This window comes from Procambarus clarkii, chromosome 19 (genome assembly GCF_040958095.1).
Source record: "Procambarus clarkii isolate CNS0578487 chromosome 19, FALCON_Pclarkii_2.0, whole genome shotgun sequence".
In the NCBI taxonomy this organism is placed as follows: Eukaryota; Metazoa; Arthropoda; class Malacostraca; order Decapoda; family Cambaridae; genus Procambarus; species Procambarus clarkii.
In genome coordinates, this window is record NC_091168.1 from 5,373,906 (window position 1) to 5,445,994 (window position 72,089).

The window sequence follows — 72,089 nt, forward strand, 5'->3', positions numbered from 1 at the left end:
TTTCTTGTAGACTTACTCTAAGGAAAGCCTTACTTACATTGGCGTAGGTTCCTAGACAAAACCATAACAATACATCATTGAGTCTTTGGAGCAGACTCAGACCAGTTAGTAGGCAATCGTTGAGTGAGACACTATTGGCCTTCTCCGTGGCACTGTTACGGACCCGAGTTCAGCGTCGTAGCACGGAGCAGTGACGACAACGCCATCTGTGAGTCCGCTCCCGAAACCCCCTCCAAATGGATGACGCCATCTAGCGAGGACGAGAGGACGAGATATACCGGCCACAGGGGCTGGTTTCCCATCTTAATTAGCTCGTAACAGAGCCGCTGCTGACCTCTGGTGAGGTGACGCTTAGACAGCAACGCCATCTATGAAGTGGATAGGTGGGCGTTTGTGTCTAAGCCTGTAAGTGAAGTGCCCTAGGGTGTCCCTAGTACTGATGACGTGTCTGATTACAGAGTCGACCTGGGACTGCTGTATTGGACGATGGGGCAGTCTACCCAAGGCAGCCAAAGTCTCTCCACATGTTTGCTTCAGAAGTTGTGAGTCACCCCCCCCCCCCTCCCGGACGAATACTGTTGAGTGTGTTAGCCTGCCTTTGATGTGGCAGTACCAGGATTCGTCGTATCTGGGGGCTGGCTGGTGGAAGAGACTAACCACTGTGGTGAGGAGAGTGATCTGTGGAATCACACGAGGCTCCTGCCTAGGGCTCGCCACCCTAGTATCGGTCGTGGAGTGGCCTACACAGCGGTGCTGATCGGAACCTGCCAGCTACAGGCTGGATTTGTGGTTGAAGGCCTTCACGACGGTGCACCCAGTGCGACTGTGATTTGGCTGGCCTGTGGCCAGGGTAGATTCGCCGAGAGAATTGGAGGATTCTTCGTGGGCCAGAAGAAGAGAACCAGGGCTACTCATCGTGAGCACCGTGGAGCATCCTATGTCTTCAGAGGAAGACAATTCTGTACATTAGAGTGTATTTATAACCCCGTGTGACTGATTGTTATTTATTTATGGTGGTGGTTAAATAATATATTTAAATTAGTGCATTAGTATCCCTTTCCCCTTTAATTTACTTGCGTTACGGAACACATCCCTTGAAAGCCACTACTAACTTGGGGCCGGATACCCAAACTCTAATAATATCAGAGAAGAACCCCGTTGCGACCCAATAGGGCCGTAACAGGCACTACAGATGAATACAATTCTGATGGGCGTAATCTTTCAATCAAATCTTTCAAGATTGCGTGGTGAGGTAAGTAATGTCCCTCTTTAGAGTTATCATGGTCAACAACTTCAATAAACTTATTGTCAAGTTGTTGTTGTATTAACCGACTTAATGCTATGAAGTGATTTACTGGTAATTAAGGATTATTTAATTTTCATGGCAATTTAACCCAATATTGATTATCTCTATAAATAACCGAGTTAAGGTACTGTTGACAAGTCAAAGTGTTGTCTGGAGTTAGTTACTCAGGGGACAAGGCCTAAAGTATCTAGATCCCATAATATATGTATGCAGGGATGTGAGGTATCTTCAGCCATATCTCTGAACTGGAGTGGTGACTGTTCCAAGCCTAGTCACGCAGCCATAATCGAGTTAATTTGTTGATTATTCACTGATGTGGAAATTTTCTGAGATAGCACTGGTCCAGTAAGCAATTTGCCTCCAGCTGATAGCAACAAATTCATTCTCTGTTGCTTGGTGCATCCAGTCATAAATTTATAATAATAATCTGCCCCTACAAGTATACCAACATCGGTGAGGCAGTCAGATTTTATTCTGTAATCAGCTAACTTAGCCCCTTTACTTTTAAGAACTTTAGCTATATTCCCTAGACCATAAACATATAGCTCAGATGGGATTTTGTCTACAACAATAGCTTGTACTAGACTGGCATAGCCTCCTAGGCATACCAAAACTCTCACAACCTTAAAATCGCGAGGTCTGGTGTTTGTTAAAAATCTGTAAATGTTTAATTTCACTTGACACAAGGATTTAAGATTCAACTGAACAGAGAGTTGTTGTGTAACGAATGTTTTCTGGGACCCTTGGTCAAAAAGATCACGTGTGGTGATCCTTGATTTCTTATTTGTTAATCATAGCTGAGCTGTAGGCAACATTGTAATATTATCTGAATTAGGATCAAGTACATTAACTTCTTGATGTACTGTGCAATATTGTACAGTGGTGGAGGTATTCCGTTTCACTTGGGGTTTGGGTGACCTTGTTCGTGTTTCTCCACACAGTGTAGAGTAATGTTAGCCCTTATGGCACTTAATGCACACATGCAAGAAACCCGTACAATTGTTATGATCAAGTGATCCCCATGCATCTTGAACATCGACATAACTCTTTGAGATGTTTAATTCTTGCATTGTGATCTGGGTAGGTACTATATTTAAATGCGTTATGTTCTCCCTGGCAGAACAAACATTTTCTGTCTCCTGTAGTAGTTTTAGGAGACACATTAACTAAAAGTTCAGAGGGATTTACTGTATAGGTGCCTACATTGGTACTTTTCCCTCTTGAAATTGAGGTAGCTGATTTATCTTTATGTTTATTGGACATAACTGGGTTAATTTTTGTGTTTACTGATTTATCAGTTAAAGGCTGTTTTGGTTCAGATTTTATTTTATCATGAGCCTTTAGCCTGTTGACAGTGATTCTCAGTACCTCAAAAATCTGATCAAGGGAAAGGATCTCTGTCTTGTAATGAGAGCAGATTTCTGCTAAAATATTTCGAGGATGATTCCTCTGAAGGAGTAGTTTTAATGACCATTCAGAAGCTGATACATTTACCTTAGTACCTAAAGCTTTCACAAGGGACTCTACTTCCAACCTAAAGTCTTGAAGAGAGTCTGGCTGATTAATAGGTGAACTTACATCCACTAATTGGTAAAAAAGATTAGGTACACTTAATTCCTTGTTGCAGTAATTAACTTCCATCAATTGTAAAGCTATATCATAATTATTGTCTTCAAGAAACAAATTAGCTATAACCTTCTTAGCTTCCCCATTGAGGAGACTTTGAAGGTAAGAAAATTTAGTTACCTTATTGATGGAGGTTTTAGAAGGAAAATGAGCATTAAAGGAAGTCCAAAATTTATCCCAATTTTCTTCATCCAGTCCAGCGAAGGTGGGGCAAGTCCAAAGAAGGTAAAAGTGCCTCTGCTTGAGCTCTACTGTGTTGAGATGATGTTACATTAGGTGATACTTTATATGTATTTAATATAGTAAGTAGAAGATTGAACTTATCTTGAGTATTATCTTCATACTGAGATGTTTCTGCTATGATCAGGTCTATTTCATCAGGATCAGTGTCACTATTGTTTGTCACACTGACATAAGACTGAATCACAGTCTTAACTTATTCAAATTTGAGGTCAGCTACTCGTAGAGATATTTCTAGCTGATTACGGTCAACTCATGTTGCTTAGGATAAGTTCTCTGACTTATTGAGCAATCTCTTTAAATGACCTTTAAGGCCAATCGGGGATCGCTTCAATTTTTCTGGAGTAGCCATGTTGACTTTATTTTCCAGCTTTGTAGGGCTTTTGCAGTTGTTACTTATATAACTAGGATACTTGTTCATTTATTTGATGCAAGTATCGTTATAATAGCCTAATATGTACTTTCTTGGTTAGGCTATGTGATCCTACCTCGTTCAGAGGTTAGCCTACCTACCTAAACATGAAATATATAAGAATTGAGTGGTACTTTGATGTCACTACGGTAGTACCTAGGGCTAGTCCATCTTGTTCACCTTCAGTTGGTATAGTGACACCTAGTAACACTCAGAGATGAACACATTAAAATAATAAAATATAAATACACAATTTGTGTAAAAATAATAATTCCCACCCTGCTTAGCGTCTGCACAACATTAAACGATAATTACCAGTGCTGTCTAATACAGTACCAGTTTGATTTGATATTAATCCTACCTAACAAAGTAGCTAATAATAGGTTAAACTAGAGTTGTTCATGATTCAGTACAATTCCAGTCTAAGAAATCCTACCCTCTGTTATCTTGAGACCTTGAGGTTATCTTGATGATTTCAGGGCTTTAGTGTCCCCGCGGCCCGGTCCTCGCCCAGGCCTCCATCCCCAGGAAGCAGCTCGTGACAACTGACTAGCTCCCAGGTACCTATTTACTGCTAGGTAACAGACGCATCAGGGTGAAAGAAACTCAGTCCATCATTTCTCGCCAACGCCCGGGATTGAACCCGGGACCACAGGATCAAGCGTCCAGTGTTCTGTCCGCTCAACCACCTACTCCCTCCCTTAGCAGCTATGTGGGTTGGCATATAACACAATACTAATAATGATGTGCAAATTTTTATATAGCATTGCTATGTTTTTAGATTTTGTAGTTTTAGTTTATATGGAATATATAGTTATTGAAATATACTATTATAGAAAATAGACAAGTAATATTTAATTATGTACAAATTAATGTTGGCTTTCTTGCCACAATCTCCAGTGATGAATAATTGTATTGATTAATTTGTTGGCCACATGTGTCCTAGACTCTCCTGACAAGTGTACTCTGTCTGGAGCAAGGTTTTCACGAAATGGTATGGCAGAAAAATGAATATAGGTAACTTCCAACCTCGCCCTTCTCCTCAGCCGAAAATTTATATAGTTCGCTGCACGTTTGTAAAATTCTGAACTCGCATCCCAACGGGAAGTAAGTCCAGAATTACTTCTTGTGAGTACTTTTTGGTTGGTGAGGTTTCACTAAAGTAAATACAACCGTGCAATTATTTTTCTTGAAGGAATTGATAATTTTTCTGAGATTATTTATGGTTTCAGCTGGGTGTCGAGTTGGATGAATGTCGTTGCCACCCAGATAAATAATTGGTAAATGGTGCGGCCAGTCTAATGCAGATGTTAACACAGGGTTATTATAAAAATTGTGAGCGGTTGCTTCAGGAGATTTAAATATTCTCTCTTCAGTGTGAGGTATGTGACTCAGTGTTGTGGGCAACTTACTATGGCCCACTAAAGCCACTCTATACATTAGGCTTCAGTCTAGCAGGAATGGAAGTTTTAATTAAATTGTGATAATGAATTGAGTTATCCTGGGTGCTGTCAACTGACGGCCGTAAATATTAATATAGTTGTAGATAGCCTAACTCCTGATAATACTCTTAATCAAGAGGTATAATATTACCAGTGGGAGGGGGGAGAGGTTACAGTCTAGAATGTTAATCTACGAAAACATAGACATGATAGTTTTTCATAAATAAATAAAACATAAATTGTAGCATGGGTTAGTATACAAACTACTAACTTTAAACATTTAAAAGCTTAGCTGCTAAAGAAGAATGGTGGTACATCCGACAGTTCTATGACCCATATAATCCTGTCAATGCCTGTTATCTCGGGTGAGATGTGATTCTACGGGATGAGGTACGTTTCCCTTGTTTCCCTTCCCTCCACGCTGAAATATTAATATCTTATAATTTCTACCTAAGAATGCATATTTACACACACATGAAATTAGAACAGGTGAGGCATAGTAATTACACTCACCGGTGTTATTTTGGTGTTCCTGCTCTTTAACGACAAGGCGCCCTACATAATATATACGTCATGGCAACAATAATATATGTCAGGGTACAAATCCTTGCCGAACGTGGTGTCCATAATAATAAGCTGTTAATAATGCTCGCATGCTCCAATAATAAAGACTAGCTTCATGACACTCTTCCAATATGGTTTCTATCTCTGCAGAGTTTTTCTTGCGACTGCCCCGCACGCTACCTAGCGCCAGAGGCTGGTAACTTGGTTAATAATTTGCAATATTTCACTTTAATTTCCTAATTGATGGAAACATTATCAATGTTATTATATGTCGCAGTAACGTACTTTAGCTAACAGCAAATTATTTCTCACTGTGTAAATCATTTAACCTAAATGACATGAAATAAAATACTTACATTTGTAGGTTAATTTAGTTCATTACTTTGTTTACTGGATCAGCTGATCGTAGCTGTAGAAACTCTTTCCAATAAACAGCCATATAATTTTACTAAATTAAACTAAATCAATTGGCAATCTATATTTCTTAATAAATTTTACAAGGTTATACTGAGTTTAATTCGATTGATAGATATATATAATTTATTCCCAAGAGCTGAGCGGCTGATGCAATCACTTGGAAATTTCAAACACCCAAGTACTAATCCCTAGTGCGATAAGAGGAAATTTCTTGTACTAGGAAACTCTTTGTTTCCGCGGTTGTTCAACGTCTTCCCAGCAAGCATAAGAAATATTTCCGGAACAACCGTGGACATTTTCAAGAGGAAACTAGATTTATTCCTCCAAGGAGTGCCGGACCAACCGGGCTGTGGTGGGTATGTGGGCCTGCGGGCCGCTCCAAGCAACAGCCTGGTGGACCAAACTCTCACAAGTCGAGCCTGGCCTCGGGCCGGGCTTGGGGAGTAGAAGAACTCCCAGAACCCCATCAACCAGGTATCAACCAGGAATGATATTTTACTAATACTACTAATCCGTAGTGTAACAATATTAAATTCAGGCATAGTAATGCCAGATTCTCCCTAGAATTCATGGCCACAATTGCATCAGCAACCCAGCCAGGGAGAATAACTTCCACATATTTATGAATCGATTTAAATTTAGTCTAACCTTGTATTATTTATTAAGGAATATCGATTGGTAATAGATTCATTTTTAGTTAACACATTATATAGCTGTTTATTGGAAATAGATTTATACAGCTGTGATCAGCTGATCCAGTAAACAATGTAATGAACGAAATCTCCATTATAAATATTTATTTTCTATCTAACGTCATTTAGTTAAATGATTTACACAGCGAGAAATAATCTGCTGTTATCTAAAACGCGTTATTGTGACGTAAAATAGCATCAGTAATGTTTCCATCCATTTGGAAACCTGAATAAAATATTGCGAATTATACCCGAAGTTTCCAACTTTCGACGAAGGTGGCGTGGGTGTCACTGGCGAGAGACGTGGCATAGAGAGAGACAATTACGATTGAGTGTCCTGGAGCTGATCCTTATTATCGACCAAATTGAGGAGCATCCGTGCATAACGAGCTTTGGATCGATTCGACAGCTTCCATAGATTCCGAACACCACGTCCGGCAAGGCTGAGTGCCACATTCATTTTAATTTGGCCATTTCCTAATGTTTATGATGGTGCCTTGCCGTCAGGCAGCATGTAAACCTAATACCTCCCGTGAGTGCAAATTTTATGCCCCATCCACTCTAATTTCTTGAGTAATTGTAATAATATATTCTTTTGAGTGGAATTTACATGTGATTAATATTTAAGCATGGAGATAGCTGCAAGGGAAACATAAGCCAACTGGCATAATCACGTGTCAGCAGAGGTAAACGACTCGAACTAGATTAGAATGGTTGTAACGCTGCTGGACGCACTCTTTGTTCATATTTGGCACGTAAGCCCCTTATGTTTTCTATTTAATATTTGACTCATCAATACATGCATTGATTAGGAATGAATCATTTTGATAATCTATGAAATTATAAGTTTTACAGTTCACTGCTCTGATTTTATTCTTCAATTGATTATTAAGTTTATTATTTAAGATCCATAGATCACAGGTTCTCCGAGCCCATAACTTCTTTTATTGTCCCCATAAATTGACCAATAATATTATATGTTGCAGTAAATTCCGACACAATCGCAGCCATGAATAGTAGGAAACATTTTGCGGTACTATACCTTATATTAATAAGATTTAATATTGCTACACTACTGGTTAGTAGTATTAATAAATTAGATTCCTTGGTACAATACATTTATATAATTGCACTAAGGTTTAGTTTAAGGGTTTTGGAAATTTCCAACACACACCTTCCCTGTCGCCACCACACACACACCCTCCCTGTCGCCACCACACACACACCTTCCTTGTCGCCACCACACACACACCTTCCCTGTCGCCACCACACACACACCTTCCCTGTCGCCACCACACACACACCTTCCCTGTCGCCACCACACACACACCTTCCCTGTCGCCACCACACACACACCTTCCCTGTCGCCACCACACACACACCTTCCCTGTCGCCACCACACACACACCTTCCTTGTCGCCACCACACACACACCTTCCCTGTCGCCACCACACACACACCTTCCCTGTCGCCACCACACACACACCTTCCCTGTCGCCACCACACACACACCCTCCCTGTCGCCACCACACACACACCTTCCCTGTCGCCACCACACACACACCCTCCCTGTCGCCACCACACACACACCTTCCCTGTCGCCACCACACACACACCTTCCCTGTCGCCACCACACACACACCCTCCCTGTCGCCACCACACACACACCTTCCTTGTCGCCACCACACACACTCCTTCCCTGTCGCCACCACACACACACCCTCCCTGTCGCCACCACACACACACCTTCCCTGTCGCCACCACACACACACCTTCCCTGTCGCCACCACACACACACCTTCCCTGTCGCCACCACACACACACCTTCCCTGTCGCCACCACACACACACCTTCCCTGTCGCCACCACACACACACCTTCCCTGTCGCCACCACACACACACCTTCCCTGTCGCCACCACACACACACCCTCCCTGTCGCCACCACACACACACCCTCCCTGTCGCCACCACACACACACCCTCCCTGTCGCCACCACACACACCCTCCCATCATACACCACACACACCCTCCCATCATACACCACACACACACCCTCCCATCTTACACCACACACACCCTCCCATCTTACACCACACACACCCTCCCATCATACACCACACACACACCCTCCCATCTTACACCACACACACCCTCCCATCTTACACCACACACACACCCTTCCATCTTACACCACACACACCCTCCCATCTTACACCACACACACACCCTCCCATCATACACCACACACACCCTCCCATCATACACCACACACACACCCTCCCATCTTACACCACACACACCCTCCCATCATACACCACACACACACCCTCCCATCTTACACCACACACACCCTCCCATCATACACCACACACACACCCTCCCATCTTACACCACACACACACACCCTCCCATCTTACACCACACACACCCTCCCATCTTACACCACACACACACCCTCCCATCTTACACCACACACACACCCTCCCATCTTACACCACACACACACCCTCCCATCTTACACCACACACACACCCTCCCATCTTACACCACACTCACACCCTCCCATCTTACACCACACACACCCTCCCTGTCTCCACCACACACACACACACACACCCTCCCTGTCTCCACCACACACACACACACACACCCTCCCTGTCTCCACCACACACACACACACACACCCTCCCTGTCTCCACCACACACACACACACACACACCCTCCCTGTCTCCACCACACACACACACACACACACCCTCCCTGTCTCCACCACACACACCCTCCCTGTCTCCACCACACACACACCCTCCCTGTCTCCACCACACACACCCTCCCTGTCTCCTCCAGACACACCCTCCCTGTCTCCTCCAGACACACCCTCCCTGTCTCCACCACACACACCCTCCCTGTCTCCACCACACACACCCTCCCTGTCTCCACCACACACACCCTCCCTGTCTCCACCACACACACCCTCCCGGTCCCCAACACACACACACCCTCCCTGTCTCCAACACACACACACACACACACACCCTCCCTGTCTCCACCACACACACACACACATACACCCTCCCTGTCTCCACCACACACACACACCCGCGCTGTCTCCACCACACACACCCTCCCTGTCTCCACCACACACACACCCTCCCTGTCTCCACCACACACACCCTCCCTGTCTCCTCCAGACACACCCTCCCTGTCTCCTCCAGACACACCCTCCCTGTCTCCACCACACACACCCTCCCTGTCTCCACCACACACACCCTCCCTGTCTCCACCACACACACCCTCCCGGTCCCCAACACACACACACCCTCCCTGTCTCCAACACACACACACCCACCCTGTCTCCACCACACACACACCAGACACCAGAACACAAAGAACACGAACAGAAAGAGTAACAATCAATCAAATAAAATCGAGTCCAAGCGATGCTAAAAGCTCTGTACCTCAAGGTACAGTCCTTGCACCGCTACTTTTCCTTATTCTCATATCTGATATAGACAAAAATACACATCACCGCTTCGTTTCGTCCTTTGCAGATGACACAAAAATTAGCATGAAATTACCTCTGCAGAAGACATTGAAAAACTACAAGCAGATGTCAACAAAGTTTTCGATTGGGCAGCAGAAAATAACATGATGTTTAACAGTGATAAATTTCAAGTACTCAGGTACGGCAAAAATGAGGATCTGAAACATAATACAGGGTACAAAACACAATCGAATCTTCCCATAGTAGAAAAACAGCATGTCAAGGATTTGGGAATAATGATGTCCGACGATCTAACGTTTAGGGAGCATAACCAAGCAAATATTGCGTCAGCCAGAAAAATGAGAGGATGGATTACGAGAACTTTCAAATTCAGGGATCCCATCACAATGGTTGTACTCTTCAAGTCACTTGTCTTGTCCCGTCTCGAGTACTACTCAGTACTCACTTTTGCCTTCAGAGCAGGAGAGATTGCTGAAATAGTGGGAATACAGAGAACATATACGGCACGCATAGACGAGATAAAACACCTAAATTATTGGGATCGTCTCAAAATTCTCCTAATGTACTCTCTAGAAAGGAGACGAGAGAGATACCAAATAATATACACATGGAAAATACTGGAGGGACAGGTCCCAAATCTACACAGTAAAATAACAACGTACTGGAGTGAACGATATGGACAAAATTGCAAGATTGAACCAGTGAAGAGCTGAGGTGCCATATGTGGGAAAAACCTGCTGGGATTGATATAAGAGGAGACTACCAGGGACTTGTACTGAACTAAATTAAAAAATTACTGTCTGCAAATTAATTCAACTAAAATCTCTAGCTAGGGTTGTAAATCCTAGCTCCTCTTTTCCTAATGACAGATTGTGGGCTGTAAGGGACAGGTGGGGTGAATGACTTAGTTGATAGAAGTTCCAATCCACCTGTAGACAGGGATCTCACATCAGCTTGTATTTTATACAAGGATAAGATTTAATAAATTCAGTTATCTGACTGAACACTGGCTCTGTTTAAATCAGAGATTTAAACATACATAGTCTAACCTAGTACCATAACTTAACAGCCAATAGATTCTTATACTATAAACAACAAATTAATTGTAAAAGTATAAATAAATGACCTTAAATGGAGTCTTAATACTATTAACTTAGTACTAGAAATTATATTCAATTAAATGAACTTATATGATAACTTATAAATAACTAAGCAAGCAATTGATAACTTAATTTATATATTCAAATATATATGCAGACATATTCACTTTATACAGTTAGCTTGACTGAATCTCTTCCAAGACTGTGGACACTTGTGAGGTTTTTACTTATTGAGGCTGAATTCTTTTCTGACAGAATGGACACTCATGAGGTTCAGTGCTTGGATAAGATTCACAGCTACACTACAATTTTAATAAACGTACCGATATGTGAGGCTTAGCCTCGCTTTTTAACCAACAGACAGATTTATAGGATATTAAAGTTACACAAGCATACAATTGGCCAATCATACACCAAATAACCCTCAATATACTTCTCTGCCAGTCGGAGTGCCTGTCTGACAAGTTTGCCAGACTGATTAACTCTCTCTTGTTGAGTTTAGGCACGATATTTTGCTACAGCGTTGCTGTATGATGATCTGGTAGCGTTGCTACGTGATTATCCTGCAGTTGCAGAAGAATGATTCGAGATAAAAGTTTATGAATGAAGGTGGAGGAAACCGTGTCACTGATCTCCACTATACACTCTATTTTATAAATGTTCTAGGATTTTCCTTGTAGATATTGTCCAGGTACTCCCCCAGTTCTAGAGAGTGTTCACTGGCGATAAAATATATTAGATAAGGTGTCCTTGAGCTGGTAATGTTCGCTAAGGATCAGTCACTTGTTCACTCATTTGTAAACAAACGCAGAGTGCCGCTGGGCTTGTTGGTGGGCGCTTCACTCCCCCCATCGCCCTACCATGCTCTCTGAGCACGGTAGCCTTCAATGAATATTGATTGATTATTTTTACAGTCTAGACTTATGATTGAAATAAGATGTGATTATAATATAATTAGATATAAGATTTAAAGATTATAAGTAGTATTTGTAAGTACCACTGAATCTTATTAAGGATTTGATTTTTAATCCTACCGGATGTTGAATCAATGTTCCAATAGTTTTTTAATTAAGAAGTCCTTCTAGAAGCTTCTGGATCCTTGAGAAATCATGTACAAAGTCACGTAGGCATCAAAAGGGCCCCTGTTGAGTACGTGTTCATGGTGCCATTGTCATCTAGGATCAAGCTATAATGAATCTTTAAAGATTCATTATATGATTTTGATACAATTTAGATATGATTTTGATATGATTTAGATATGATATAGAAATTATACATTTCTTAGATGATTATTAGATATGGTGGGTAAAAATTTCCCACATCTTCCAGAGGGAGAGAACTGGCACAGAGTCCAATACTTAGGACAATAGTAACCATATGTATTTATTTACTCTCCATTGGATTGATAATACAAGTGCAAATTTTGCTTGCACTTTTGTGCTGCCGTCCGTTGTGGACGATTGTGTCTGTTAGGAGTCTGTGGGTCTTGTGGAGTTAGAGTGTCTTGAGGTCTCTCAGGATCTAACTGCAGCTGGCTCACTGATTCCATGTGGATGAGTTTGTCCAATGTCTTCAGGGAAGTTGTTCCTTTAGACAGGATTTTGACTATTCTCAAAATCCCCTGACTATCCGGATGGACTGAGACAACTTTACCTAATGGCCAGTCAGCCCTAGGGCCATCACTGTCTACCAAGACAATATCGCCAGGTTGGAGATTAGCTATATTATGTGGGACATTGGCCCCATAGTGATGTTCTCGTAGAGATGTAAGATATTCTTTTGTCCAAACATCATTCCATTTTTGGATTATGCTGGACAGATGCTTATACCCTTGAACCAACTCGCTCTCACCCACATATGAGGGATCTCTGATCTCATCATCCACTAGAGATGGTACTGGAGTCAGAAGTCTTCCATACATTAGGTGGGCAGGACTTAATGGCTCATGTTGAGTAGGATCCTCAGACAAGTAAGTCAACGGCCGGTTATTCACCCTTGATTCTACTTCCGTGATTACTGTCTGGAGCTATTGAAGATTGATTTTCTGACGGTGTAGAGATTTTCTCAAGGATCTTTTTACAGTTCCTATTAACCGTTCATAAAATCCTCCGTGCCATGGGGCTCTCGGAGGGATAAATTTCCATCTGCAATGACGCTGTTCCAGTGTGGAAGTAACTGCAGGATGGGAACAGATTTCCCGTAGACACGCTTCTCCAGCTACCAAGTTTGCTCCGTTATCTGAAATCATCAGCTTAGGGCATGATCGGCGTGCTGCGAATCTGCGGAAAGCTTGAATAAATGATTGAGCAGTCATATCGGGTGTTACCTCTAGATGTACTGCCCTGGTGGTAGCACAGGTGAACAGACAGATGTATGCCTTGATAGGTTGCTTATCTGCAGTCCCTGTTAGATATATTGCTCCTGTATAATCTACTCCTGTCGTTTCGAAAGGTTGTAGATGGACCACTCGTTCCTTTGGCAGGGGTGGTGGCCCTGGATAAGAGCAAGTTCTTGCATCGTACCTTCGGCATATCATGCAATTCTTCAAGATTGATTTGACTGACTGTCTTCCCTGAGGAATCCAGTACTGCTGTCTGATTTGTGTGAGTGTGTCTAACACTCCTCCATGTTTGATGATTTGTTGATGTGTATGCAACACAATCAACCTTGTGATCCAATGATTTTTTGGTAAAAGCCATGGATGCACCGTATCTAGATTGATATCTGCGTGTTTAAGTCTCCCTCCACAACGCAGAATGTTGTGATTTTCTTGGTCTATCCACAGACCGAGATTGTGTTTTAACTTATGCGGAAGATTTTCATAGTTATTCCCATAAGTTTCTCTCTGGGCTTGTCTTACCCAATAGATAAGTGCATCAGGAAAAGTGTATTTTATACCTTTTTTCCTGAGATAATGAAACACGTTCTGTGTTACATTGATTAATTTGATGAGCGAGGAGTAACGAGTACAATCCAAGACTGATATTTGAGCTTGCTGCCTGGTGGTAGTTATGGTTTGTGTCGTAATGACGTGTGGCTTTTGTTCAGGCCAACTACCATTCACTAACCATCGAGGCCCTTGAAACCAAATATCTGCCTTTGCAAACTGTTTAAATGTCATACCTCTTGATAAGAGATCAGCTGGATTATCCTTTGTTGGTACATGCAACAATTGAAAGCCTGCGGAAATTTCTTTAATTTCCGAGACGCGATTTTTTACATATGGAGTTGGACAGTTGTCGTTTCGTACCCATTGTAAGACAGCTTCATTGTCAGACCATATGATGACATCCTTGATGTTCATGGTAGACAAGACTTGTTTGATATGCACAGCTAAGCGTGTACCAGTTAGCAGTGCTGTTAGTTCCATCTGAGGCAAAGTCCTCTTTTTTAATGGAGCGACTCTGGCCTTAGAGGTGATAAGATATGATTGATTAGAAGTCACTAAGTAAGCACAAGCTCCAAAAGCTTTGGCTGACGAGTCTGCGAATACATGTAGTGATACTTCCTCATTTTCCTCGACTATGTGTCTCGGAAAGATTATCTTTTCAACTAAAGTTTGTTCTTGAGCCACTTCCATCCAAGCTTTTTGTAACTGGATTGGTAGTGGATCATCCCAACCAACCTTAGCCTTCCATGCTTGTTGCACCAATAAACGCCACTTGATAGTCAAAGGATTTAGTAGACCAAGTGGGTCGATTACTTTGCTAACTTGTGAAAGCAAATCCCTTTTTGTAGTGATGTTGTAATTTACTGGCACGGATTTGATCGATATTGTGTCCGAGATTAAATCCCAATCCATACCTAACACCTTTTGTGATTCTGGTACGTGATATTCAGGGTAATCTCTTGCTATTTGATTATTCAATGTTGCATTATTAGAGGCCCAAGATTGTAGTGGCATGTTTGCACCTTGTAGCTCCTTGTTAGCCTCTTGATATAATTGTAACAGTTCAGTAGTACTGTTAACTGTCCCTTGAAAATTATCTACATATAGATTTTGACTGATTTCAGTCTTACAGGGACTTGATGATTTCTTCAGATGAGTATCTAGAGTTGCTTGCAACAGAAATGGACTGCTTGTCGCGCCGAAAAGAACTGAAGAGAATCTGAAAGTCACTACAGGACTATTGACATCTTCTGGGTTCTCTACCCATAGAAACTTAGTGAAGTCTCTATCTTCTTCTTGTAAGCCAACTCTTAGAAAGGCCTTACTTATATCTGCTGAATACGCATATTTGTTAAGTCTAAACTTCAACAGTATGTCATACAATTTCTGAGTTAGACTTGGACCTGTTTGCAAACAATCATTTAGACTGGTTCCTTGGGGTCCAGATTTAGAGCTACAATTAAAAACTATCCGTAAAGGAGTCGTTTTTGATTCTCTCATTACAGCCATGTGAGGTATAAAATGGCCTGTTTGCGTATTGTCATGTTTCACGACTTCGATGAATTTATTCTTTAATTGTTGAGCAATAATCTCATGATAGAGTTTTAAATGCTCAGGCCTTTTTCTTAGCTTTGCTAGTTGCGATTTAAATTGACTATAAGCCATGTGATAATTGGTAGGTAAGGTTTTATGGTTGATTTTCCATGGTAGCCTTACCCAGTACTGTCCATCATTGTACTGTACAGTTTCTAAGTATTGATTGTATGCACAGACATCATCAGGACTTGGTTGTTCAGGAATTATTCCTATGGCATCAAGTTCCCACAATTGATGTACAGATTCCAATCCATCATCAATCATGTGGGGGATTTTAAGTGGTGACTGTTCTTTGCCTAGTCATGCCACTATTACAGTTTCTGTATGATGTGATTTTTCAGGAGTTGAAGGTTCAAGATCTAGTATAGGTCCTGTCATCAATATGCCTCCTGCTGATTTGAGTATATTCATACCCATAGATTCTTCTGATCCCAGAATGAATCGATGATAGTAGTCAGCTCCAATCAGGATTCCGATATCTCCTATGTAGTCAGAATCGAGTAGAGGATCTGCTAATTGGATTCCTTTTTCTTTTAGGAATTTAATAGTTGCTGTCAGACCAGTCACTTCCATTTCAGTAGGAATTTTATCAACTACTATGGCTTCTACTGTCCTTTGGGATGTACCTAGACAGACATTGAGTTTTACTACTGGAAAGGTTCTACGACCAGAATTAGTAAAAAACCCTGATATGGATGTAGATACTTGCTTTGAAGATTTAAGTTGTAAATCTTCTGCCATCTTTTTACTGATAAAGGTTTTCTGTGACCCTTGATCAAAAAAGCCTCTAGTTGGAATACAAATTCCTTGATTGCATAGTTCTAGCTGTGCAGTAGGCAATATGGCTGTTGTAACAATTTCTGTATCCAAGTCGTTGACATTGCTCATTACTGTACAGAATTGTACGGCTGTTGTGTTATTATCATCTTTGGGCTTTGCCTGAGATGCATGTTGATTATTGGAAGTCTGTGATCTGGATTGAGTGTTAATATCACCACAGAGTGCTGTGTGATGTACACTTTTATGACAATATTGGCAGTTCTGCAATTGAGTGATACACTCACTAGTATCGTGCTTCCGTAGACAACGGATGCACCTGTTCAGAGATTTCAGTCGATCGATTCGACTGGCACGGCCTTCATAAACTGTGCATTGATAAATGGTATGTGCTTCTTGACAGAATAAACATTTTGGGGCACTTGCAGCTCCTTTTGTCTTATCTGTCTTAGGAGCTTGGTTTCCTACAGTTCTGTTAACTGTGGGGGATATAGCATAAGAGCCAACATTATTCTGTTTCCACTTTGCAGAAGAGGAGTTTTGTTGCCTTGATTTTTGACTGCCATTCTGGACATTTTTGTTTTTGTCCGTAGATTCACCTTTGGGGATTTTTTCTTGAGATCTCAGTTTTCCTCGGCTTCGTAATCTTTGTACGTAAGCTCGAAGTCCATCAATGATTTGGCTTTGTGATAAGATGTTGGTGTTATAATGAGTGCATAGGCTGTCTATGACCTCATTTGGAAGTTTCCTTTGAATGATTAACTTTATAAGCCACTCTGCATCACCTACAGGTACTTTTGTACTGAGGGCTTTGATGATTGATTCTATAGACAATCGAAATGATTGTAGTGACTCATAACTTTTATTTGGAGAGGGTAAATCCAATAATTTGTACGAGAGACGTGCAATTGCAGTCTCCTTATCACTGTAGTTATCTTGTAACAACTGTAAGGCATGGTCGTAATCATCATCTGTTAATGACAAATTAGCAATGACCTGCCTTGCCTCTCCCCGTAACTGGCCTTGCAAATATTGAAACTTTGTCACCTTTTTGAGAGAGGGCTTGGAGTTTATTATAGAATCAAAGTGTCTCCAGAAGGTATCCCAATCGTCTTCATCCTTGCCCTCAAAATATGGTAATTGTACCTTTGGGAGCTCTGCGGCTATATGTGTGATAGTTGCATTGCTCTGTTGAGTGGATGAGCTCACATTGGATTGGGTTCCTGCTTGAGATATTTGTTTGATTAAAGGATCAAGTTGATCTTGGATTTTATCTTCATACATTGTCATTTCAGCGACAATTTCCTGAAGTTCCCTTCGGGTTAAATCTGCATTAGCCATTTCTGTTAGATAAATCTCTGCATGGCGTTTGATTTGTTCATACTTATCCACAGCTGCTTTTACTCTGGTATTCAGAATTATTAAATCAGGAGATGGTTGCCTAGCCAACTTTTGACATTTGTCAATCAGTTGAGTTAGGTGATTTTGCAGACCATTAAGTGTCCTCCTATTTCCTGTTTCAGCTGCTGGTGGAACACTGTCAGCCATTTTGACCTTTTCCGAGTTTTGGAGATTCCGAGATTTTTCTCTTTTTTCTGATAAATATGTATGATGTTAATGTATTTTGATAAATGAGCTTTCCTGTCTACTTAGGTAATGATTCCAAAGATCGTCCTTCATTTCCTCCCTGGAATCTGGTTGTAGCAGGTGTTCAATTATCAAAAGTACTGTAATAATTTGATTTGTGACCCGAATGCACGAATGCACCAAGTTGGTAAATCCTGTAATAATTTTTTAAAAATAGTAAATGGCACTATTTTTGCAAAGTTATTACAAAATCTGTTACCATAATAATAGTTAGATAAAATACAGTAGAATGTCTACTGGTTTTACCTGTAATATAGGGTATGATATAGTTGATTATGGTTAGATTGTAAGGAACGCTCTTACAGTGATGATAACACTTTTTTAAAGAATATTATGTAATGAGCAGCTCTGAAAATCAGTAGATTAGAGATAATGCTAGATAATACACTTAAATATACATGTAATGTTACCACAATGAGGTAGGTAATTGGTATTTTATGATTAAGATGCAGTTGTGTCTTTGACACTGATATACTTAATTACTGTTGTTTCTTAACACAAAACAGTATCAGTTTGTTATGAATGCTTACTAGTTAATGGATACGGTGGCTTAAGCCACTGCAAACTATTTGTTTACTTAGATATATAGCTATGATAAACATTGGCTGATAGCTAGGTTAGGCTAGAATATGTAAGAATTATTCCAATGCAAAATCAAGAAGTGTCTTATGTATTTGGCATTGAAATATTCGGTAAACGAATGATCATAAATATCTAGGTACAAAGGACCATTTATTATCCGGTTCGAAGGACCATTAATGTGGGAAAAACCTGCTGGGATTGATATAAGAGGAGACTACCAGGGACTTGTACTGAACTAAATTAAAAAATTACTGTCTGCAAATTAATTCAACTAAAATCTCTAGCTAGGGTTGTAAATCCTAGCTCCTCTTTTCCTAATGACAGATTGTGGGCTGTAAGGGACAGGTGGGGTGAATGACTTAGTTGATAGAAGTTCCAATCCACCTGTAGACAGGGATCTCACATCAGCTTGTATTTTATACAAGGATAAGATTTAATAAATTCAGTTATCTGACTGAACACTGGCTCTGTTTAAATCAGAGATTTAAACATACATAGTCTAACCTAGTACCATAACTTAACAGCCAATAGATTCTTATACTATAAACAACAAATTAATTGTAAAAGTATAAATAAATGACCTTAAATGGAGTCTTAATACTATTAACTTAGTACTAGAAATTATATTCAATTAAATGAACTTATATGATAACTTATAAATAACTAAGCAAGCAATTGATAACTTAATTTATATATTCAAATATATATGCAGACATATTCACTTTATACAGTTAGCTTGACTGAATCTCTTCCAAGACTGTGGACACTTGTGAGGTTTTTACTTATTGAGGCTGAATTCTTTTCTGACAGAATGGACACTCATGAGGTTCAGTGCTTGGATAAGATTCACAGCTACACTACAATTTTAATAAACGTACCGATATGTGAGGCTTAGCCTCGCTTTTTAACCAACAGACAGATTTATAGGATATTAAAGTTACACAAGCATACAATTGGCCAATCATACACCAAATAACCCTCAATATACTTCTCTGCCAGTCGGAGTGCCTGTCTGACAAGTTTGCCAGACTGATTAACTCTCTCTTGTTGAGTTTAGGCACGATATTTTGCTACAGCGTTGCTGTATGATGATCTGGTAGCGTTGCTACGTGATTATCCTGCAGTTGCAGAAGAATGATTCGAGATAAAAGTTTATGAATGAAGGTGGAGGAAACCGTGTCACTGATCTCCACTATACACTCTATTTTATAAATGTTCTAGGATTTTCCTTGTAGATATTGTCCAGGTACTCCCCCAGTTCTAGAGAGTGTTCACTGGCGATAAAATATATTAGATAAGGTGTCCTTGAGCTGGTAATGTTCGCTAAGGATCAGTCACTTGTTCACTCATTTGTAAACAAACGCAGAGTGCCGCTGGGCTTGTTGGTGGGCGCTTCACTCCCCCCATCGCCCTACCATGCTCTCTGAGCACGGTAGCCTTCAATGAATATTGATTGATTATTTTTACAGTCTAGACTTATGATTGAAATAAGATGTGATTATAATATAATTAGATATAAGATTTAAAGATTATAAGTAGTATTTGTAAGTACCACTGAATCTTATTAAGGATTTGATTTTTAATCCTACCGGATGTTGAATCAATGTTCCAATAGTTTTTTAATTAAGAAGTCCTTCTAGAAGCTTCTGGATCCTTGAGAAATCATGTACAAAGTCACGTAGGCATCAAAAGGGCCCCTGTTGAGTACGTGTTCATGGTGCCATTGTCATCTAGGATCAAGCTATAATGAATCTTTAAAGATTCATTATATGATTTTGATACAATTTAGATATGATTTTGATATGATTTAGATATGATATAGAAATTATACATTTCTTAGATGATTATTAGATATGGTGGGTAAAAATTTCCCACACCATAGGCACAATCAGAGAGCACTGTATAAGCATCAGAGGGCCGCGGTTGTTCAACGTCCTCCCAGCAACTATAAAAAATATTGCCGGAACAACCATGGACATCTTCAAGAGAAAACTGGACTGTTTTCTAAGAGAAGTTCCGGATCAGCCGGGCTGTGGTGGGTATGTGGCCCTGTGGGCGGCTCCAAGGAACAGCCTAGTGGACCAAACTCTCACAAGTCGAGTCTGGCCTCGGGCCGGGCTTGGGGAGTAGAAGAACTCCCAGAACCCCATCAAGCAGATATCACCCTCACTGTCTCCAACACACACAACCCTCCCTGTCTCCACCACACACAACCCTCCCTGTCTCCACCACACACAACCCTCCCTGTCTCCACCACACACAACCCTCCCTGTCTCCACCACACACAACCCTCCCTGTCTCCACCACACACACCCCCTCCCTGTCTCCACCACACACACACCCTCCCTGTCTCCACCACACACACACCCTCCCTGTCTCCACCACACACACACTCTCCCCGTCTCCTCCACACACACACTCTCCCCTTCTCCACCACACACAACCCTCCCTGTCTCCACCACACACAACCCTCCCTGTCTCCACCACACACACACCCTCCCTGTCTCCTCCACACACATACTCGATGTCTCCACCACACACACACTTCCTTCTTCCATCGTTATCGTTACCAAGTGTCTCTCAGGTGTCAGTGTACCGTTACCAAGTGTCTCTCAGGTGTCAGTGTACCGTTACCAAGTGTCTCTCAGGTGTCAGTGTACCGTTACCAAATGTCTCTCGAGTGACACTATATCGTTACCAAATGTCTCCAGGGTGACACTGTACCGTTACCTAGCGTCTCTCAAGTATCACAGTTCCATTAAGTGCAGGACGTCAGAAAGTACTGTACCAACATCAACTGTACCTTTGGGGTCTCTGTACCCACACCGAATGTACCTTAGGTGCCGTTGTTAGCACATCAGCTCACCTGTTCCACCTGGCGTGTGAGGATGCGTCCCTTCCCACAGCCAGCCGGACACTGACGCCGCGCGCCTCTACACTCATGGGTTCTGATAGTTGAGAGTGTTGATGCGCAGTGTCCCTTCTAGGAGCGGTCCAGTGCGCATCACTTCCTCTTTATTCGCCAATGAATTGGGGCGTATGCATGTCCGGCTGTACCATGGTAATGAGGCGTATACATGTCCGGCTGTACCATGGTAATGAGGGGTATACATGTCCGGCTGTACCATGATATTGGGACGTATACATGCCTGATTGTACCATGGTATTGGGGCGTATGCATGTCCGGCTGTACCATGGTAATGAGGGGAATACATGTCCGGCTGTACCATGGTAATGAGGGGTATACATGTCCGGCTATACCATGATATTGGGACGTATACATGCCTGATTGTACCATGGTATTGGGGCGTATGTATGTCAGGCTGTACCATGGTAATGAGGTGTATACATGTCCGGCTGTACTATGGTAATGAGGCGTATACATGTCCGGCTGTACCATTGTAATGGGGCGTATACATGTCCGACTGTACTATGGTAATGAGACGTATACATGTCCGGCTGTACCATGGTAATGAGGCGTATACATGTCCGGCTGTACTATGGTAATGGGGCGTATTCATGTCCGGCTGTACTATGGTAATGGGGTGTATACATGTCCGGCTGTACCATGGTAATGGGGTGTATACATATCCGGCTGTACCATGGTAATGGGGCGTATACATGTCCGGCTGTACCATTGTAATGGGGCATATTCATGTCCGGCTGATCCATGGTAATGGGGCATATTCATGTCCGGCTGATCCATGGTAATGGGGGCGTATACATATCCGGCTATACCATGGTATTAGGGTGTATACATGCCAGGCTGTACCATGTTATTGGTACTTATACATGACTGGCTGTACCATGGTATTGGGTTTTATACATGCCTGGCTATACCATGGTATTGGGGAGTATATATGACTGGCTGTACCATGGTATTGGGACGTATACATGCCTGACTGTACCATGGTATTAGGACGTATACATGAATGGCTGTACCATGGTATTAGGACGTATACATGCCTGGCTGTACTATGGTATTGGGACGTATACATGCTTGGCTGTACTATTGCATTAGGACGTATACATGCCTGGCTGCACCATGGTATTAGGACGTATGCATGCCAGGCTGTACCATGGTATTGGGTCGTATACATACCTAGCTGTACCATGATATTCGGACGTATTCATGCCTGGTTGTTCCATGGTATTGGGACGTATCCATGCCAGGCTGTACCATGGTATTGGGGTGTATACATGCCTCGCTTTACCATGGTATTCAGACATATCCATGCCTGGCTGTACTATGGTATTGGGACGTATACATGCTTGACGGTATTATGGTATTGGGACGTATACATGCTTGACGGTACTATGGTATTGGGACGTAGACATGCCAGGCTGAAACATGGTATTGGGGCATATACATGCTTGGGTGAGTAGTGAAATCGGGGCCGTAGACCGTGCGCGACTCCTGAGCCAGGTGGGCCCACTTGCCCGTAGGCCCACTTGGGTCAGGTGAGGGCAAGGGTGTGGTTTACACATATGCAAGTGTACATCTGTGTATGTTAAAGTGGAGGTAAAGGTGATTGTTGAAAGTGAATCTATTGGGAGCTTAGAGTTGAACAGGTGTGTATACCTAGAGATAGTGTTGTTCATATAATTAGAGATAGTGTTGAGAATGGGCTGGTTTGGATTTGAGCATGGTGAGAGCACATGGCATCGCCAGATTTAGGAGATCGGGTCCAGTATATGGAAGGTTAGGTTAGGGAGGCGTGGGAAACAGGATGCTTGGCACGTTTCCTTGAGTGGTGTGCTCACCTAGTTGTACTTACTGGGTGATGTCAGCTGTCCACCTCCCCTCACTCAGGCTCCGGTTGGTAAAAGCATACAATAACCATAGGAGGCCTGTCATGGATTCTCTTCATCAGGTCTCCTCCAGCAGATCATAGCAGTTACTGGGTATTACACAAGCCCATACGATTGTCAATCTGATGGTAAGGGATGTTACCGTTGTTTCTACCCCTCTATAGCCTCAGCTCAACACACGGGACAGGCTTCTCTCACCTGTCACAACACTTAAACATTATGTCTCAGCGTACATCTGCTACAATTTTCGTAATATTAGTTTTCACGTGGGAGAGGAATTAACACACAGCAGGCAGGATGCGGACTGATACCCTCATTTGTTTAAGTCAATCACGGACCTGGGACCTGACATCTTCACGAAGCAGGTGCAGCGAGGCTACTGAGCTGTATGGTGTAAAGTCTCTCTCTCTATGACCCTCACCGTCACCTCAATATCCGGCAACACCCTCACGCGCTCTATCCACCCCTCCCCTTTCCCCTCTCTCCCCCTCTCATTTTCTGTAAGATATATAGATAGATAAAAGGAATAATGTACTGAGGTGTGGAAATTGTAGTACACATCCATTTGCAGTGCATCTTGTTTACCTCTCAATCTCTCTCTTTCAGGAAGTTTTGAAGGACAGCACAGGGGTAAGGTACTTCTTAATACTATTCACTCAGCTAAGGACGGACATAATGATTTGTTCAGATGTCTTGCAAAATGTAGAAGCTGACGACATACCCTCACACAGTCACGAAGAGTTTAAAACCACTCGCTCACATTAGCTGAGATGGTTATGGCTGTTTTTTGGTGAGTGTAATCTAACCTTGCAGCATCTTGAGACCCTTCCTACATGCACGTATCCATCCGCCATATGTCATAGTATCCACTCTCCTACCGTCACAGTAGTCAATCATACTGTCTCAGGGGATGTTGAACTCACCGCACCAGCCTCCACTCCCTTCACAGTCGGTGGGATGTTGGTGGGGGTCGATGTTAGCTGTCCATAGCCACACTAGCAGCAGCACCAGCAGCACCAGCAGCCGTAGTTATAACAATTATTTGACGTCAAACGGCTAGGTATGCTTCCACCACAATTTCCGGTTCAGGTTTTCCTCAGTATCGCCCGGTCATTACATCTTAGTTTAAGTTCATGCTTTCCAAGTATAATAAGTTTAAATGCTTCAACTCATCAAGTTCATGGGAACAATCTAACGATGAATGATAGATTGGTCTTGTCTCATTATCGTTATCGCTGACTCGTCACCAGTGTTTCACCTTCACCCAACCTCTCATTAGAGCACAATCAAGCTATCAACTAATCTTCACCTCTAAGTTGTTTAACATTGTGTGCAAAAGGAGGGCTCAAATATTGTACTCGAGCATATATTTAGTTTAAAACCCTGTCCAATGTCAGTTAATAGTAAGCCGCGATGATATAAGCAGTAAGAGGAGCCGTGATCCCCACTTCTCAATGGGCTAGTCAGGTGTTGAACACGGGATCGTAGTATTTAGATAAAAAATACTTTCAATCACCAGCCACTACCTACGAAAAGAAAGAAGGGGCATCTCCCAACAACAAAATCAGTTTTTTCAATAAATATCACTTTAGGAATCTGTTATGTATACCTCGCTACAGTTGTAAAAATTCTGGGGTATCACCTCAGCGCGGGTTATCAGAACAGTCTTAGTGTTATTAATGCGGTCAGCCACACTCTCCCTCGCCCCCGTCTGCAAAACCAACCATTCATTTATAAAAGAGATTTGGTGATAATCTATATAAATAAAATTGGAAATGTTCATTTGTTCAAAATCGCTTATCTCCGAAAGTACTTCACCAATAGCTTTGAAATTTTGACACAACGTTCCATTCGCATCCGACCAGGTTTTTATATACATATTATATAGATGTTATGTCAATGACGGTAAACAAAAAAAAATAAATTCTGAGAAACTGTGTTTTTCATGTGAGGGGAAATCTTTGAAACATCTTTACCGATTGCTTTGAAAGTTTGACACAACGTTGCATTCGAATAGGTGCGTCTTTTTATATATCTACTATATACATGCCTCACCTGTGACAGGAAAAAACATGTGTTTTTGGAAAACAGCGTCATCTGTTGGACGTAAGGGCAACAGACCCTGTAATCTCCAAAAGTTCTTCACCAATTGCTTTGAAATTTTGACACAACGTTGCATTTGAATAGGCGCGTCTTTTTATATAACTACTATATAGATGCCACCCCTATAACAGGTAAAAACATGCGTTTTTGAAAAACAGCGCCATCTATTGCACATAATGGCAACATGCACGCTATACTAAATATATCACAAACTACATTTCAATGTTTCCGACTGCATTGATAAATTATATATTCATCGATTTTCATTTATTTAATTTTTTAGTGAATTATTTTGTGTGACATTGTGCTGGAATTGAGCTGTGTTGTTTACCATACCGTTCATTTCGTAACTATAAGTATAGATGCCACCTGTGACAGGTAAAATTATGCTATTCTTGAAAAATAGCGCCATCTGTTGCATGTAAGAGCAACACATGCTATACTTGATATGTTACAATTCCATTTCAATGTTTCTATTGCATTGATAAATTGAATTTTCCTACATTTTGATTTATTTTCAGTTTGATTTAGTTATTTTGTGTGAATTGCATTGGAATTGAGCTGTGTTGTTTGCCAAACCGTTCATTTTGTGAGAATAGTTTATTTATATATTTTTTTCATATTTTCATTTAATTTTTTAACTATTTTTCTTATATTTCAGTGATAGGAACATCAGATCACTTGATGTTCCCAATTTTCTGATGTGAACATCAGACCATTTGGGAAGGCATCGGACGAGGGAGTGGGGAATGGTGGAGAAGATGAGAGGACGGAAGTGAGAGATGGTGCCAAGGACGACGAGACAAGGGAGAGGATAATGGTGGGGAAGGACTAGGGGACGGAGGAGTTTGGGATGGTGGGGACGAGGGAATTTGGGAATGGAGAGGAGGACAAAGGGACTGGAGAGTGGGGCATGGTGGGGAGGACAAAGGGACCAGGGAGTGGTGCATGGTGGGAAGGAAGAGGGGATGGTGGAGTGGGGAATGGTGGGGAGGACAAGGGGACGGTGGAGTGGGGAATGGTTGGGAGGACTGGGGGACAGGGAAGGTTGCGTTGCTGAGCCACAGCAACGCGTGGCCGGGTACTGCTAGTAATAATTATGAATTTTATTGTTGTGTTTTATTTGTCGTAGAGATAAAATGGAGCATTACACAGCCTGTGTTACTACTACTACAAGTTCCGCTTTTACAACTAGCTTAACACAGAACTATTTAGTTATATTTAGAACCACTGTATATAAGTCAAATTCAACAAGTGGGGATATGTTTTTTTACTTGGTATAAAAGACAAAATGTAGCAATAGGCTATTAGCAGAGGTAAAACAAAACATTGCAGCTTCATAAAGGAGGCTTCATATTTGGCGCTGTTGTTACGTTTATTCAAAGTAAGACAAAGAACATAACATAATGTAGTTACATCTTTTTATTCACCAACATATCTTAACATCTTAGCATATCATAGCATAGCATAATTGTTGTTGATGTGCATTATTCAATGTAAAAACAAAATATATATATCATTAGACTATTAGCAAAAAACGTATCATAATGTAGTTTCATCTTATATTCACCATCTTAACATATCATAGTCATAGCCTAATTGTTGATGTATTTTTATTCCGTTTAAAGAACCTAAATGCAGCATTACAATTAGCTTAGCACACATCCATTTAGTTACATTTCCACTCTATGTAAGTTAAATTCATCAAATGAGGGGACATGTTCACCACATTAATTATTTTTTTTTACTTGGTATAAGACAAAAAGGTAGCAATAGGCTATTAGCAAAAAAAAATGAAATAACATAACATAATGTAGTTTCCTCTTTTTATTCCCCCCATCATAACTTGACATCATAGCATAGCATATTTGTTGATGAGTTTTATTCAATGTAAAGACAAAATATATATATCATTAGAATTAGCAAAAAACATAACATAATATAGTTACAGCTTTTTTATTCACCATTATATCTTAACATAGTTACATCTAGTTCTTCTATATTCACACCCGCACTTATTTAGTTTCACCAAAATGTTTTTTTTCCCAGTGGTAGATGTGTGATAGATTGTTTCATCATGCGTTTTGGAGGTAGCGAGATCTCACTTTCGACATTATCACAATCACTGCTGGTGCTATCAATATAACTACTTCGATTAAGATCATCCACTCGAATCCTTTGTAGTGGAGTGAAATTTTCATCATCGCTTTTTATTATTACAGACTTTGATCATGATGATGTGTTCCCCTTAACCTTAGCTATGGTCTTAGAGGAAGAGGTATGCGAACTAAGCCGTGGGCTGTGGAATAGATTCATATCAACATCTGATAGTAAACCGTGTTGTTCACTTTCTGTGAACAACACGATTGATATTACTTTCTGTAAGTAATATATCCCCTTCCAGTAATGTGCCTACATTCAGATTGCAATCTTGTTGATGAGGGGTTTCCACCTCAGACAGTGAAATGTCTGCAAACACTCCATCATCGATACTACCATACATGCTGATGAGTTGAACATGGTCAGAGTCTACACAACCCTGTGTAATACCATCCACCATTCTTTTAGGTTCTTCCTTTCTATTACTACTACTACTATACTACCAACCAGACCTGTTAACACGCTAGGAAATAGAGCCTCTTCACCCTCTTTCATAAAATGAATTAAGTTATTATTATTATTAGTGTTACTTGCTTCACACAACCTTTCACCTCTGATTGTTCCCATCCCCAAACCACACTCAGATAATTATAGACCCATATCTCTAACATCGTGTGTTTGTAAAGTGCTTGAACGTATTGTTCTTAACCGACTCATGTATCGTATACAGGGGCACCTGTAACCCCAACTGTTTGGATTTATGCCTGGGCTCAGTACACAACACTGTTTTGCTGAGTACTTCGCACATATTGAAGCTTCCCTTCAACAGTCTTCATCGACCTAGCAGCAGCTTTTGATACAGCAAACAGAGAAATCATGCTGGAACAGCTTGCTGAGCTGGGAATACAAGGAAAATTACTAAAATGGATAAAGGGCTATTTGTCTAATCGAACCGCATATGTTTTGTTTAATGGTGTTAAAAGCACAGAGAGCAAACACTTTGAACTGGAAACTCCACAAGGAGGGGTCCTCAGCCCCTTGTTGTTCAACGTTCTGATGCATAAACTTATTAAAGATCTTCCAACTAATAATGAAGACACGGTCATTTGTTATGCTGATGATATATGTTTACAGGCATCCTCCGAGACTAGAATGCAAGTTCTGCTCGATGCTTTTGCTACTAGAGCTGCGGAATGTGGCCTCCTTATCTCTGTACAGAAAACTCGTGCCCTCAATCCATGTGGAATGAGGGCACGAGTTTTATACCACCGCCGTATATATCATATACACCACCGAGTATATACCACCGCCCAATTATCATATAGATGGGCGAGCACTTGAGAACTGCGAGTCTTACAGATACCTTGGTGTCCCCATTAACGACCCTGGGTACCATTCTTCTCTCAATAGGAGACTGTGGGAGAGATTAAAGCCCTTGCGGGTCCTGGTTGGTGTTAATCATGGAATTAACGTGAGACTTGCTAAAATGTTTTATGTATCATTTATACGCTCTGTGATTGACTACAATGCTCTACGTCTCACACTGTATACTGACAATGAGCTGAAATCTCTTGAAACCTTGCAAAATGAAGCTATGCGTCTCATCCTTGGGGCTCCAAAGTCCACGAGAATAGTTAATATGAGAGCAGAGTTAAAATTACCTACCATAAGTGACCCCTCCGTGGTGCCTCCTTGCCGTGGTGAGGGCTCACGTACACCTCCCTGAGACAGGTGTGGGTTGCCTGTGCCCCCTCTTTGGGTGGTGTACGTGCTGAAGGGCACCATGTAGGGGTCTTGTGAGCCATCGGACCACCCGCTGGAGGGGTCGCCAGGCCGCCCTGACTGGATGGTTGGGTGTCCAGGCTAGGGCGATAGGGGGACTGGGGTCTTAGCACCATTGTGGGAGAATGAACGAAGTAGTAGGACTCCCCTGTTGAAAAGGGGGAGCACCGCTGGGGACGACACACCCTTCCTGCACTGGCCCGCGCTCGGCCTCCCTGGCTGCCCTGGTAGGTGGTATCCCTTGGTTCCGGGTCCCATCCCTTTTGTGTTGATTTGCTATATGGATGACGACTTGACTACTCCTAACCAGGCTCATGGGGTGGGCGACCAGGCCCCTGAGTCGGACCGTCTTGAAAGATTGGGATCTGTAGCCTCTGCTACAGAGCCCGGTTTAGGCCCAGACCGGACTCTTCCTCCCTGCTCCCCTCCCTCCTCTGTGGTTGGGTCGAGCTCCAAGCCTGCTGTGGTGACCGTCTCGTCCCCTTGCACGGCTCCATCTCTTCTTGCGACTACTGAACCTTTCAACCCGTCTCTCTCTACGGGTTCTCATCGCCGTACCCGCCACGGCCGCTCTCGTATGCTCCCTTCCCATCCTACTTCATTCCATACTTTGTTTGGTCCTGCTACATGGACTAAATACTTTGACCTCCAACCTTTGGACTCAACTCCTCCTGATGATTTTTCCCTTCATAGGCATCTTGTCGACTCCATGGATGCCTCTGTCACCTTCAACCCCACTCGTCTTGGTACCCGTGTCGTTGCTGCTCCTTCTCAGGATGCAGCCACTCGCTTGGCCGCCTTATCCTGCCTTGGTGAAACCCCTGTTCGGGTCTCGAAGAACGCCCGGTTGAATGCCAGTGTGGGCACTGTTCTCCTCCCGCACCATGTTGCGACCGGTGTTAGGAATCTCAGGGACTGCCACGAGGATATCAAGCATGTCTTCGAGGCCCAGGGTCATTCTGTCCTCCAGGTGGATACATTTACTCGTCCCCCTCGTGGTCATCGCCGTCTGCCTCTTCGAGTTGTGAAGGTTACCTTTGATGGTAGAACCCTTCCATCCTCTGTTATTCTTGCTGGTGCCAGGTGCTCCGTTCAGGAGTATGTTCCATCTCCTCGGCTCTGCAGTAAGTGCTGGAAGTTTGGGCATGGTACCCTCAAATGCTCTAGTCCTGTCTCTCCCTGTCCCCTGTGTGGAAGCGAGGGTCACTCTAAGTTGGAGTGTACTCCTCCCCAGGCCCGCTTCCTCAATTGCGATGAGGCCCACCCTACCTTCTCCCGTGCGTGTATTTGTTACAAACTTGAGGCGGCAGTCCTCAACTTGAAGCACCGGGACCGTTTGTCTTTTCCTGAGGCTCGGCGCCAAGTTCATCGTCTCTCCTCTTTCGCCGGTGTCTCCTATGCTCGCGTGGTGCGCTCTTCCTCTCCTCGTCCTTCCTGCCTTCCTCGGTCTCACAACCGTTTCCGAGCCTTAGACCCGGACACGCCCACCACCACCTCCCCTGTTTCCCTCCGTTCTGTCCAAAAGGGTCCCCCTCCTGGTTCTCTGTCTGGGGCTCCCCTTCTTTCTACCCAGTCTGTCACGTCTCCTGTGTCTTCTATTTCCTCTCCTTCTAGTCCTCCTTCCCGTCCTTCTCCTCCGTCTCTTGGCTCTCCACGCCGCCTGACTGTGCGGGCCGACGTCCATCGCTCTCCTGATGGGTTTGTTGCTCGCTCTTTATCTTCTCCTATCGAGACACGAGTCTGTTGCCCAGTACGTTGCTGCTGGGACGCCTGTATCTTTGAGTCAGAAGCGGAAACCTGGCTCCTCTCCTTCCTCCACCCCTGTCGGTAAGAAAGCTTTGCTTTCTTCTTCACCCCCTATCTCTGATTCTATCATTCCTTTCCCTCCCGCTTCGGTGGTGGTGCCCCCTTTTCCTACTGCGGGGGTTTCTTTAGCCCCTGGTTCCATCTCGGGTACTGCCCTTGCTGAGGTGCGCTCCCCTCTTTCTGCCCCCCCCCCTCCTCCCCTTCCTTCTCCCCCAGACCCTGCTCGTCCACCTCTGGTTCGTCCTCCCGCTTCTTGCCCTCCTTCTTTACTCAGTTTACCCATGCCCCCTAACCCTGACTTCGTTGACCCTGATCCTGACTCTGTGCTTTTTTAGCGTGCAGTGTTCCTTCTTCACCTTTGTTTCTTCTTTGCTCTCTGTTGCTCTCCTCTCTCTCTTTGCTGATGTCTTTTCTCCAGTGAAACATCCTTCGATTTTACTCCAATTTCCTTGACCTCCAACTTCTCATTTCACAGTTTTCGCCCCTTTGTGTCTGTCTCCAGGAGCCGATGCTTTGTTCTCGTCCTGGTCGCTTCCATGGCTATTCTTTTCTGTCCCCTCCCCCAGCTGTCGCTGGGGTCCATAATTCTTCTGCTCTCTTGATTCGTTCCGATGTTCCCTTTGTCCCCTTACTTTTTTCCTCGCCTCTCCACTGTTCTGCCGCCCGTATCTTTGTGCGTAGATGGTACACGGTTTGTTCTATTTATCTACCCCCCACTGTCCCACTTTCTCTTCCCGATCTTAAACACCTCCTAGACTCCTTGCCGGAGCCTGTGCTCCTGCTGGGTGATTTCAATTGTCGTCATGCCCTTTGGGGTGATGTGCTGACAAACACCCGGGGTCGCCTCCTTGAACCTTTCATCCTCTCTTCTTCCCTGTCCCTTCTTAATTCTGGTGAGCCCACTCATTTGGACTCTCGGACTCGCTCCCTTTCTTGTCTCGATCTTTCTCTGTGCTCGTCATCCCTTTCCTTAGATTTCGGGTGGCGAGTCCTTGATGACCTCCATGGCAGTGACCATTTTCCTATCCTTGTCACTTTTTTCTTCTTTCGCCCTCCTCTCTCCTTCCCTAGGTGGCAGTTTGCCGAGGCTGACTGGCGCCTCTTTACTCTCTGTGCTACTATTTCCGACCTCTCAGTTTTACCTCCCCCTCACGCCCTCCTTCTTTTTCATGACACTGTCTTTGACGCTGCCCTCCACTCTATTCCTCGCTCTTCCTCTCGGGGAACGCGGAAGTGCGTTCCCTGGTGGAGTTTGGACTGTGCTCGGGCTGTCCCCTGTAAGCGTGCAGCCTGGAATAGACATCGCCGCCGGCAGACGGTTGAGTCTTTTCTTTTGTTTCAGAAGGCGAGTGCGGTGGCCCGTTGGACCATCCGTGCGGCTTAACGTGCTTGCTGGGAGTCTTATGTCTCCACCGTTACGTCCGAAACTCCTCTCCCACTGGTCTGGAAGCATATCCGCAAGATTGCGGGTAAGTTCGTTCCCAATGTCTCACCGGTCCTTCGCCTTCATGGTGCTCTTGTGGCGGACCCGTTGCAGGTTGCGACCGAACTGGGTTCCCATTTCTCCTCTGTTAGTTCTGGTTGTCATCTCCCCCAATCCTTCCTTCTTCGTAAGCCTCTCCTTGAATCTCGTCCTTTAAATTTCTGTACTTATCTTCACCTTCCCTATAATGATCCCTTCTCTCTCTCTGAACTTCAATCTGCCCTAGCCCTTTGTGGTTCTACGGCAGCGGGCTCCGATGGCATTCATTATGAAATGTTTCGACATCTCCCTCCGTACACGTCTCAGTATTTACTGAGTCTGTACAATCGGGTCTGGGAGTCGTCGCCAGTCCCTGAAGACTGGCTCGATGCTGTTGTCCTCCCTGATCGGAAACCAGGGTCTCTCGGGTCATCCCCCAAGGACTTCCGCCCTATTGCTCTCATGAGTTGTGTCTGCAAGCTCTTTGAACGTAAGGTCAACGTTCGTTTGATATAAGAACATAAGAACATAAGAACAAAGGTAACTGCAGAAGGCCTATTGGCCCATTCGAGGCAGCTCCTATTCTATAACCACCCAATCCCACTCATATACTTGTCCAATCCGCGCTTGAAACAATCGAGGACCCCACCTCCACCACGTTACGCGGCAATTGGTTCCACAAATCAACAACCCTGTTACCGAACCAGCATTCACCCAAGTCCCTCCCAAATCCAAACTTATCCAATCTACACCCACCGCCTCGCGCTCTGTCCTGTGTTGATCCACATGATTAATAAATCCCAGTGTCAATCACTGGGATCCACATATATATATATACATATATATACATATATATATATATATATATATATATATATATATATATATATATATATATATATATATATATATACATATATATATACACACATATACATACATATATACATATATATATATATATATATATATATATATATATATATATATATATATATATATATATATATATATACACACATATATATATATATTATAACCTGTATTTTATTTTAAATGTAAATAGTATATAATATCGGAAACTAACCCGGTCTTCTTCTCTAAATAGTTACCCTTTCAATCAACAGATGGCGTCAATGGCGTCCGTGGGTTCGGTGGGTTCCGTAGGGTCGTCAGCTTCCCACTCTCCCACGCCCATTAAATCTGAGACGCCCACACTGCCCGTGTCCTCACCAGGGGCCACCATGCCGCCCTCAGCCACCCACACCTCTGCAGGAGAATATCAAAGTGAGTGTCTTCGCCAAGTTTCAAGTCTTACCTTGACAAATATATCTTGAAAAATATTGATATGTCTATATATAGTGATATTTTTATTTCTAAACTAGTTTTTACTTTTTATATATATGACAAGTGTCAGACCACGAAGGAAGGATCAAGACAGGGATCGCCCCAGGTACTCTCGCGTTTAACAATACATCTTCAGAAGGATTGTTAAACGCGAAAGTACCCAAGGAAACTCCCGCCCCAATAATTTCTTCGTGGTCTGACATTGTCACATTGTTTCATTATAATTTCTTTGTGATTTACTCACACACACACACACATATTTATATATATATACATATACATATATATATATATACATATATACATACATATACATATATATATACATACATATACACATATATATATATATATATATATATATATATATATATATATATATATATATATACATACACACACATACGTATATACATATATAATCGCCTTTAATAGACATTCACAAAGATGGTTCCAATATTCCTTGGAAAGAAGACTTTTCAAGATTGAGATAGACATTTCTGATAAGGATAGACAAGTGGGTGACAGGAAATCTAGTTGACGATAGAGAAGGAATTGTACGGTGTTCACTTTAAATATAAGATACGAGTTGACGAAACGAATTGACGTTTTGAATAGATAGGGAAGACTTCAAATTTTAGCCCCCCCCTCCAAGATGTAAGCCATGGGATTATAAACACATATAGATAAGACACATATGGATAAGACACATATAGATAAGACACAGATAAGACACATGTAAGACTAGTTACGTCCATCAATAGTCAAGACTTTAATAATGTCCTTGTTCATACAGGCGTGAACAAGCATTTCTAGGCGACCTACCCACCCCCCTCCCTCCCCCCCTGCAACTCCCCAACCCCAACAACCAAATCAACCAAGACGTAATCAACTGTGTTTGCCCACTTAAACAAGTGTGTGTACATATGTGCTCTCACCGAAACAAGTGTGTGTGTGTGTGTGTGTGTGTGTACTCGGCCCCATGTGTGTGAGACCGAGAGGTGATGATAGTGATGATGGTGATGATGGTGGTGATGCCATGACTGAGCGAAGGTCTTTTCCTTCCTTCCCCTTCAGGTGTGATGAAGCGAGAGTATGGCGCGGCGGGCCCCGGCCAGCAGGACTTGTCTCAGATGATATCTATGTATCTTCCGGGGTCCCAAGAACGCCACGAGCAGCAAAAGGCCGTCGTTCTATATATGGTTCTTAGAACACTATCTCCACCTCTCTCCTTCTCAATTTGGTTTTCGCAAGTGCCGCAGCACAACAGATGTCCTGGTGAACTTGGAGGTCTATATTCGTACTGCTTTTGCTGCGAAGACCTCCGTTGTTGCCGTCCTTTTTGACCTGGAAAAGGCTTACGACACTACCTGGCGGTATCATATTCTGGCCCAACTTCATTTTTTTGGCCTTCGTGGGAACCTCCCTCTCTTCCTCCGGAGCTTCCTCTCTCGTCGTTCCTTTCGTGTGCGGCTTGGTACTGCTCTCTCTGCCCCTTTTCAGCAGTATGAGGGTGTACCCCAGGGTAGTGTTCTGAGCACTACTCTTTTTCTAGTTGCCCTCAACGGTCTTCTTTCCTCTCTTCCTTCTGGCGTCTCCTCTGCTCTCTATGTTGATGATCTTACCCTTTGCTGTCGGGGTGATGATTCCCCTCTCCTTCAACAGCGGCTTCAACTTGCGATTGATGCCGTGTCGTCTTGGGCCACCGATCATGGCTTCAAGTTCTCTGCATCTAAGACTTGTGCTATGACTTTTTCTCGGAAACATGTCGTTCTTCGTCCGTCTTTGTCGCTTTATGGTCCTCCCATTGTGTACAGGGATTCCGCGAAGCTTTTGGGGTTAGTCTTGACACTCGTTTGTCTTGGTCAGCCCATATCTCTTACCTCCGAGTTGAATGCTCTAAGACCCTTAATCTCCTTAAGGTTTTGTCCCATACTTCTTGGGGAGCGGATAGGCGCATGCTCCTCTATTTGCACTCCTCTCTCGTCCTGTCTAAACTGGATTATGGTTGCCCTGCATACTCTTCTGCTTCTCCTTCTACTCTTCGCCGTCTTGATGCTTTGCACAATACTGGGTTGCGTCTCAGCTCTGGTGCCTTTTGTTCGACTCCCGCCCTTAGTTTGTATGTTGACACTGGCTTTCTCTCTCTTCAGGACCGCCGTGATCACTACTGTCTTCGCTATCTTGCGCGGTCCTTCCAACATCCTTCCTCTCGCCTCTGTCGTGCATTGACTTTTCCTCCTCCTGTGGTTGCTGTTCCTCTTCATTGTCTCCCACTTTCTGTCCTGTTATCTCGCTTACAGGATTCTCTTTCTGTTCATATTTCTAATGTTTCTCCTCGTATTGTTCCTTCCTTACCTCCGTGGAGAGTCCCCCTTCCCAAGTTTTGTACATCCTTGACTTGTATTACTAAAGATTTTACCCCCTCCTACAATTCTGAAAAGCCTCTTCCTTGAGCACTTTTCTTCGCACTCCCACTCTATTTCCATCTTCACCGATGGGTCTAAGTCTGCGGACGGTGTGGGCTACTCTGTTGTTTTTCCTGACCGTACTTATATGTGTCGCCTCCCTTCGGAGGCTAGCGTCTTTACGGCAGAACTGTATGCTATTCTCTATGCTCTTCGTCTCTTGCTTGCTCATTCTCATTCCTCCTTTGTGGTTTTAGTTGATTCTCGTAGTGCCCTCATGGCTCTAGGGTCCTTTAATCCTGTCCATCCGGTGATCATCGAGATTCAACATTGGCTGTTTCTTATTTCTAGTAAATTTAAATCAGCACCGCATAAATTTAAATCATAATCTCTTTGCTGGGTTCCCAGCCATATTGGTGTTTTTTTCAATGAGCGTGCGGATGCTGCCGCTAAGGAAGCTATCCGTTCTTGTCTCATCTCCCGTAAAGGTATTCCTTATTCCGAATTTTATCCTGTTATTCATTCTTCCATTCTTGCCCGTTGGCAGGGTTGTTGGTCCTCTGTGGTTGGTAATAAGCTGCGTACTCTCAAACGTAGTGTGTCCCCGTGGCCTTCCTCCTACCACCGTAACCGGCGGTGGGAAACTGCTTTGGCACGGCTGTGGGTTGGTCATACCCGCTTAACCCACGGTCACTTAATGGAGCGCCGCCCTGCTCCTTATTGTCCGAATTGCGTTGTCCCTTTTACAATTGTGCATATCCTTGTTGAATGTCCTGACTTCCAGGACGAGCGTGTGTCTTGTTTTCGGACCGTCCCTCGCAGTCACTTGTCCCTCGATAGAATTCTAGGTGAATCAGATACTTTTGATATCGTTCGCCTTATGCGTTTTTGTTCTCGTATTGGCATTCTTGATGATATTTAGCGCCCTCTGATTATTTCGCACTTTGATGGTGCTACATAGCCTTCCCGGTTTGGTGCCTTCTTTTGATAATTACCCTACCTTACCTTACCATAAGTGAGAGAATTTTGTCTATTAGCACAGTTTTCGGTGTGAAGGCATTGAGTAGATCTAGACAACACCTGAAGTTTCAAGCTAAACTTTCAAAATATACTGCACTCACCTGAGGTCTATAGAAGAAGAACGAAATCTGATTATGTATTTTGGTTCTACGAGGTAGCCAACTCCATCAAAATATTAAATATGTACCCAACTCAATTAATGATTAATCAACCAATTACTCCATGGGATAACTGGGATCTATCAGTTGATTTCTTTAAATGCGCCCAAGAAAGATAGTGTGCACTCTACATTATTAAAACAGTTAACGCTGGAAAGCATCACTGAAAATGCTCAGAGTATGTGTAACGATGTGTATCAGTGCTATACCGACGGCTCTGTAGAAGAAGGTGGACGATGTACCGGATGTGCATGCAATCTGTTTGAACAATCTTCTCTTGTACATACAGCAATGAAGCGCGTCAATGACTGGGCAAGTACAACTCAAACCGAACTTGCAGGCATATACCTTGCTACTGAATTTTTAAAAGACAAAGGCAGTGGACTTATATACTGTGACTCGCAGAGTGCACTCCTGGCATTGAACGCATATAGTAGTGACACCCAGAAAATAGTCAGTGATATTTGAATGGATGTTTTAGCTGCTAAAGAAAACAGATTTGAAATTAAATTCCTATGGATACCATCACATGTTGGCATCTCAAGGCATGACACTGTTGATATGCTTGCAAAGACAGCCTGTAGAAAACCAGTGGTAGAAATTGATATCGGTGTTTCATTAGCAGTGACAAAGAGAATACTTAAACAAATATCGAATGAAGATCTCACCGACCTAACAAATTCACAAAGACCAGAAAGTTGTAGCATTAAATATTATGATAGATATCGTGAGGAGACATTCACATATGGGACTAATAGAACAAGAACCCGGCAATGTTGTAGTAGCCAGAATACGCCTGGGATATAGACGTATCTGACAGCTTTCTCAAAACCCAAATGTCGAGTACACAATGTGTCAACTTTGTGAAAGAGAAAACATGCACTCTCTTGAACATTATATTGTAGAATGTCCCATATTGACTGACTTTCGCCCTCCTGGGCTAAGGTATGCTGAACTGTGTAATTACTATATGAGTACTGGAACACTTGATGATATATTGGACTTGTACTCAAGATTAACCATGTAATGTATCAATTATACAATGTATGTATGTGATGTAACTATATAACCCGAGCTTGTAAAAGCACCTTAATCACCTTCAGTGATTAAGTGCTTAATTGCACACTAGTTTCTCTATCAGCTATCTCACCCTGTCAGAGTAAAAGAGACAAATGTATGTGAATGCATGTGTGTGTGTGTGTGTGTGTGTGTGTGTGTGTGTGTGTGTGTGTGTGTGTGTGTGTGTGTGTGTGTGTGTGTGTGTGTGTATGTACGTTGTGACGATAATCTCTTTCAAGAGAGATTGAGCCTGCTCTTCCCTACCTAAAGTTACATAAAGTCTACAAGTATAAGATGCTACATTCAAGATACGCCCACCTGTAGCACAAAACGTATTGACCAGGAGACAAAACGTACCCTAAACCCCCCTACTCCACACACCCTCCGCGCCGGCTCGTCGTCAACCAGCCAACTATCCATCCCAGCCTGTCTGCTCCAGATTGGTGACTCGCCGACCGCGCACCTGCACACTGCACCTCAGCGCCATCTACCTGAGTCGACGTCTGAGCCTGGACCAGCCATCAACTTCAGAATATTCTTTGTGCTCTAAGAGTTGACATCTCTCTCTGGCATACTAAGCTCTCTGGCTTTTGTATACTAAGGGAGGTCTCAGCCATAGGCAATATTCTCAGCACCATTTCACCATTTACTATTTAATTTATTATGTTTTTGCATTTGTCTTAGTTATTTAATTGCACTATTCATTTACCCGAGATTTGTCTTTATTTTCATTTATGTTTAATGTAAATATATTAAAGTTTCATTGTTCATACTTTGTGTTTTACATGTTCCTCCCTCTCACTTACCACAGACAACAGGCAAGCAGTCTATCTTTTTTTTGTAAGTGTGACCAGGCATTGACACCTGCCATTGGAGGACTGCCGAACTTCTACACTCCAACACTTTCCCGTCACATTTAATGGGGGCCTGTCCGGAAGAGCTTCACTCAGGCACTAGTACCAGAACGTCAATTTGTGGTAAGCGTACTTCTCTTTGCTAAAATTGCTTTTCAATATTATCATTAATTTTCATATTTATATGGTGCTGTGTGTATTGTGCATTCCGAGAGTAGCATATGGTGAGTGTGAGATAACTTTGGATTACGTGGTGGCTGGAGGCCTCAGTCATTCTCTTAATTGGTCATCTCTCCCTCCGTGTTATTTCTTATGTTTACCACCTTTTGTCCCTAGGATATTTCTCACATTATCGGCAGATCATCATTGTGGTACCCTGGTACTTTGGTTTGTCTTCGGGTCAAAGCACCCTATCTTCTGCAATCCGACCGAAGGAGGATAAGAGGGCCATAGTTCCTCTAGCACGGACTACGTTGCTGAGTTGGGACCTCAGCAGCAGTTCTCGTCACCAGTTGACACTCGCGCCCCTACACGTCGGTCAGAGATGATGATATTTAGTTAGGTAGGGAATTAGCTTTCTTTTTTCAGAGCACAAAGTTCGCTAATTCTGTAGGTATCATATTTCATTTAGTGGGAAACCCTTGCTTATGTCCTATAGAGACTCGGCAAGGTATGCCTACATTCTTGGACTACCTAATTCACTTTTGGAGTAATTAAATGTTTCATTTGTTTTAGAAACTCGGTTTCATTTATTTTGTAGGATTTTCTTGCCCTTATTCTCTTACATTGAGTACCGGGTACAAGATTTCCTGCGACTTTGATTGACTAATTATTTTCCATCCTAAAATTAACTTTAATTGTTAAAGATTGAAATTCCACAGGATAGTTACCAGTTGCCACGTTATCCTGTTTCTGACATTCACCATATCACAACTATATTCGTTGTACATTTATTTGCTATCTTTCACAATGTTTCGTCTCCAAGCTTTTCGTAACGATCCAGCAGGTGAAATAGGGACCTTATGTCGTGCCAAGAGGACTGAATTACAAACTCTTGCACACGAGTATCAACTAGATGTTCCCCATGGAGCCAACAAAAATGAATTATATAACTTAATCATGGATCACCTCTTAGATGAAGGGACAATTGACTCTGAAACTCACGAAACTTATTCTATTGCAGATAAACATGATTTGGCAACTATGAAACTCAAACTAGTACTTGTAAAACTTGAGAGGGAGCAGGAGCAAGCAGCTCTCCAAATGATGGAACACGAGGCGACCCTAAGAAAAGAAGAGCAAGAACGTGAGATGGCAATATTCAGAGAGCGTGAGCGAGTACAGCTTGAAGCAAAACAACTCCACCTGGAGATACAACGCGAGCATGACAAACAACAAGCGGATATGGTTATAGAATGTCGTCAACGAGAACTCACGTTGGAGACTTCACACCACACTCAACGCCAGCAAGCTACCACCAGTCTTCCCGTAAGTTTCAATATCTCCCATGCAAGGGAGTTAATGCCACCATTCGTTGAGACAGAGATTGATGTCTTTTTTACCACCTTTGAGACCCTAGCTAATAAACTTAGTTGGCTTGCTGATCAATGGTCTACCCTTCTCAGAGTACATCTTACAGGTAGAGCTGCAGTTACTCTCAGTACCTTAGCGTCTGAGAATGACTACCAGACCTTGAAGCAAGCAGTTTTGGACGCCTACCTTCTCTCCACCGAAAGCTACAGACGAAAATTCCGTGATCATCTTAAGGCAAGTACCACCACCTTTCTAGAATTTGCCAATAACAAGAAAAGATATTTCATGAAATGGCTGGAAGCAGCACATGTCTCTACATATGCAGAACTCGTCAACCTCATGCTAGTTGAGGAATTCTTGAGACGTGTTCCCCTTTCCGTCCGTTTATATCTAGCAGATAAAGAAGAAACCGACTACATCAAATGTGCGAAGTCGGCTTACACCTACAGCCTCATCCATCGGCTGACACCATCACCACCTCCTAGTAAGAAATCTTGGTACAGTTACGATAAAGTGAGTACAGATCAAGAGAGCTCACAATTGTATTGTAAGTATTGCAAACTCTATGGACATACCATAGATAGATGTGTGAAGGCTCAATACAAGAGCAATGAATCTACTAAACCCAAACAGACTCCTCCTAAGTCCGGTAAGCCTGTGATGAATGTTGGTGTTCATGTTAATGATCTTTCTCTCTTCAATAAACACCTGTATCCTGGATCTGTCTCTACCAACGGTACAGATTCGGAGGGACGTTTCAAATTGAAGATCTTGAGGGACACAGCGGCTCTTCAGTCCATTATATTGAAATCAGCTGTGCCTAACATCACCTACACTTGGGAAACCGTCCTTATCACTGACCTCACTGCTACCACTCAATATCCACTCGCCAAAGTCCACCTGGATTGTCCCTTCGTGACCGGTGAAGTCAAAGTCGCCATCAGGGAAAAGCCTTTTCCCATGCCTGGAGTGCAACTTCTCCTGGGCAACGACTTGGCAGAAGATCTACAACCGTCCAACCTGATCATCACGGACAAACCCCAGGTGTGTACCTCTGTAATGGATAATCCCATCTTTGAATATGTTCCAGCAGAGGTCCAAGAAAGTGATCAAGTTTCTCCTCCGGTTTTGGTGACCACCCGTGCACAAGCTGCACGACCGCAACCAGCTGACTCTACTGCTACCGCTGTCCCTCAAGACCCTCAGAATCTACCCCCAAATCTTACCAGTTTGGAGTTCCGTAAGTTACAGAGGGAAGATCAATCATTAACACCATTGTTCTTCCAGGCTGAGACTCAACCTGACAGTATCCCTGGGTTCTTCCTAGAGTACGAGTTGCTCTACCGCAGATACAGACCCAGCAAGCTGAAGGAGGATGACGATTGGGCCAATGTCGAACAACTAGTGATTCCCACCAGCCTACGGCCCGATATTCTACACCTGGCCCACGGAGCTCTTTCTCACTATGGTTTTAACAAAACCTACCACGGAATCAGACAAGACTACTACTGGCCAGGTATGGTAAAAGATGTAAAAAGTACGTGCAACAGTGTCATACATGTCAGATGGCAGGTAAACCTAACATCTCTATTCCCCAGGCTCCACTAAAACCCATCCAGGTGCCTGCGGAACCTTTCCACAGATTCATCATAGACTGTGTTGGTCCTTTACCCTGGACCAGTTCTGGCAACGCCTATATATTAACTATCATGTGTCCTACCACCAGATTCACCATAGCAGTTCCAGTAAAGAACATTACGGCTGCTACAGTGGTGAAACACCTTTTGAAGATCTTCACCCAGTATGGATTTCCAAGGGAGGTTCAAAGTGACTGTGGCACCAACTTCACCAGTGATCTCTTCAAGAAGACACTGGAGGAATTCAACATCACACAGGTACTGTCCAGCCCCTATCATCCTGCTTCACAGGGTTCTCTTGAACGTAGTCATCAGACTATTAAAGCACTCCTAAAGAAATTCTGCAATGACACTTTGAAGGACTGGGATAAACAACTTGATCTCATTATGTGCATTTTCAAAAGTCTCCCCAATGAGTCTCTAGGAGTATCTCCTTATGAGATGCTCTACGGACGTAAGTGCCGTACTCCTCTCAAAGCTTTGAAAGACTCTCTACATAATGCCACCTTCAGTGACCCTCAGAATGTGCCCCAGTTTCTTCAAAACCTAAAACATATTCTAGAGAGAGCACGTAAATTTGCTAATGACAATCTATTGAAAGCCCAGGAGGGGATGAAGACTCATTTTGACCAAAACAACAAATTAAGGAAATTTAAACCAGGAGACTTCATGTTGGCATATTTTCCTATCCCAGGTTTTCCATTGCAAAACAAGTTTTCAGGACCCTACCGCATCAAAGAGTACATAAACAACCACAACTACGTTCTTGAGACTTCAGATAGGCAGCGGAAGACCCAGTTGTGCCACGTCAACCTCCTGAAGCAGTATCAAGGTACTCCCCCCACTGTGTTGGTATCAGTCTCCACATTTAAAGGTCCATACCTCCACAGTGAAACCTTCCCTGCTTCTCCCGGAAGCACTAACACTAACACTAAGTCGGTGCTTTCCAAATCGGAAATCCTACCGGATCTTCATCCCAATTTACAGGACTATAATAGTGCTCCTTTGCCGTGTTCTAATACTATTCTCGCCTCGCCAGATATCACGAAGCCTTTCATCCTCCATGTTGACGCCAGTGGTACCGGCATCGGGGATGTCCTGATGCAACAACGAGGCGAGGAGATTCTACCTGTTATCTACTACAGCTACAAGGAACTACAGCACGATCGAAAGGGAGCTACTCTCCATCGTCCTGAACGTGCAGCACTTCGAACCGTACCTGCAAGATACTCGGTCTACCGCCATCTACTTGGACCACAATCCCCTACACTTCCTGCAGCAAGCCCAATTCAACAATCAATGGCTTCTACGATGGGCTTTATATCTGCAGAATTTCAACCTGGAGATCTCAACATCAAGGGTTCTGACATCATAGCAGACGCCCTCTCCAGAGTCTATGAGGTAGAGGCAACTCTACCTACCACTCTACCACCTGAAAACGTAACTTCACCCGAAACCGCAGGCTTCGGGGGAGAGTTGTGACGATAATCTCTTTCAAGAGAGATTGAGCCTGCTCTTCCCTACCTAAAGTTACGTAAAGTCTACAAGTATAAGATGCTACATTCAAGATACGTCCACCCGTAGCACAAAACGTTTTGACCAGGAGGCAAAACGTACCCTAAACCCCCCTACTCCACACACCCTCCGCGCCGGCTCGTCGTCAACCAGCCAACTACCCATCCCAGCCTGCCTGCGCCTGATTGGTGACTCGCCGACCGCGCACCTGCACACTGTGTCGGGAAACCGACACACACACACAACCACACACACAAATAACACAGTCTCCCCTAGTCTATACTCCCTTCAGGATGGAAAATGGGAGACTCCGTGACATCATCAAAGTCATCGTATATTTACATTATGAAACATTGTTAATAGATTAGTTTAGTCTCTAAAGTTAACAAAAAAGTAATCACTAAGATTGAATATAATTATTTACAACAAATAGTAGCTAGGTTCCCTTGTTAATGTAAAATTACTTTGAGTGAGGAACCAGAGCATAAGAGCGTCGCCCGGAGAGGAAGGCGTCCATACATACATATCAACAAAACATGGGATGAGCATACCACGCTGTCTTAACTGGTGTAACAGCTAGACACCCCATTTACGTGTCAACACCAGCCACACAGCCTAACAACATCACAACAACTACTGTATCCGTCTACCAAGTATTGTTTATTATTCAAGTGCACTGATTAATATAAATATGTAGATGGTTATGTCGTAGGACATCCCCAAAAACACCGTACGTGTACCCCATTACAGCCCTCACAGTTCATGTCATACCTGTAATTGATATGTTTAGGGAACTTTGATTAATTCCTTGCATCCCATACAGGTAAATTGTGAGAGGAGCTTCAAGAATCTGAGCAGACAGTTGGTTCATACACATAATTAACTACTTGTTTGCCAAGCCTTGTCCTTCCCTCCAGCCGCCATTACGTGGCACAAAGAGGCAGGGCCACACCCATCTTGAGGCTACACCTACACGCCTTACTAGGCCCATTCTACTGGCACAGCTAAGACATTATAGCAGTAGCAGTAGTTATAATTAATTACTCATAATGAAATAACTGAAATAATAGTTTTAAAGGTAAACAATTGGTAGTTTAAGAAGGGACCATAACAAAGTGGTTTAAGCTACCAATTGTCCCTCCCAATAGTGTGTAAGAAGATTTCAGGCAGTTTACCAGTACATACAGTCCACTTAATTAATACTTACTTACTAAGAAAATAAATAAGACATAACTTTATTTTATTAAATCAATTTGAAAAGAGAGAATAGCTGCCTGGAAATTTTACCCCACATTGTTTGGTCCTACGGAACCGGATTATATTTAGTTCTTTGAACTAGATATTATACATACATATAGTGATAGTGCAATATTACCTACACACATTATAGCAGGAAGACACTGCTATATATTTTGCATATTTTCTAGCCTAACTTTTCAATCTCATAGCAAACAGAACTTACAACAAGCACTATTATTGTTCTGACAGTATCAAAGGAACAATTGTGTCTTTTTTTCATTTCATTACAAGAGGTTGATAAGAGGCTACTTTACTTATAAGTTACTTATATATGTTTTTTTGTATTATTGCATTATTATTGCCATTACTGTAACATTTACTGCATGCCACATTATTTACTACTAATTCTTGCACAAGGGTAGAACATTTTAGGCTGGTGTTGTACAGCAACCTAGTCTAATTTATTGTGCTAACCTGGTGTAAGGGTAAGAATTTTACACTTGTCTAGAGTTGAACACATATTACAACCTAGCAAGTACATATTTTTATGCAGTATTTAAGACAACCCGAGTTGTGTTGTCAATATGATATCAATATAACATTAGTACAATTTAACTATAATCATTTCACCTTTGAGTGTTAACCTGTGTCTCTGTACCAACCAAGAGTGATAATGATGGGCTAACTTGCGGATACCAGCATTGATACAGGTCTACCACTCAAATTATAGTGTGTATGATTTTACAGTGTATATTTAAATATAGTCTATACGACTAACAAGTACTTCCAAAATGTCTACTGTCAAAAATGTCCAAATAACCCTCACAGGATTGAGGGATCATTTATCACGGCAGATTAGCACATGTGATGACATAAGTAAACAAACTCCAGTTAACTATGTAGCATTGGAAAATTATCTTAGGCTTGCACGGAACAAATATGACCGTGTGTTGCAACAAATGAAAGAATATCAAGTTTTACTTCAGAATACCAGTGTTGGTGGAGAAACATTGCAAGATGTTATACAAGAACATTCCGATTATGAAGATACAATGTTTACACAGTTGCAATACTTTGATGATATCATACATGCCCATAAAGCTAATATAAATATTGTAACCACAACTTCCCAGAAACAGACAGCACCAGAAGTCAAATTGCCATCACTTAGTTTACCAACTTTTTCTGGAAGAGAAGACGAGAGTTGGGACGGTTTCTGGAGCAAATTTGTCGATTCTGTGGATTCTAATGCTAATGTGCCAAAAACAACAAAGTTTACATACTTACAGAGTGTCTTGAAGGATGAAGCGTATCAGGTAGTCTGTAATCTAAATCACACAGATGATGATTATGACAATGCAGTGCAACTCCTGAAAGATAATTACGCTAAACCTGAAAGGACTATCAGAATTCTAACACAGAGACTGTTAGACATTAAACCTCCAAATAATACTGCAGTCTCACTCCAAACCTTCAGATTGGAGCTTGAGTCCATACTCAAGGCACTTAAAAATAAAGTGAACCTGGATGAGTCAGACTGGATAATACAAGTCCACATGACACGGAAATTACCCAGGGACATACTGGATAAGTTGTTTGTATTAGTAGGTAAGTCATCCTTGACTGTAAATGAGATTACAAAGGGTTTACAAACCATCATAGAACGAGAAAGAGTTAATCCAGAAGAAAAAACATCTAAACCCACATCTGCTACTAATAGTAAACAACAGAGTACAAACAGTGCTCCAAACAAAGCTAAAACATCTTCCCCCTCCACAAAGTGGAATCAGGGCAGTGTAGGAACATATGCAGTTGGTCCTTCCAAACCTACAGTCAACGCATCACCCAAGACGGTGACTCCTCAAGATACTGTTAATGTCTGGAAACCATGTGTGTTTTGTGAGCAATCACATTCCATGTACAATTGCAGACGCTACCCTGATCGTGCAACACGCATAAAACGACTCAAGGAGTTATATAGATGTAGCAAGTGTATAAGGGAACATCATCCCGACAATTGCACAACAGCAATGCGCATCTGCACTAAGTGCCATAAGGGTCAACACCATACTGCACTTTGTGGGGACACAAGTATAAAGTCTCCCAAGCCACAAGAGGAGGAAGGAGCTACAGCATCAGTAAAACTTTGTACTGTGTTACCTGACATAAGTGTCTTCACAACCAGGTCTAACCATAAATCAGCTCTACCTACTGCACGATTGATCATTAGAAATGGAAAGAATAAAGCCACCGTACGTGGATTATTTGATCAGGGGTCCCAACTGACCTTTATATCCAAGGAGTTGGTAGATAAACTGAAACTTACACCTGTAGAGGAGACACGGATAAACATAAAAGGATTCCTGACTAACTCAGGAGCCCGAACTTACGGGGTAGTACGACCCACAGTACGACTAGGAGGTTATGTACGAAAAGTACCAGCACTAGTAGTAGATAGATTTCCAACAGACCTGTATATAGAAGGTCTAGGAACAACAGCCAAATTCCTAGAAGAAAAGGGAATGCCTTTGGCTGATAACATTACATCGGACAACCTTTCCGATATTGGAATCCTTATGGGATCAGATGTCTACCATAAGTTTATCATAGGAAAGGAAGATTACCACGGTATGAACGTGTTACCATCTGCAGGTGGCTATTTACTAACAGGCCCAGTATTACGGCTAAAACAACCCGCACCTGTGGATCACCAACATGCCAACACAGTAATGGTTGCATGACTAGGAGAACAGTCTCCACTGCAACTCAGAGACATTTCCGAGGATGAGCTTGATCCCCCAGTATATAAGTTATGGGACCTGGCAACTCTCGGCATTGTCCCTGAACAGCCTAGTCCAGATGATGACTGGACTTATAAACAATACCTAGACTCAGTTATCTACAGAGATAATCAGTACTGGGTCAGGTTACCATGGAAGCTGAATCACCCTCAGCTACCCATCAACTACTTCATGGCACAAAATCAATTAAGATCACAGGTGTTACGTTTACAAAGACAACCTGAGAACTTGAAGTTGTACCATGAAATAATACAGAAGCAGCTCGATGACAAATTTATCGAAGTTGTAACAAATGATAACCCAAAGGAAGGACATTATCTGCCACACCACCATGTTCAGAAGGATTCTGCGACTACCCCACTACGGATAGTATTTAATTGCAGTGCTAAGATGGGGCAGAATAGTGTTTCGTTAAATGACTGCCTTCAAACAGGCCCAAGCCTAACACAAAGGCTTTATGACGTGCTGTTAAAGTTTCGTATAGGGACTTATGCATATACGGCCGACATTAGCAAGGCATTCCTTAGGGTAGGTCTTCAAGAAGAAGACCGGAACTACACAAAGTTCCTATGGATTAAGGATCCTAATGATCCAAACAGTGAAATAATCACTTATCGGTTTGCGTCTGTTTTGTTCGGAGCCACGAGCTCACCATTTCTGCTTCAAGCTACCTTGGATACGCACTTGAAGAAGTCCAATAGCCCGAACAAGACAGAAATTAGCGAAAACCTGTATGTGGATAACTTTCAAGGAACAGCCAACAGTGAAAGTAAGCTGTTGGACATATACCATGAGGCCAATCGAGAATTAATGGGAGCCAATATGCCTCTCCAGTCTTGGGTCTCTAACAATGACAAATTAAAACAACTGATCACAACTGAATTTCCCGACTACCAAGTACCCGAGATGACAAAGGTACTAGGTGTCCAATGGAACACGACAACCGATCAGTTGACAATCAAGTCAGTGGAAACAGATACCACTAACTTAACAATGAGAAAATTGCTATCACAAGTCAGCAAACCCTTCGACCCATTAGGCTTATTAAGTCCAATACTAATTAATGGGAAGATGATAATACAGGAATGTTGGCAACAAAAGATAGGCTGGGATGATCTACTAACACCTGCCCTACAAGAAAAATGGCAAGGGTTAGTGAAAGATTTAAGTATCCTAGAGTCTGTCAAGTTCCCTAGGAACACAACAGTAAATGAAAAGGAACCAATTAAGTTGCATGTATTTTGTGATGCCTCAGGAAAGGCTTATGGTACAGTAGCTTACCTGGTCTCAAATGGGCAAGCCAATTTGCTCACATCAAAGGCCAGAGTGGCACCTTTAAAGAAAAGATCACTGCCACAACTGGAATTAACAGCCTTACTGCTAGGTGTAAGATTGGCTCATTATCTGATCAAGGCCTTAAGCCACATCCACTTTACAGAAACAGTAGTATGGTCAGATAATGAGGCAGTGCTACAGTGGGTTAAAAACAATAACAGTAAGAATCCTTACGTGAGTAACCGCGTTAAGGAAATACGAGAGTTGTCAGCAGGGTATAAACTAAGATATGTACCTACTAAAGAGAATCCAGCTGACTATCTCTCCCGAGGCCTGACTTTACGGCAATTAACAAAGGCAGAGATGTGGTTCAACGGACCTCAGTGGCTAATCAGCGACCAGTGGCCTGAACAAAAGCCACAAGTCATTGTGACCAATGTCACTGTTCCCACTGAGAACCCGGAACTACCTCAGACTTTGGTAATTGATCCTGCTCGGTACTCTGAACTGAACAAACTTGTAGGTGTCACCCAAGTAGTATTTGATTTTCTAAAGAAAATAGGAATCAAGCATAATTTCCCTAGTGCCTTAAGGTACTGGGTTAAAAGAGCTCAGACCGACACATTCGGGACAGAAATTGACAATGTTCCTAAGAAGCTACAACATGATCTGGGTCTCTGGTTAGACACTGACAATTATAACTTGATAAGATGCGGAGGACGCTTACAACATGCTGACATAGATCTGGAGGCAAAAAATCCAATATTGCTCCCTCGTCACCACATAGTAAGCAAACTAATTGTGTTACATATACACAAATACTGCACTCTGCATGGTGGGGTATTAGATACTCTCACAGAATTAAGACAACAGTACTGGCTACCCCAAGGTAGACAGACAGTAAAATCCATAATCAAATCCTGTGTTGTATGCCGGAGATATGATGCCAGAGTGTGTCCATATCCTGGCCCTCCTCCACTTCCGAAGGAACGAGTCGTACATATTCATCCTTTTGAGACAACAGGAGTAGATTTCACAGGAGCACTAACACTGACAGGCACTAAAGACAAGAAACCAGTAAAGGCCTATATCTGTCTTTTTACTTGTGCCACAACAAGGGCAGTCCATCTAGAAGTGACTCCCGATATGAGTGCCGAAGCATTCTTACAGGCTTTCCGCAGGTTTGCTTCACGTAGATCTTGTCCCAAGTTAATGATTTCAGACAATGGGTCCAACTTGGTGGCAGGAGAAGCATGCCTGAGGAAAATCTGGACACACCCAAAGGTACGCACAGCCCTAACTCAACGGCAGTGCTATTGGAAATTCATACCTCCCAGAGCACCATGGCATGGAGGCTTCTATGAACGGATGGTTGGTACGGTGAAACGGTCTTTACGGAAAACCCTACACCGCCAAAAGATTGACCTTCAGGAGCTTCAAACAGTAATTATAGAAATAGAAGCACGAGTTAACAACCGACCACTTACCTACCTCTCTGATGATGCTTTGCAGCGTGAACCATTAAGTCCAGCTCATTTGATGTATGGGAGACCTCTCAAAACACTTGTGTCCCTTACGGATGAGGAACCAGAGGATCCTTCATATGTCAAAGAGAGTGATTTGGTTCAACGTTTCAAACATCTTTCAGGGGTGATAAGTCGGTGGAATGACGTATGGACTCGTGAATACTTAACAGCTCTGAGGGAGTATCATTACGGGGCAAACAGTCCCTATAATAGAATTAACTTGAACCCTGGTGACATAGTTCTGGTGGATAGTGACGGACCACGCTCGGAGTGGCCTATAGGAGAAATAGTCTCTGTTCATCCAGACAGCCAGGGCATCTTGAGAATAGTGAAAGTAAAATGCAAAGGCAACACTACTCTCAAAACTTTAGAGAAATTAGTACCTTTAGAACTGGCCAGGAAAGAAGACGTACAACGACTTCCAGCACCCGATACGCCAGTACGGGACATACGTCCCCAACGGACTGCTGCACAACAATGTAAACTCAAATTAAAGCAGCACTATAATTCTGAGGGAGAAGAATAAAGTGATCGCAGTCCTTACCGGGACTTCGACCCGTGTTCTGCCCCTGGGAATTATGTCGGGAAACCGACACACACACACAACCACACACACAAATAACACAGTCTCCCCTAGTCTATACTCCCTTCAGGATGGAAAATGGGAGACTCCGTGACATCATCAAAGTCATCGTATATTTACATTATGAAACATTGTTAATAGATTAGTTTAGTCTCTAAAGTTAACAAAAAAGTAATCACTAAGATTGAATATAATTATTTACAACAAATAGTAGCTAGGTTCCCTTGTTAATGTAAAATTACTTTGAGTGAGGAACCAGAGCATAAGAGCGTCGCCCGGAGAGGAAGGCGTCCATACATACATATCAACAAAACATGGGATGAGCATACCACGCTGTCTTAACTGGTGTAACAGCTAGACACCCCATTTACGTGTCAACACCAGCCACACAGCCTAACAACATCACAACAACTACTGTATCCGTCTACCAAGTATTGTTTATTATTCAAGTGCACTGATTAATATAAATATGTAGATGGTTATGTCGTAGGACATCCCCAAAAACACCGTACGTGTACCCCATTACAGCCCTCACAGTTCATGTCATACCTGTAATTGATATGTTTAGGGAACTTTGATTAATTCCTTGCATCCCATACAGGTAAATTGTGAGAGGAGCTTCAAGAATCTGAGCAGACAGTTGGTTCATACACATAATTAACTACTTGTTTGCCAAGCCTTGTCCTTCCCTCCAGCCGCCATTACGTGGCACAAAGAGGCAGGGCCACACCCATCTTGAGGCTACACCTACACGCCTTACTAGGCCCATTCTACTGGCACAGCTAAGACATTATAGCAGTAGCAGTAGTTATAATTAATTACTCATAATGAAATAACTGAAATAATAGTTTTAAAGGTAAACAATTGGTAGTTTAAGAAGGGACCATAACAAAGTGGTTTAAGCTACCAATTGTCCCTCCCAATAGTGTGTAAGAAGATTTCAGGCAGTTTACCAGTACATACAGTCCACTTAATTAATACTTACTTACTAAGAAAATAAATAAGACATAACTTTATTTTATTAAATCAATTTGAAAAGAGAGAATAGCTGCCTGGAAATTTTACCCCACACACTGCGCCTCAGCGCCATCTGCCTGAGTCGACGTCTGAGCCTGGACCAGCCATCAACTTCAGAATATTTTTTGTGCTCTAAGAGTTGACATCTCTCTCTGGCATACTAAGCTCTCTGGCTTTTGTATACTAAGGGAGGTCTCAGCCATAGCCAATATTTTCAGCACCATTTCACCATTTACTATTTAATCTATTGTGTTTTTGCATTTATCTTTGTTATTTAATTGCACTATTCATTTACCCGAGATTTGTCTTTATTTTCATTTATGTTTAAAGTAAATATATTAAAGTTTCATTGTTCATACTTTGTGTTTTACGTGTTCCTCCCTCTCACTTACCACAGACAACAGGCAAGCAGTCTATCTTTTTTTTGTAAGTGTGACCAGGCATTGACACCTGCCATTGGAGGACTGCTGAACATCTAATCTCCAACACTTTCCCGTCACAATGTATATATGTATATGTACATATATGTGTGTGTGTGTGTATATGTAAATGTGTATAAAGTATATATGGAAGCTGATCAGAATTACATTTCACCTTTGTAAATGCACATTAATGACACTATGTAAAATACACATTGAACGCTTTATGTAGGGCATACGTAAATCTGTGCATCTATGTATTTACATATGTAGGTTAGATTAGCATTTTAAAAGCACCGAATCACCTTCTGTGGTTGATTGTTCAATAAACCCCTGAACTATATGTTTAACACATCTCTAACCCTGTCCATGAAGGACAGAAGAAAATGTATATATGTTGGTTAGCATTGTAAATGTGTGGCCACATCTGTGGTAGAAAATAATAATAAAAAAAAATCTTCTTCTTTCATCAACATCTTTACTGTTACTAAGCGTATCACCGACCCCACTTCCCTCAGTTGCAGGTTGGGATTTCACACCAGTAGAGATTGTAGAGGGGGATGTGCAACCAGCAGCAACCGCACCACCGCCAGCAGCAGCAGCAGCAGGTGTAGTGGGTTTGATGAGGGGAGAGGTGGTAACCTCACCTATGCCCTTGTGTATGTGTGTGTGCTACCCAGGAAAATATATATTTTTTCCCCTACGGATGTTTGTCTGCTCTCGTTTGCCAAATAATCTAAAATTAATAAGGTCTTATTACTAGCACATTCTTTCATAATTCTAAATCTTGTATAACATTAACGCTATCCCCCATCACAACATGAAGGAGCTTGGGGGGGGGGAACATACCACGAATTATTGCCAGGGCCTGACCCAGGCTCTCAGCAGATGGTTGTGCGGTCATCGTAGAAGGAAGAGGCGTGCCAGCCCACACCCCGCCTATGGGTGTATATATATACACTTTCAAGGGAGAGGACTGACTCCTTAACATGCAATCACCACCACCACATACACATCTCCCAATAATAATGATGGGTAATATAAAGATTTGGCTTTTATATTTGTTTATTAATTAAGAAATGATTGGGAGTAGCTGATGTGATACATCTCCACGACATATTGGACATTTGTTACACTGTGTAATGCATTCAGAACATAACACTATATGTCTACAGGGTAGAAGATCTATATTTCTTTCACATTAAAACAGACTTTACATTTTAATCTACCGCACTCCATTTGGTTCTTTTCTGCATCACCACCAACACTCTCATCGTACTCCACCACTGCAGGAATTGGAGGAACTGTGATAACCCCCTAGATTCATTAAAAGTTATACGCGTGATTCTTCTGCGGCATCAGGCTGCACTTCTTTCACGTTCATCTCATGTGTGAAATGGAAAATTGTGTAAATACCAGAGCATCAGCTCTACACAGTTGTTTCTGCAATGAGTGGTAATAATCCTTTGAGGACTTCAGATATTCACATAGTGCGTCTCTTACACTAGTGAATGGGAACCTCATTATATTAACCATCGTGTTGAAGTTCCCTAGTCCTTGCACGAGGGAGATAATTAATGTATGATCTATAGGTTTCTCTGCCTCTGAGGGATGAAAAGGGTTTAGCAGTCTTAATGAAAATGCGATCTTTCATAAACTTCAGATAACTACAGTTGGGGTAATATCGAGCATGAAGAGTCCAGGAGTTGTCTAAGGGTACGAAGTTACAAATTCTTCCAGCGCAGTAAAAGCATCTGACGTGATCTCCCACTCCTAAAGAAAATAACAGAAAGATATATATAAATAAACAAAAATAAATAAATAAATAAATAAATAAATAAATAAATAAATAATTAAGCTTAACATCACCACCGCTCACATCAACATAAGTCATACTCGCCCTTCCTCCTCCTCCACCTCCTCCTCGCTTAATAATGTGAACCCAGGCGTGGCTAGATATAATAATAATAATAATAATAATAATAATAATAATAATAATAATAATAATAATAATAATAATAATAATAATATGAAACGGTAATCTTCCGAGAGAGGATAATCAATATGTGGAAACTATGACACGAGCGCACGTGCCTCGTGCTCGTGGATGGGGGATAAAAACGCGACGAATTCCCTTTTTAATTCATTACCACCCGCTCAACACACATACATGATTCGTCAATATCGTGCTGAGAGAAAATGAACTCTGTAGAAATTCATTACGGGTTCATGACTGACGAAGAGTTTAACAACTGGGAGTGTTGTATAGTTTACTTAGTAAATTGTATATCATGCTCACTGTATATAATGCCTCAGGACATTGCAAATAAGCATCCACATGCTACCGCTTGTGGTAGACAAAACACACAATTGCATAATCTAAAGAGGTGCATCCCCCAAGATCGACCCACACCGGGATAAATTCAGATCAATAGTCCAAGCATTGTTGCCTTAGCAAGTAAGTATGGGCTGGGGAAACCTAATGAGAAGAATGACATCGGACAAGCGATTATTGACAAATCGAAAGACTACTCCATGGTGTTGTGAATCCATAATACTTGATTCTAACATTTATCATGATAAACATGTTTGTTCATTATTCTTTCCTAGGTTATTTAAAATTAACCATTATATCCATTTGTTTTCCAGTATATATGTTTGAGTTAAATCTAGCATGCTGTAGTGCGCTTGTGTGAAATATTTTAGTTATTGCTATTGCAGATTTATTTGCTGGGGGGAGACCGTGGCTTCTCATGGGGGGGGGGGGGGTGACCATATTTGAGATGTTCCAATAATGCGTGCACTGTATCAACCTAGCGTCACTGATTCATCCCTGTAATTAATCCAGTTTCTTGTATGTACATATTTCTTTAATTACACCTTAACAGTGTTATATGCATATTAGTATAGTTATAATAATGTTCTTAAGTATTACTCTCAGATAGCAAAATATCTAGAGATTTCATGTGGTTCTTAGTTAGTAACCTGTAGATACCATTCCGTGCATGCTCTAGCTACACTAGTCGCATGGGTGAAGCTGGCTGGGGTGGACATGTTATGAGATAAGTCTTTGGTACCTGAATATTGTTTAGTAACAGCTAATTGCCTGGTTAGACCCTTATTTACATACCCATCTATTCATATAAGTTTTAAAATAGTGATCAGTGTTTATATATAATTATATTGTGCAATTTCATTCAGGTGCAATAATATTTTTGGCTATCTGTATTTCATTTATACGTTTGTGTGTTTCTTTGTTACCTTTACTTAAAGTATATTGCTTTGCTAATAAAGCAGTTGATTAATATACCTTAGACATTTGGAGTAGTGTCTAGGGTGCATTATTATTTTATATTTTACCACTGCAAAAGCAGAGGAACCATACCCAGATGCCAAGGCTCATAACAAAATAGGGGCCCTGTTCGGGATAATTAATTCCCATAATTTAATGTACTAAATAGTGGTACATGTTATTAATCGTTAATGCCTTCCTAGGTACTGTGTGTTTAACTAGTGTTACCCAACCATGCCTGTGTACCATTTCTATGTTCATTCTGAGTTGCTTGTGGAAGTTTTCTCAACACTTCACAATTGAGGTAAGTGTACAGCTTGTGCCAGGGACCAAGCAAACCTTCAGTGTTGTTGTATTTGCTGGTTGTGCTAATTAAGATGAAAATGGAGGAACAAATAGCTGTGTTGGTAGAGCAGCCAACTTTTGGTGAAATTCAAGAATTGAAAAAGTCTGGGTTGTTGTACATGTCTGAAAAATTAAATCTGACAGTTTCCAAGAGAATGTTAAAGGTTCAGTCAGTAAGAGTCATTGTCACCCACTTGGTGGAGGAGGAGAAATTGACGGGGAGTGGTTAGAGGAATTAGGATAAGAGTCAAGTGACCACGTGGCAATTCTAAAGTTAGAGATGGAATCTAAGCTAGAGATGGATAGATTAGAAGCAGAGAAACAGGCTGGAGATGCAGAACCACCAGAAATAACTTCAATTGGGTCTCAACAGCAGATGCTGGAGGCTCAAAACCAACAAAAACAGTTGGAGCTTGAAGTTCATAGCAAACAGCAACAAGTGCAACTAGAAGCACAGAACAGAAGGATTGAGGCTCAGTTGCAACTAAAGGAAGTTAGGAGGCAACAAGCAGAGCAGCAAGCTAAGCAGTTAGAAATTCTACAGAGTATAGCAATAAGTAATAACAGACTAGAGGAACAGAGAGTTGCAGCAGGGCATGGTGACGCTAGTAATCCTACAGGTAGTACTGATAATTCTTTAAAGTTTATGAAAAATGCAGATTTACCTCAATTTAATGAGGAAGATCCAGAAATATTCTCTTTGCATTTCCAGAAGTTAGCAGTAAGTATGAATTGGCCTATGGATCAGTGGGTTGCCATTATGCAAAGACAATTTAAGGGAATGCCCAGGAAATTTTTGCATCTCTTCCTGCCTCTAATTCTTTTGACTTTTAACTTCATTCAACAGAGCATCTTAAATGCATACCAGCAGATCCAAAAGGCCCATAGACAAAAATTTAGATGTCTAAAGGGAGCATGATCAGACCATTTCTGATTTTTGCAAGAGTTAAAATTAATCATTTTGATAAATGGGTAAAAGCACTTTCAATTACAGATTTTAAGACTGAGGTGCCTTTTTAAGCCTGATCAAATACTTATAATTCTAAGAGTAATTATCATGTTCCTAAATCTCATGTTTTCCAGACCAGCTAACCCACCTACTCCCATGAGCTCTTCTCCTGTAAAGCCAAAACGTGAGAAAAAAGCAGACGGGGTTGTCACCCTCAAATAATGTAGTGTCTAAGCCTACAGTTGGTTCGGCTGTTTCGACCACTGACAGATATTGCAAGAGAATATATTCAGATATTCTCACATTACAAGAGAAGAGGTGATGTAGTAAATTCATGTTTTTCCTTGCACCCAGAATTGAAACCTACCGGTCTGATTATGAGACAGGGAGTTGCAAGCCATTCATTCTGATGTTGTTCCAGTCAAGCCAAAATGGTTGACTGATTTTAGTCCATACATATATGCAGGCGAATTACTTTGTACCAAGGGAAGCTGGACGCCAGTGCAGTTATTACGGGACACTGGTGCTTCTCAGTCTTTAATTTCTCACCATGCTCTTGCTGATGCTAGCACAGAAGACATGGTGAAGTAGTATTATTGCAAGGATTTGGAGGTCATGCGCGGTGTGTACCATTAGTTAAAATTCACGTGAAGTCGACTTTTACACCGGTTTGGTGTATAATAGCAGTTAGTGAGCGGTTGCCCATCCCTGGGATTGATGTATTGTTGGTAATGATTTTGACAAGTGTCAAGTTATTGGGACAGAGTATCCTTTCATGTTTACTAACCCTAGTTGTGTGCCGACACAGCCCGATGCAGTGGATGGTGTTATATACCCTGCCCATGCTGAGCTCAGTTCTGAGAGGGAACAGGCAGATGTAGAGGATGTGCTATCTATCCTACCTGAGCTGAATCCAGTTCTATTAGTGTTCCAGTTGTCAGTTCTGTTACAACAAGGTAATTCTTGCAGAGTCTAGGACCCCTTTACAGGTGAAGAGGGAGGTGGATTTTCAGGATGCATTTGTGGCCAACCTGGTTGTTGAGAGTGAGTCTGGTACTATGACCCCGATTTGCTCTAACCAAATAGATGGTTTGGAACAGGAAGTCCGTGTACCAGATACTTGTCCGCTCGCTCCAGAGGTTGAGTCAGGTGTCGTGAGTAAGTCAGTTGTAGCCTTGACCTCTATTTATTCTAACCAAGATCGTTTGGAAAAGTATGTCAGGTTGCCAGTTACTTGCCCGCTCGCTCCAGTTTTAGAGTCATTGCCTTCGTGTACGTTATGTAGGACTAACTCCAAGATATCTGAGAGTAGTAAGGAGAGAGTATGTGATTTAGATCCATTGATGGAGTGTGTGGGAGATCATCCAAATGATCAGCTTCTGTCGAGCAGATGGAGACCTATTGAGCCTCCCTCTTCAGTTGACTGTGAGGGTGTGACTCAGCTTAGTAGGTTTAGTGATTGTAAAGCGACAGTACTCCAAGTATCTCAAGATTATGTCATGGGAGGACAATTTGGCAAATTTTGTGTAACAGTTAATAGTGATAATAATTTTTTCTAAGATTAAATTGCAGTGTGGTGTGGCCAGTTATTCATTTTCCAGGTGGATCAATTGTTTAATATTGTGTAATGCGAGTCAGAGTGTTCTGAGAGCTTTAATGCAAACTGTTGTTGTTCCACAGGCCCTATTCTCCCTTTCAGAAATGGACTTTGTATCATCTATGTCCAGAACATGTGTTAAGTTCAAATGTTTTCCTGATACTCCGAGTCAGAGTAGTGTTGTAGGATTTTGTCAGACTTTGATGCAAAGGTTCCAGGTAAAAGATGTGAGTTCAAAGTTGGTGGATATCAAAGTTGGACGTGGACATCAAACACGTTTTGTTTGTTGATGAGTGTGTAGGGTTACAGGTTTTCCTTGGGTGTTTCCCAGGTAATCTGGTTTTCATCTACCAGGTGAAAAGACCCCTAACACCGTTGCTGAATTATCTGACGTCATCAGGAGGAAGTAACTTGCTGAGTGAGTTTCAAAGTGTTGTCCAAGCTTCAGTGTGACTCTGATACTTTCATGGGAGGTCAAGATGGCAGTAAAGAATTGTTTGGTGATAAAGTTCACATTTAGGAGGAGTGAGCGTGTTCTTGTGATGTTGTTACCTTGTTTGGGAGCTTTCATGTTTTATTACTCTGATGGTTCTTGCAGAGTCGGGAGGAGACTGAATGATTCGTCCAACACTGGTTGTCACTTGAGTCAGTTCAGACAGATGTTCCTAGCACTTTTTCTGGTTGTTCTTGTCTGTTTCAACATGCATAAGAGGTCAACTTCCAAGTCCTGCTGTATTATTGCTGGTTCCATGAGTGAAGAAGTTCCGGATTAGTTCCGGAGTTAGACCACTCCGACACAGTCGGAGTGGTCTAACCCCGTTTCTTCTACTTTTAGTGACATTTGGCCGAGGCTGTTTGTTTCACAGAAGATCCAGAGTGTTGGAGACCAGAGGCTCCTGAGGGGTTTATACCAGATCAGCCCCATTCACAAGCGGAATTTCCTCAGCCATCCCTCATCTATGCCAATTCATCTCAGTGAATTAACTCTACAGGAAAGAAGTGGAAACCAATGGAAAACCTGTCCACTCATACCACCCAGGATGTTCCAGCTCAGGAAGTGTACAGTATCCTCAAACGTGTTGTAGTAGTCAGAGTTCACTACATCCATGTCCAGGTAACTTATATCTTCTTGATGAAGTGCTACAGGAGGAAATTTGTTGGATCTGTACTATCTGTTTACATAAGGTTTACATTTTAGGATGTTGAGTAAGTACTTTACCTTGGTGTACTGGTGTGTTGTAACCTGTTCCTTTTTAATAAAATGGGTCTTTGGGTGTTATTGTATAACTACCAGGTTATGGATGAAAGAGTTAAGTGGAAACCTATATTAGATTTTGTTGTCCAGACTGCCATTTATTTGGATATATGTATTGTACTTAAGTATTATGTGAATCTTGCTAAATGTTGTGATGAGTATAGAGTGAGAATTTACTTCATGTATTTGGGTGTAAAAAAAGAAGATAGTGCCCTGGAGAGATAAAGGTGTTGAGAATGCGAGGTGTACAGTTATTGATACACTAAAGTGGGGAGACACTGTTTCAGGATGTAATGAAGAAAATGTATATTGTATGGTTGTTACAATGAATTGTTCATACATAAAGAGTATAATGTCAATCATTGAACTTTGGATTATTTCCATATTTAGTTATTTCATTCCATTGAAGTTAATGAACTCATTACTAAAGTTAAGATTCCAATTGTACTTTTCTTACAAGGAGTTGTACCTTGTTAAATATTATATTATTGATTTTTTTACAAGTTGTGCATGAGTGTTGCTTATGTATTTCTAATTGTATTTAAATTGTTATATACTTCCCCTCCGTGGTGCCTCCTTTCCGTGGTGAGGGGCTCACGTACACCTCCCTGGGACAGGTGTGGGTTGCCTGTGCCCCCCTCCTGCCCCCTCTTTGGGTGGTGTACGTGCTGAAGGGCACCATGTAGGGGCCTTGTGAGCCATCGGACCACCCGCTGGTGGGGTCGCCTGTGAGAGGCCGCCCTGAGTGGATGGTTGGGTGTCCAGGTTAGGGCGATAGGGGGACTGGGGTCTTAGCACCAGTGTGGGAGAATGAACGAAGTAGTAGGACTTCCCTGTTGAAAAGGGGGAGCACCGCTGGGGACGACACACCCTTCCTGCACTGGCCCGCGCTCGGCCTCCCTGGCTGCCCTGGTAGGTGGTATCCATTGGTTTCGGGTCCCATCCCTTGTATATTGGTTTGCTATATGGATGACGACTTGACTACTCCTAACCAGGCTCATGGGGTGGGCGACCAGGCCCCTGAGTCGGACCGTCCTGGAAGACCGGGATCTGTAGCCTCCGCTACAGAGCCCGGTTTAGGCCCAGACCGGACTCTTCCTCCCTGCTCCCCTCCCTCCTCTGTGGTTGGGTCGAGCCCCAAGCCTGCTGTGGTGACCGTCTCGTCCCCTTGCACGGCTCCATCTCTTCTTGCGACTACTGCACCTTTCGACCCGTCTCTCTCTATGGGTTCTCATCGCCGTACCCGCCACGGCCGCTCTCGTATGCTCCCTTCCCATCCTACTTCGTTCAATGCTTTGTTTGGTCCTGCTCCATGGACTAAGTACTTTGACCTCCAACCTTTGGACTCAACTCCTACAGAAGATTTTTCCCTTCATAGGCATCTTGTCGATTCCGTGGATGCCTTCTTTCACCTTCAACCCCACTCGTCTTGGTACCCGTGTCGTTACTGCTTCTTCTCAGGATGCGGCCACTCGCTTGGCCGCCTTATCCTGCCTTAGCGAAACCCCTGTTCAGGTCTCGAAGAACGCTCGGTTGAATGCCAGTGTGGGCACTGTTCTCCTCCCGCACCATGTTGCGACCGGTGTTAGGAATCTCAGGGACTGCCACGAGGATACCAAGCATGTCCTCGAGGCCCAGGGTTTTTCTGTCCTCCAGGTGGATACATTTACTCGTCCCCCTCGTGGTCATCGCCGTCTGCCTCTTCGGGATGTGAAGGTTACCTTAGAGGGTAGGACCCTTCCATCCTCTGTCAACCTGTCTCCACTCCTTCCTCCTCCCCCCCTGTCGATAAAAAAAGCTTCGCTTTCTTCTTCACCCCCTATCTCTGATTCAATCATTCCTTTCCCTCCCGCTTCGGTGGTGGTGCCCCCTGTTCCTACTGTGGGGGTTTCTTTAGCCCCCGGTTCCATCTTGGTTACTGCTCTTGCTGAGGTGCGCTCCCCTCTTTCTGCCCCCCCTCTTCCCCTTCCTTCTCCTCCAGACCCTGCTCGTCCACTTCTGGTCCGTCCTCCCGCTTCTTGCCCTTTTTCTTTACTCAGTTTACCCATGCCCCCTAACCCTGACTTCGCTGACACTGATCCTGACTTTGTGTTTTTTTTAGGGTGCTGTGTTCCTTCTTCACCTTTGTTTCTTCTTTGCTCTCTGTTGCTCTTCTCTCTCTCTTTGCTGATGTCTTTTCTCCAGTGGAACATCCGTGGATTTTACGCCAATTTCCTTGACCTCCAACTTCTCATTTCACAGTTTTCGCCCCTTTGTGTCTGTCTCCAGGAGCCGATGCTTGGTTCTTGTCCTGGTCGCTTCCGTGGCTATTCTTTTCTCTCCCCTCCCACAGCTGTCGCTGGGGTCCATAATTCTTCTGCTCTCTTGATTCGTTCCGATGTTCCCTTTGTCCCCTTACTTTTTTCCTCGCCTCTCCACTGTTCTGCCGCCCGTATCTTTGTGCATAGATGGTACACGGTTTGTTCTATTTGTCTCCCCCCCCCCACTGTCCCACTTTCTCTTCACGATCTTAAACACCTCCTAGACTCCTTGCCAGAGCCTGTGCTCCTGCTGGGTGATTTCAATTGTCGTCATGCCCTTTGGGGTGATGTGCTGACAAACACCCGGGGTCGCCTCCTTGAACCTTTCGTCCTCTCTTCTTCCCTGTCCCTTCTTAATTCTGGTGAGCCCACTCATTTGGACTCTCGGACTCGCTCCCTTTCTAGTCTCGATCTTTCTCTGTGCTCGTCATCCCTTTCCTTAGATTTCGGGTGGCGAGTCCTTGATGACCTCCATGGCAGTGACCTTTTTCCTATCCTTGTCACTTTTTTCTCCTTTCAACCTCCTCTCTCCTTCCCTAGGCGGCGGTTTGCCGAGGCTGACTGGCGCCTCTTTACTCTCCGTGCTACTATTTCCGACCTCTCAGTTTTACCTCTCCCTCGCGCCCTCCTTCTTTTTCATGACACTGTCTTTGACGCTGCCCTCCACTCTATTCCTCGCTCTTCTTCTCGGGGAACGCGGAAGTGCGTTCCCTGGTGGAGTTTGCTCGGGCTGTCCGCTGTAAGCGTGCAGCCTGGAATAGACATCGCCCCCGGCAGACGGTTGAGTCTTTTCTTTTGTTTCGGAAGGCGAGTGCGGTGGCCCGTAGGACCATCCGTGCGGCTAAACGTGCTTGCTGGGAGTCTTATGTCTCCACCGTTTCGTCCGAAACTCCTCTTCCACTGGTCTGGAAGCATATCCGCAAGATTGCGGGTAAGTTCGTTCCCGATGTCTCATCTGTCCTTCGCCTCCATGGTACTCTTGTCTCGGACCCGTTGCAGGTTGCGACCGAACTGGGTTCCCATTTCTCCTCTGTTAGTTCTGGTTCTCATCTCCCTCAATCCTTCCTTCTTCGTAAGCCTCTCCTTGAATCTCGTCCTTTAAATTTTTGTACTTATCTTCACCTTCCTTATAATGATCCCTTCTCTCTCTCTGAACTTCAATCTGCCCTAGCCCTTTGTGGTTCTACGGCGGCGGGCTCCGATGGCATTCATTATGAAATGCTTCGCCATCTCCCTCCGTGCACGTCTCAGTATTTACTGAGTCTGTACAATCGGGTCTGGGAGTCGTCGTCAGTCCCTGAAGACTGGCTCGATACTGTTGTCCTCCCTGTTCGGAAACCAGGGTCTCTCGGGTCATCCCCCAAGGACTTCCGCCCTATTTCCCTCACGAGTTGTGTCTGCAAGCTCTTTGAACGTATGGTCAACGTTCGTTTGATGTCGTTCTTAGAACACTATCACCACCTCTCCCCTTCTCAATTTGGTTTTCGCAAGTGCCGCAGCACAACAGATGTCCTGGTGAACTTGGAGGTCTATATTCGTACTGCTTTTGCTGCGAAGACCTCCGTTGTTTTCGTCTTTTTTGACCTGGAAAAGGCTTACGACACTACCTGGCGGTATCATATTCTGTCTCAACTTCATTCTTTTGGCCTTCGTGGGAACCTCCCTCTCTTCCTCCGGAGCTTCCTCTCTCGTCGTTCCTTTCGTGTGCGGCTTGGTACTGCTCTCTCTGCCCCTTTTCAGCAGTATGAGGGTGTACCCCAGGGTAGTGTTCTGAGCACTACTCTTTTTCTAGTTGCCCTCAACGGTCTTCTTTCCTCTCTTCCTTCTGGCGTCTTCTCTGCCCTCTATGTTGATGATCTTACCCTTTGCTGTCGGGGTGATGATTCCCCTCTCCTTCAACAGCGGCTTCAACTTGCGATTGATGCCGTGTCGTCTTGGGCCACCGATCATGGCTTCAAGTTCTCTGCATCAAAGACTTGTGCTATGACTTTTACTCGGAAACATGTCGTTCTTCGTCCGTCTTTGTCGCTTTATGGTCATCCCATTGTGTACAGGGATTCCGCGAAGCTTTGGGGTTAGTCTTTGACACTCGTTTGTCTTGGTCAGCCCATATCTCTTACCTCCGAGTTGAATGCTCTAAGGCCCTTAACCTCCTTAAGGTTTTGTCCCATACATCTTTGGGAGCGGATAGGCGCACGCTCCTCTATTTGCACTCCTCTCTCGTCCTGTCTAAACTGGATTATGGTTACCCTGCATACTCTTCTGCTTCTCCTTCTACTCTTCGCCGTCTTGATGCTTTGCACCATACTGGGTTGCGTCTCAGCTCTGGTACCTTTCGTTCGACTCCCGCCCTTAGTTTGTATGTTGACACTGGCTTTCTCCCTCTTCAGGACCGCCGTGATCGCTACTGTCTTCGCTATCTTGCGCGGTCCTTCCAACATCCTTCCTCTCGCCTCTGTCGTGCATTGACTTTTCCTCCTCCTGTGGGTCCTGTTCCTCTTCATTGTCTCCCACTTTCTGTCCTGTTATCTCGCTTACAGGATTCTCTTTCTGTTCATATTTCTAATGTTTCTCCTCGTATTGTTCCTTCCTTACCTCCGTGGAGAGTCCCCCTTCCCAAGTTTTGTACATCTTTGACTTGTATTACTAAAGCCTTTACCCCCTCCTACAATTCTGAAAAGCCTCTTCCTTGAGCATTTTTCTTCGCACTCCCACTCAATTTCCATCTTCACCGATGGGTCTAAGTCTGCGGACGGTGTGGGCTACTCTGTTGTTTTTCCTGACCGTACTTATATGTGTCGCCTCCCTTCGGAGGCTAGCATCTTTACGGCAGAACTCTATGCTATTCTCTATGCTCTTCGTCTCTTGCTTTCTCATTCTCTTTCCTCCTTTATGGTTGTAGTTGACTCTCGTAGTGCCCTCATGGCTCTAGGGTCCTTTAATCCTGTACATCCGGTGGTCATCGAGATTCAACATTGGCTGTTTCTTATTTCTAGTAAATTTAAATCAGTGGAGTTTTGCTGGGTTCCCAGCCATATTGGTGTTTCTTTCAATGAGCGTGCGGATGCTGCCGCTAAGGAAGCTATCCGTTCTTGTCCCATCTCCCGTAAAGGTATTCCTTATTCCGACTTTTATCCTGTTATTCATTCTTCCATTCTTGCCCGTTGGCAGGGTTGTTGGTCCTCTGTGGTTGGTAATAAGCTGCGTACTCTCAAACGTAGTGTGTCCCCGTGGCCTTCCTCCTGCCACCGTCACCGGCGGTGGGAAACTGCTTTGGCATGGCTGCGGGTTGGTCATACTCGCTTAACCCACGGTCACTTAATGGAGCGCCGCCCTGCTCCTTATTGTCCGAATTGCGTTGTCCCTTTTACAGTTGTGCATATCCTTGTTCAATATCCTGACTTCCAGGACGAGCGTGTGTCTTGCTTTCCGACCGTCCCTCGCGGTCACTTGTCCCTCGATACAATTCTAGGTGAATCGGATACTTTTGATATCGTTCGCCTTATGCGTTTTTGTTCTCGTATTGGCATTCTTGATGATATTTAGTGCCCTCTGATTATTTTGCACCTTGATGGTGCTACATAGCCTTCCCGGTTTGGTTCCTTCTTTTGATAATTACTTACTTACTTGTTATATACTTTCTATATTTTGTTTCAGATTATTCTGTTGTTTTAGGAAGTTCAGTGTCAACAATTATGGTTTGATTATGAGTACTCAGTATTGTACTCACCTGCAGTCAAAAAAAAAAATGAAATTAAACTTCCGTTAATTTCATTTTCCTTTAAGGACGGGGAAGGATGTTATGAATCCATCACTTGATTCTAACATTTATCATGATAAACATATATGTTTATTATTCTTTTCTCAGTTATTTAAAATTAACCATTATATCCATTTGTTTTCCAGTATATATGTTTGGGCTAAATGTAGCATGCTCTAGTGGGCTTGAATGAAATATTTTAGTTATTGCTATTGCAGGTTTATTCATGTGGGGGAGACCGTGGTGTCTCAAAGGGGGATGGCCATATTTGGGATGTTCCAATAATGCGTGCACTGTATCAACCTAGCGTCACTGATTCATCCCTGTAATTAATCCAGTTTCTTGTATGTACATATTTCTTTAATTTCACCTTAGCAGTGTTATATGCATATTAGTATAGTTATAATAATGTTCGTAAGTATTACTCTCAGATAGCAGAATATCTAGAGATTTCATGTGGTTCTTAGTTGGTAACCTGTAGATACCATTCCGTGCATGCTCTAGCTACACTAGTCGCATGGGTGAAGCTGGCTGGGGTGGACAAGTTATGAGATAAGTCTTTGGTACTTGTTTATTGTTTAGTAACATAGCTAATTGTCTGGTTAGACCATTATTTGCATACCCATCTATTCATATAAGTTTTAAAATAGTGATCAGTGCTTATATATAATTGTGTTATTTCATTCTGGTGCAATAATATTTTTGGCTGTCTGTATTTCATTTATATGTTTGTGTGTGTCTTTGTTACCCTTACCTAAGGTATATTGCTTTGCTAATTAAGCAGTTGATTTATTTACCTTAGACATTTGTAGTAGGCAAGGCCGCATTACTATATATATACTTTACTACTGCAAGAGCAGAGGAACCATACCCAGAGGTCAAGGGTCATAACACATGGTTAAAGGCTTGTGCTAAGATATGACAGAAAACCGTGTATTATTCTTTACAAAATCTTTAGAAGAAACTTGTATATTGAAGATGCTGGACAAATCAATAAAGAGATTCTTCCATGGGGAGTTGGTATGTCAGCCCTGCGTCAAGAAACAGACTGGGAAGGTACTTATCTCCCTATTATTCAAAATATGCAGAGGAGTTTAAATCTACGTAACGTTAAAGTAGTTTTAGTCCGCTCTATAGAAGCAGGGGTAAAAAAAACTCGCTAGTAACCATCGTATGGTGGTATAAATCCAAGCCGCGCTCCCAACTCCTAACCTCAAACCATCACCCACACCCTCACGGATGAGATGCTGTCCACTGTCATTGGAGACCTTCTACCTTTTTCGGAGTACTCTTACTCCGATTGCATTATCTATAACATCGATGCCACAAGCGTGATGATGAGTGGAATGGTGGAAGATTTATCGACGTGCTATCCTTATGCCCGCATTCATCGTGCTAAGCTACCCTACAAAAATCGGGCAGAGAGATTTCCGCGTACGATCGTTGCGTACCCGGTGAGGTAGTGTATGGGGAACCTCCTCAATTTACCAATCGAATTGATGACGACCCTTATCTCCCACACACCTCATTGGATTAATAACGCAACACACCGGTGGGAAATCATCTAAACTGATAAACATCACGACGAAGGAAATCAAGGAAACACAGGCCATGGATCCCCACTACTACAGAGAACTACATCTAAATACGGAGGAAATGCGTCGGTATTGGTTTACAAGAACTCTGCATAACACGTTTGAAATCATCCTAACAAGAGAAGACGGATGTAAAATACAACAAATAATTTTTCCCTACGGACTGGGGATGGCTTGTGGACAATATTCGAAGATTTACGATCACGAAACATGGAGATTAAAGTATTTACCCTATGGAGTATGGAGAAGGTGGAGCAACGTTTCCAGAATAGTGGAATAAAATTCGTGGTGTTGCATCCTGTGAAAGATATCATCTCTGCATCCTTCCTCACATATGGAATGCTTGCTCATAAGTTGAGTGAAGGAGTAGCTGCAGTCTATCACCAAAAGATGAAGACGATTGAGGATGTAGACAAAGCAGGAGATATTGATGTACCCCCTCACGGAGACATATCTATAATAGATCTCACAGGATATATTGAGGTCATTGATTTAACATCAAGGTAGAAATGTAGCAGTATATATAAACAAAAATTCTCATTATTAACATTTGTACAATTTTTCACTTTTGGAATTAATATATTATATATATATAGTACTGACTCTCTCTCTAGATGTTTTTTAGATCAATTAGTTCGTGTGAGTTTTTTACTATGACGATATATATATATATATATATATATATATATATATATATATATATATATATATATATATATATATATATATATATTAGTATATTTTGGTAGCAGTCTTTCCTGTAGACATATATTATTAAATATGACCGAAAAAGTAAGATTAATAATTCTAACACGAATTTTCTCAATCTTTCGTACATTTCGTTTCACTATTGGTGGTAAATCAAAAATCAATTCTCCAAAATTCATTTTTATTTCTAGTCTGACGCGACACGAGCGCGTTTCGTAAAACTTATTACATTTTCAAAGACTTTAGTTCACAAATACACAACTGAATAGAACTTACGCATCTCCGATTTTATATCTACATTTGAGTGAGGTGGAAGGGGTGATGTGGCATTAACACAAGACAGAACAAGATATGGTATTAATAGGGTATTAATTTCATCAACACAAGACAGAACAAGAGTATTAATAGGGTATTAATTTCATCAACACAAGACAGAACACGAAACAATGGATATTGAATAGAAGTGTTTGTAGAAAGCCTATTGGTCCATATTTCTTGATGCTTCTATATTGAAGCGGAGTCTTGAGGTGGGGTTGCATATTTTCAGTTGCAAGTTTTCAGTTGCATATTGTCCTGGGGACCATTCAGGCTTGTTCGCATTTGTGTTCCTCAAGTGTGCCCCAAAGAATGAGGTTTTTTGGTAAAATGCTATGCCCAAGATTACTATCCGAGTGCCGGCGGTGGGGTGGTTCAAATAGCTTCGGCTATCACCTCATTTTGTCCGGTCGTGATGGTCAAGTGGATTAAGGCGTCTTGTACATACCCATTGCGTTGCTCCTGGGAGTATGGGTTCGAGTCACTTCTGGGGTGTGAGTTTTCAGTTGCATATTGTCCTGGGGACCATTCAGGCTTGTTCGCATTTGTGTTCCTCACGTGTGCCCCAAAGAATGAGGTGATTTGGTAAAATGCTATGCCCAAGATTACTATCCGAGTGCCGGCGGTGGGGTGGTTCAAATAGCTTCGGCTATCACCTCATTTTGTCCGGTCGTGATGGTCAAGTGGATTAAGGCGTCTTGTGCATACCAGTTGCATTGCTCCTGGGAGTATGGGTTCGAGTCACTTCTGGGGTGTGAGTTTTCAGTTGCATATTGTCCTGGGGACCATTCAGGCTTGTTCGCATTTGTGTTCCTCACGTGTGCCCCAAAGCATGAGGTGATTTGGTAAAATGCTATGCCCAAGATTACTATCCGAGTGCCGGCGGTGGGGTGGTTCAAATAGCTTCGGCTATCACCTCATTTTGTTCGGTCGTGATGGTCAAGTGGATTAAGGCGTCTTGTACATACCAGTTGCGTTGCTCCTGGGAGTATGGGTTCGAGTCACTTCTGGGGTGTGAGTTTTCAGTTGCATATTGTCCTGGGGACCATTCAGGCTTGTTCGCATATATATATATATATATATATATATATATATATATATATATATATATATATAAGGATATATATATATATATATATATATATATATATATATATATATATATATATATATATATATATAAGGGGGGGGTACCACCTCTGGTGCAATTATAGGGACCCACAGCCTCAGAGAAGGGAACACAGAGCATTCAGGGAAAAACTTGCCATTTAACTCTGAATACGTAAGAGTGTTCACTTCTCCTACCACCCCCCTTTTTTATGGTGTACACTTTATTATGCAAGGTTATACAGATACATATCTGATTTTATACAAAAAATGAACATTAAGAGGACACAAAAAGAAGTTCGCTTTCTAGAGGCTGCAGATTTCCTCGAACTCCTCCGACGCCGGGCGGGAACCGAGGATGGAGCGAGCATTCCCCCCTCTGGATCGCGACACTGAGGCGCTGAAAGAGAAAACTTGCGGCTCTAGGGTCTCTTGTCATGTCAATGAGATTGGAACCAAGATCCTTAAGAAACCTTCTTGCATTCTCTCCCCTTGGGCCTAGGGTCTCAGACCCTATTGGAACGAAGTTGTACTGATGATCTAATTGCCTGTACTTTGCTGACTTGTCTCTTTCTCTGCGTGTCGCCGCGGCTCCTGCTGTGCCGGCAGAGAGGTTGATGTATGTGGTTGCCAGGGTGGATACGCAAGTATAGTCCCATGCCAACTGTCTGCCACCCTTCGACGGATGCAGTGTGATTCCGTCTGGTCGGCCGGCAAAGCTAACAGAGTCATGGTTCAGTAGGTTGCGGGGCTCTCTCTCCGCTGGACACTGAGCAGAGGCAAGGCTTCCTTTAATGATGTCATTGACTTCGTCGTGTCTAGTGTGCCAACCACCAGATTTTCCACAGTGCAGACCATGCAATCCATATTCGTCAGCATCTGCCTCGCCGCAAATACACCTATGAACAGTGTGGATAGGGGCAGCAAGACAGAGAACGACTGCAATTCGGAGCTCCTGCGGATCAAGACGTGTGCCTGTCGCAGACATAGGGACTGCCAAAAGGACGTATATATATATTAGTATACTTTGGTAGCAGTCTTTCTTGTAAACATATGTTGTTATATATGACTGAAAAATTGAGATTAATAATTCTAACACGAATTTTCTCAATCTTTCTTATGTTTCTTTTTACTGTCGATGGTAATTGAAAAATCAATTCACAAAAATTCTTTTTTATTTCTTGTCTGACGCGACGCTTGAACGTGTTTCGTAATAACTTATTACATTATCAAAGACTTTAGTTTACACACACAACTGTAACCTGAAAACACTAAAGATAGTTTTACTTATGCTAACACTAAAAAGCTTATCCGTCTTACATATACTCGCTCTTGGGTGAGGTGATATGGTGCAATTTGTATTTTGGATGAGGTGAACAAATTTGTGACAAATGGAAGACAGAACACGAAACAATGGGTATTAGTTGGATATGAGAGCATAAGAATGAACATAACTGCAGAGGGCCTATTGGCCCATACTTCCTCTTGATACTTCTATATTGGTTTGGAGTCTTGAAGTGGGTAGAATATAGTTGTGCATTAATTGGCTGTAGATTGCTGGTGTTGACTTTTTGATGTGTAGTGCCTCGCAGATGTCGAGCCGCCTGCTAT

At 42.6% G+C, this 72,089-nt stretch overlaps 1 long non-coding RNA gene across 2 annotated transcripts; it reads left to right on the plus strand.

The window, feature by feature from the left end:
* Positions 1-7,008: 7,008 nt before the first annotated feature.
* LOC138366497 (uncharacterized) lies at positions 7,009-35,508 on the plus strand. Of its 2 annotated transcripts, none has more exons than XR_011229140.1 (4): positions 7,009-7,231; positions 24,218-24,401; positions 33,992-34,151; positions 35,289-35,508. It is a non-coding gene; the product is annotated as an uncharacterized lncRNA (long non-coding RNA). The 2 variants fall into 2 exon arrangements; XR_011229141.1 differs by lacking the exon at positions 7,009-7,231 and adding an exon at positions 7,304-7,454.
* Positions 35,509-72,089: the final 36,581 nt, after the last annotated feature.